Source organism: Acanthopagrus latus, chromosome 12 (genome assembly GCF_904848185.1).
Source record: "Acanthopagrus latus isolate v.2019 chromosome 12, fAcaLat1.1, whole genome shotgun sequence".
In the NCBI taxonomy this organism is placed as follows: Eukaryota; Metazoa; Chordata; class Actinopteri; order Spariformes; family Sparidae; genus Acanthopagrus; species Acanthopagrus latus.
In genome coordinates this window covers 17442100-17503047 of record NC_051050.1, presented here as the reverse complement: position 1 = coordinate 17503047, position 60948 = coordinate 17442100, and the positions used below count along the sequence as shown (strand labels likewise).

The 60948-nt window shown below is 41.2% G+C and overlaps 3 protein-coding genes and 1 long non-coding RNA gene across 14 annotated transcripts in view; 3 read left to right on the top strand and 1 right to left on the bottom strand.

Annotated features, from left to right (window-relative positions):
* Nucleotides 1-410: 410 nt before the first annotated feature.
* add1 (adducin 1 (alpha)) lies at nucleotides 411-29496 on the top strand. 10 transcript variants are annotated; one of them, XR_005078131.1, is made up of 19 exons: nucleotides 411-576; nucleotides 9511-9719; nucleotides 10838-11000; nucleotides 11273-11424; nucleotides 12357-12437; nucleotides 12582-12731; nucleotides 12821-12964; nucleotides 13072-13170; nucleotides 13515-13688; nucleotides 13942-14292; nucleotides 17396-17491; nucleotides 17577-17666; nucleotides 21317-21473; nucleotides 22116-22508; nucleotides 23383-23472; nucleotides 24362-24395; nucleotides 25078-25093; nucleotides 26616-26669; nucleotides 27243-27365. XR_005078131.1 is itself a non-coding variant. In XM_037117150.1 (18 exons), the coding sequence occupies exons 2-18, from the start codon at nucleotides 9525-9527 to the stop codon at nucleotides 27539-27541; spliced, it is 2739 nt and encodes a 912-aa protein (XP_036973045.1). In that variant the 5' UTR covers nucleotides 411-576; nucleotides 9511-9524; the 3' UTR covers nucleotides 27542-29496. The 10 variants fall into 10 exon arrangements, 8 of the variants coding, with proteins under 8 accessions (XP_036973045.1, XP_036973040.1, XP_036973041.1 ...); XR_005078130.1 differs by having other exon boundaries at nucleotides 25078-26669; nucleotides 27243-27377; XM_037117150.1 differs by lacking the exons at nucleotides 24362-24395; nucleotides 25078-25093; nucleotides 26616-26669 and adding exons at nucleotides 18037-18054; nucleotides 19166-19252 and having other exon boundaries at nucleotides 27243-29496.
* Nucleotides 29497-30410: 914 nt separating this feature from the next.
* Nucleotides 30411-39962, top strand: nop14 (NOP14 nucleolar protein homolog (yeast)). Of its 2 annotated transcripts, none has more exons than XM_037118063.1 (19): nucleotides 30411-30596; nucleotides 31154-31336; nucleotides 32626-32760; nucleotides 32858-32999; nucleotides 33166-33317; nucleotides 33492-33629; nucleotides 33709-33831; nucleotides 33923-34054; nucleotides 34144-34498; nucleotides 34630-34760; nucleotides 35411-35496; nucleotides 35606-35741; nucleotides 36020-36121; nucleotides 36298-36451; nucleotides 36788-36947; nucleotides 38863-39010; nucleotides 39092-39210; nucleotides 39307-39462; nucleotides 39558-39962. In XM_037118063.1, exons 2-19 carry the CDS (start codon nucleotides 31154-31156, stop codon nucleotides 39652-39654), a joined length of 2649 nt encoding a protein of 882 aa, XP_036973958.1. In that variant the 5' UTR covers nucleotides 30411-30596; the 3' UTR covers nucleotides 39655-39962. The 2 variants fall into 2 exon arrangements, with proteins under 2 accessions (XP_036973958.1, XP_036973959.1); XM_037118064.1 differs by lacking the exon at nucleotides 30411-30596 and adding an exon at nucleotides 30647-30780.
* Nucleotides 39963-43105: 3143 nt separating this feature from the next.
* Nucleotides 43106-52284, bottom strand: LOC119030566 (alpha-synuclein-like). The gene is made up of 6 exons (XM_037118277.1): nucleotides 51947-52284; nucleotides 51387-51547; nucleotides 51180-51209; nucleotides 49096-49238; nucleotides 44466-44537; nucleotides 43106-43641 (listed from the first exon to the last, which is right to left on the bottom strand). Exons 2-6 carry the CDS (start codon nucleotides 51505-51507, stop codon nucleotides 43624-43626), a joined length of 384 nt encoding a protein of 127 aa, XP_036974172.1. The 5' UTR covers nucleotides 51508-51547; nucleotides 51947-52284; the 3' UTR covers nucleotides 43106-43623.
* Nucleotides 52285-58562: 6278 nt separating this feature from the next.
* The window catches only part of LOC119030567, a 13842-nt gene continuing 11456 nt past the window's right edge, over nucleotides 58563-60948 (top strand). Inside the window, exon 1 of the long non-coding RNA XR_005078329.1 lies at nucleotides 58563-58759. This is a non-coding gene — a long non-coding RNA (uncharacterized LOC119030567). The remainder of the gene's footprint in view (nucleotides 58760-60948) is intronic.

Here is a 60948-nt window from a genome sequence, read left to right as displayed (position 1 = left end):
GAGAACATGCACCAAGGGAATGTGTTGGCGTATGTGATAAATATGACCTAATAAGTATGTTTGTCTCTGTAACTTTTCCTTTTTGCTAAAATGTCGTGAATTTATTTTATGTAGGTGTTTGTGTAATAGAATAAACAATACAAATTATTAATGTAGGACTTTTAACAGAGTATTTTTATAGGGTGTATTAGTACTTTTACTTGAGTAAAGCATCCGAGTACTTCCTCCACCACTACCAGACTCTATTTCTATCAGCTCCACGGCCTTAGCAGAAAAGTAATAGCTGATCGTCTCGACCGAACGCCCCCTTCCTGCGGGGCGGGTAAAGAGCACATCCTCCAATCAGATTCCTACGGTGCTGTCACGTGCCCCTCACCAGCCAATAGCGAGCCACAGATTAACAACTTTGCCGCACCCAAGTGAGATGATGGCGGAGGGGCGGAGCGACGGAGGGACGACAAGCGCAGAGAGATAAACCCACTCTGAAATCACCAGGGTCGGGGATAAAAATAGTGAAAGCCGCCGTCGCGTTTTCACCGAGCACTGTTTATATCTCATCACTTCATCAAAGAGAGGGTAAGCACGGAAATAATCGATATGTTTTGCTTTTCAGCGCGAGCGTTTGTTCGTTGACCCATGTGTGATTTCCGTTTGTAGTCTCGTTGTGTTTCAGTGTGGCGGCGAGCTCTCACTGTTTTGCTAATATGTTGGACGGTGGACTCTGCAGAGAGGTGGCGGTGTACGTTTTACACAGTAAAACTAGCATTTCATTTATTTATTTTTACGGTTTATTGTGAATTAGTCAAGTCTTCTCTTTAACGGTGTCCTGTATTGAACAATAACAGCCCACGGCCACACACACTATCCCCGGGTGGGTTTTACCCCCAGTGTGGTTAGCATACAGTCCGAGCAGGCCTGTGCTTGTGTTATTTTGCATCTCACAGGTTTGCTGTTGCTCTTTTTATATGGACTCTTTATGCTGCTCAGGTCGACGTTTCGTGTTGTGCAGGACTGTTTGTAGTCTGGGGCGTGTTGTGAAGCAGAGGATATTGAGCTACATCCACTGATGGAGCAGTTTCCTGTTGATCAGATGGCACAATGTCCTGCATGATAATAACTGTGCTAATTCACTTCTCTCAGTCAAAAGCACGATACACTGCACAAGTAAAAGGTCTTGTTAATCCCAATGGGATGGGTTTTTTCTTTTCCTCTCTTCTTTTTTTTTCTTTTTTAGTTTTTTTCCTTTCTTTTACAGAATCTAAGAATTTCCCAGAGCAGAAAGGGTTGTCCAGTTCTTTCATTCATGCAACCAATAGTCCAAAATCCAAAATGCCTTTATTTACTTACATATATCACAAAGAAAAGCATCAGATCCTCACATGTAAAAAGCAAGAACCAGCAATATATATATATTTTTTTTTGCCATTTTTGATTGCAAAATGACTGAAATGATTGATCAGTTAGCAAAATAGTTGATGTTGAATTTTCTTTGATCGACTATTTGACTTCTCATTGCAGCTCGTCTTATAAGTGAGATGCAATGAACAAAATGGATAATAGACACCAAAAACTATAACAAAAGATGGATGTAAAACCTGAGCCAACTCAGTATAAAACGCACTGCATGTTAGAACTAGAAAAATACAATAAATGTAAAACAGAGGCTTCATGATTAGAGCGGCAACAATTAATTGATCAACTAGTAAATTAGTCACCAACTATTCTGATAAGCAGTTGATTTGGATGAGTATTTTTTCTTTTTTTTAAGAAAAATGAAAAATAAAATCCTCAGATTTCAGCTTCCTAAATGTGAATATTTTCTGCTTTCTTGACTTCTCTATGACTCTATAAATATATTTGGGTTGTGGACATAATGTGACATTTGAGGATGTCATCTGGGGCTTTTGGAAACACTGATCAACATTTTCCACCATTTTCTGATATTTATAGACCAAACAACTGCTTGCTTGATAAAGAAAATAATTGATAGACTAATTGACAATGAAATCAGCCGTTTAGTTGCAGATCTAATCATTAGCATCTTATTATCACATTCGTAATTCATCATCATTCAGCAAGTAATTTTTCACATATATGTGACTTCAAACTTGTCAGATGTGATAATTTGTTGCTTATCTCTTTTTATATGGTTGTAAATTGATTGTTGTCATGTTCTGGGCTAAACAAGCATTTGTAATGTCAGGTTGGACCCTGAGAAGTATTTTCTTACATTTATAGGCTGAAAGGTTAGTGAAGTCATTTAAGAAAAAAATAGAATGGCACTCAGAGTGCGTACCTCCGCCAAGGCCCAACAGTGCCTTTTAGCCGCATCAAATTGTATTGACTCATAGAGGACTGAGATGTGATAACAATCTGGTAGTTTGTTTTTAGGCCCAAAACATGACTACTAAGTCGTTGCTGTGGCTGGGTTCATTCTGAAGTCCACTGTGAAGTCCCTTCCCCCTCGTACAGCATGAGGATTAGCAGAGCAAAACTGCCAAGATAAATTGTCTGTGAGTGTGTGTGCTAAGGGACGGTAACTCCCTGGATTTGGTAATTCTGTTAGAATGAGTGAGATTCCCAATGGAGGGAGGGAGCTTAGCTCTGTCAATCTGGCTCCATGTTGTCACCCTCCACACACACACACATACTACACTACTACACACCTAAATACACACTCACTCTAGATACAGAGTGTTTGTTTTACTCCCACTCCCCACGCCCACACCCTCGACTGCAGTGCAGCTGAAAATGTGTTCCTCATTTCTGGTTCATTCTCTCTATTTCACTCTTTCCTTCCTTCCTCCCCATATGTGGTCACTTAGGATGGCTTTGTTTAAACTAGAGATGTGAAAACCACCATTTGTGAACTTTCATTGACACCACAGAGGTCACTAAAGAGCTTGTCAATCTACATAGCTGTTTTCGGGTCAGATATTTATCCAGCAGAATGCTGCACAGATGCACACATGATAGTAGAGGCCTCAGTGTGAGGCTATAGGGAAACTTTCCAGGGAGGGGTGTGTTGTTCCAGAGAGCAATCTTCCACCACTTGGTCCCATATGACATGCAACAGCCAGATAAACCCCCAGCCACTGTGCTCATATGCTAGCACAACACAGCGTCTGGTCTGGCCTTGGTAGGTGGCAACAGATAATACCTTTCCCATGCTGGTTGTCTCACAGATGGTGAGGGTTACATACAGACCTATTCAAAAATGCATGTTGTAGGCAGTGTCTGCAAAGCTATTTTTCTTGTCTCATATTTTTTTCCCCTGATATTTAGTAATTCAAACAATGACTCACTTACCCTTTTAATAACAATTGTTAATAACAGCTGGACAATATAATATTCCATATTGTTCTAGGTGATATTTATCCATATATTTTGAAATCTAATATAAATCTAATCTTATCTAAATGTACATCAGTTTTAGATACCTGTTTTCGGTCTCCTTGATCATTAATAATCATCATAGGCCATAAAAAAACATTGGTTAATCCAAAATAATGTAATCCAACATTTAAGATGATATAGTGTCATATATGATTAATTATTGTTAAAATGGATCTGAAGCTATTAAAAAGCCATATTTTTGCATGCTGTGTGAGACGTTAACCAGAGCTGATTGTTTTACCGTTTTTCTTCCTTGATTGTTGTCGTTTGAACAGTGAGGTCAGTAATTGCATATTTGCTGTTGCCTGCTCATTTTCTTCAACACTGTATTTAAGTTTGTGCATTGTTAGCTAATGTTGTGAAGAACGGCACGACTTCTGTGTGTCAATTACTGTCTGGTGTACAAGACCATACACTCGGCAGTGCTAAAATGTCACCTAATGCATTCCTACCAGTCATAGTAGTTAAGGATCTGTCTCACGCACACACACACACACACACACACACTAGAGAGCAGTTGCTAGTGGATTCTTCGTCTCCAGCAATGACAGTAATGACTGGCATCCAGCTCAGAGATATAAAGAGCCACGTCTGAGTGCTTCTCTCAAGTGTCTGAAAACTGCTTGAATCACCAGCTATATACATACACACACAACAGTTACATAAAGAGCGTTTGAGGCGATTTTTTAAAAACGCCATAATGATCTTTTCACTGGCGATTGTTTGATTGGCATATTTTTGGAACAAATTTAATGGATCCTTTTCAGAGTGCTTTCCTTCCTCAGAGAGCTTAGTCATGCTGAAAAGAAGTCTTCAGTGCAAGCTTCCGTCTCTCAAAAGAGCGTTATGCTAAAAATTGAAATATGTACAATGTACGCCCAGTGATTTGATGTTCAGAACAACACAGCCACCATGGGAGAGTGGGCAGCCGGGTGCTCCTCTTCATATAGCATTGGCATGTTTTTCTCTTCCCATCGTTGGGTCAGAGTAGCCTCCGTGGAGAGTGGCAACATCTGCATTGAGTGGTGTCAAGTTCAAGATATCAGTTTGCATCATTCATCCGAAGGAAATTCGATCGCATGTTTAACGCAATGGCATCCTGTTCATTTCCCCTGCGAGTGTGCAGATGTACGTTGTCCAAGCACATAACCAGGAGGGGCTGTTTGCCATCGGAGCAGATTGATGATACAAACTGCAACATACTAATTTATGCCTAACAACCCTCCTGGAGTATAGGCTGTAGACAAGGGACATCTAGAGTTCTTCGTCATTAGCTTTTCCTTTTATCTGATGCCAGATGCATCTCTTGAAATCTGCTTGTTGATGCTGTTGCCAGGTGTTCTTTGGCCTGCCTCCTTTTCCATTTCCCATGTCAAAGCTTGTCTGGTGCCGACACTGGTTTTTTCGTAGTTTGTTCTCGATCCATTTCATTTAGTAATCCTCTTGTAGTTGTTGTCTTCGTGTACATAGATTGTTATGCTGATCTTATCGGGTCAGTGGATATAGAAATTAATTAAGGTTGCTTTGGATTCGTATGATTATTGCATCATTACCTTTTATTTCAGGTGGTCAGTATAGTTTGATGATAGTTTGGTCTGCGGTAAAGAAACCAATATTAAAAGTGCCCACATTAGCTCTTCTCTCCTTCCTCAGGCTGTCTGTGACCACCAAGTTAACAACAATGAGCATGTATAGAAGGGGTCCAATGCTTTCATCTATAGGCTGCTGTTTCCTTTGTTAACTTCTGCGCTATCAGAGTCAAGAAACCTTCATTGTTGCACTGACAAATCACAGCATCTTTCAGTTCTTCTTCAGAAGCAGGTGGCATATACCCAACTGTATGAATGTGATGCTTGATTCATCATCACAACATGTTCCTGTTGCTTAGATACAAGAACCCCCTTGGATGCGTACAGTCAAGAGGTTTTCAACATTTCACAATAAAATGGAGGCAGAAGTAGCAGCTTTTGGTGTGCATAAGATGTTAAACAGAAGATAAGAGATAGACTTGACACTTGCCTCCAGCCTGGGCTAGCCCAAAGCATGTTTGTCTGACTGGTTTTCCTATACGCCTAACTGTCAGTGTTGTGTCTGTTTTTTCCAGACCCGCTGAACTCTTAGAGGTCGTCCTGCTGGGCTACAGTCTATAGAAACAGGACCAGATACTGTCAGTCAGGGCTGCTATAAAGTCCCCAACATCTGCAGGGTGGTGCACGAGTTGCAGCTTTAGACACACCCCTGGTTCCACTCAATAAGGGCAGGGTACTTTCCGATACACATTATTGAATGGGTGCGGTTATGGAAACCAGGGTGATCCTGCCCTTAGGGACACAGGTCATCACAAGATGTTCGATTTCTACCATTACTGCATGTGTTTTAATGTTCAGTCTGATTGTGTCTCGACTAAATAAGGTTCAGATTGAAGAGATGAACATTTCCCAGTTAAACAAATGTGCTTTTTTAAATTCGGTTTATTTTAATTTCTAGGACTGAACTTGTCAAGCTTGGAGTCGAATGTAACACGTGTAACACATTAGTTTGAATGTGTGCGCCTTGTGACACAGACTGGCTTGCAGCGCGATGTTGTCCTACAGCTGTTCTTGCATAACGGTAATCTTTAAAGGCTGTCCTGTGTTTCCATGGTAATGTATTTGGTTTCCATAGCGATTGCACTCTCAACAGGAGCGGAGGCTAGCCGAGCCCCCTGCACCTACACATCTGAGGAGAGAGGAGATGTGGGGGCTCTGGTGAGGTGGGGGCGCCTGTGGTTGTGAGATGACAACATTCAGCACAGATGGAAGACAGTTCCTGCATCTATGGCCAGTGTTGTTGCTACATTATCCACGAGAAATAAACAACTTTGAGATGTTGAGTGTTGTTTAGTTTGAGCATATTTTTAAAAACATGCTCTTCAGGCTTTCATGCTGGATTTTGCACAGCTGGAGTGATGCAGTTAACATTTGTGGCAAGACAAAGTGCAGCAGGAAATGAGTTTACTCAAGCAAATGCTCCTTGAAATGTCGGTGGCCTAATTTGACTCCATTACTAACATTTGTTAATGGACTATACTGCATATTGTATTCCCTTTTAACCTCTCCTTGCTTTGTTTACTCTAATACTGAGGTTATTATACTGGCAGAGAGCAGAAAATGCTGCACCACCACTTTCGCATATCTTCCGATATCATCGTCCTCACTCCTGCCGCTCCTCTTATTTTTCTCCTTCCTGCAGCTTTAACGAATACTCATGGTACATTCGACCTGTATTTGCAGATGTTAGCAGATTTTTTTTGGTAGCGTGCACTGCAGTGTTGGACTCTGTCTGAACTGACGGCAGCCTTGAGAGACACAAAGGATCGTGTTACACAATCCCTGCAGTGCTTCAGTGCATAGAGATGAGGGTCGTTGTGAGACTGTTTAGCATTGATATCAAGTTCTTTATTCTGGTTATTTTGTAACCATTTCTTTGTGCTCTGGTTTGCATATAACACAGGTCATGTACTTTATTTTAAATGATAGTTCCCAAATTTAAACATTTCAGTTGATCGATTATGATATTAATCAAGGCAGAATTTCTGTTGTAGGCTACTGCAACTGCATTGGAATAAATGCCACTTCTGTTTCTTTGTTCATTTAGATTTTATGTGAAATGTCAATAGCTTAAACAAAAGTGGATACATTAAAGTGCTGATTTGTTTTTGTTTTGCCTCTCCAATGGATTTCCAAACAACTATATTCTCCTCTAAACCAAAAAGGTCACCCTGAAGAATATCATGAATGTTTAATCCTCTAGGCTCTGGTCACTTTTTTCAGTCGTCCCGTTGTCAGCAGCAGACGTGTTAGATGTTCCTTGTTGCCACTCGCAGTAAACATCAACATGAACAACAGGCAGCAAACGCAGCAGTCCAGAGGGAATGAGGTCAGACCAGCAGTCTAGAAGCATTAAGACCATCTTCCTGTTAACTGGGCTGACACAGGCCAGTCTTGGAGGGGATGCAGAGACTTCAGCGTTGTCATGTACCTTTCTTTAAAGTGTTAGACATACCAGCCCAGTTTGTCTATCAGAATAAACCCATGTATTTGTTAGTAAGTTATTTTGTAAGTATTTATAAGGCAGGTTTCCATGTGCATCCCACTATTGTTGCTTTGCTAGCCGCAAACCAGTCAGAGCTTTTTTTCTGCAGTGCACTGAGATGCATCTGCATTAATAACAGGCCAGAGACACACTCTTTTTCCCTAATGAGAGTATTTGGCAGCAGGGCTAATTGCTGATGTCCTAATCACACCAGTCAGACAGAACAACAGAGTTTTCCTTGTTGAACGTTTGCAGACACAATTTTTTCCCATATTCTTTATTTTGCAACTGCAAATGAGGGCTGTGTTTATAATTAATATAAAACTGCATAGAGGAGATAAGAAGAAGAAGAGAGAAGAGACAAATGTGTGAGGAATTGGTTTTAGGACATCAGGGGCAGATGCTGGTGCAAAGCCATGGGTCTCAACCCCAGCTACTGCTACCTCATCTATGGACCGAGTTTGGAGTTTCTTCACACGAGGAAGGCGTAAGACTTCAAACAGTATTATTTTGACATTCATCTCAATAAATAATGTTGTTGAGAATTTAGTCCAGGATAACCCTTTAATAGACTTTACAAAATCCAGACAGCATGCTGTAAATATATCTTGTTTTATTGAATTTTATTTTAAGTATTACATTTTGTGAAGCAAAATGAAGGCAGAGTTCAAATGTGGGTGTTGTCCAACCCTTGAGGTTTGAGTACTCATGAAATAATGAAATTGTGACCACTGTGAGTGGTCATGGATGAGAACGTGAACATGTTGATGAGGCTGTGTTACTACATGTCCATCTGTTGATGTTTGCCCAATCAGCCTGAAAACTTTAAACTATTATTTTCTTCTCAACGTTAGAGTCCTTTTTGCCTTGTCATGTTTTGATCATTTATTTTCTCTTCTTTCAATTTAATGGACAAAACACTGTTTGGCTAGATTCACACACACACACAAAAAGCCTTGATTGGAGCAGGTGACCTGTGATTTTTGTGAAAATGTTTGGGTTTGATTTCGTGGAAAAACTCAGAAGAGCGATCAAAGTGGACAGAAACAGAAAGAGCCTCTGTCAGCGCTCAGTGTGATACTGGATGCTTCAGGTTTGGTCTGCAGTTGTCATGGCAGTTTTGGCTGAACATTTGTATTGATGTGGACTAATGGGCTGCATCACTTTCTGCCAGAGCACCCCCTCTATTACCCATACATGCTTGCACACACACATTTCCCTATGCTCAAAAGTGTGGCTGTGTCCTTCAGAGTCAGGGCTCGAGCTGTCTGTGCTGTGACGGACAGGCGGAGCCCATTTATCCTCACATACACCCAGCCAGCTGAATGGACATGGATCTATAGGAAATCTGTCACTCTCTCCTCTTCATGTCTCTAAATCCTCCTTGTCGGTGTCAATTGAAGGAGATACATGATGAAGGTTTGAGCTGAATGTTGACTTTTGATCCCTAATGTTACAATAACCATAACATACATTAGAAATTCCTGCGTGACGATTAAGACTTTTAGTCCTAATGTTATTCAGGTTGAATTTCAGAAACCTTTAACTCTTTTTCCAGTTTTTACTTTCCTTTGCCCAGCCTTGACAGCAGAGTGGTGCTGTGGTTCCAGGAAACACATTGTGGAAATCAATGAAAGCCCATTTGGGCTCATTTGAAAGCCCAAGAGTGGTCACATGATTTTTGACAGGAAGTAGAAGAAAGTTTGGTCTGTGTGGTTGGCTTTCAAGTCTAATGACTTGCAAAGCTCAGTTCCTTATTTCATACACCTCTGTGTCTCTCTGTCAGCATCTTATTGTCTCAGACTTAATCATTTTTACTTTTTCATAATTAATTCAAGAAATGATAGACTTCTTCTGCATTCAAGTTTAAAGCAGACAGTTTCTGACCATGTCATCTATAATACCTTGCACAGATGGTGGAAATGTGTGACTGTGACAAATTCTGTGCAATAGACTTAAACTTTGATACCACATGCAGATCTAGCGACACATTTGGAAACAGGTGTCTGACCAAGCAATGTCTGTTATCCATTTCTACAGGAGGCCAGCCCAGGATGAACGGCGATTCAGGTGCCGGGGTGGTGACGGCTCCACCTCCCACCACAGCCCCCCACAAGGAGCGGTACTTTGACCGGGTGGACGAGAGCAGTCCGGAGTACCAGCGAGAGAGAAACATGGCGCCCGACCTCCGGCAGGACTTTAACATGATGGAGCAGAGGAAGCGGGTCTCTATGATACTACAGAGCCCGGTCAGTGGAACAGATGCATCAAATCATTCACATTCAGATTCAGTTCATACATTTAACTGACAGAATACTGGGGTCACAGCTGATAAATCTAAGCTGCCATAACCAGCATTTTAAATTGTGAATAGGCTCTTATAGTGAAAGGGAATAGCCTTTCCAACATCACATGATGGATCCAGTTTATTCCTGATCAACAGCGTGTCTGTGAGCAGCTGAATACCAGAGAGCAGCACTGTTTTAAAGGCCTATTGTATGTATGAAAAGCACTGATGTATTCAGGTGCTGGAAAAAAAAGGCCAGAGTGGTGTTTATATGATGTTTTTGAGTTCAGATCACTGCTGAGAGACATCAAGCAGGTTACTGTGTCCAAGCCTTTCATGATAATAACATTGTTGGCTTATCGATATATGTACATGACCTAAACTTTTTTGGCTGACCTCAATATTGACTATTGTGTTGAAATTTTCAGCAAATATGCATTTTCAGCAAATGTCCATGTGCTGAAAATGTCACCAACAATTCAGCCAATATGACGCCCGTATAACCACAGTGGTTATGATGGTTAAACTTGGGTGCAGACCCTAACCGTACTTCACATTTTATCTACTGTTTTGGTTTTGTGCCTTAATACAATATACAATTATTTTTTTCACATAACAAGTCCAGCGCTGGAGTATTCTAAACTTTTAAAGGGCCTATAAACAGAACACTGCAATAATTTAAGTTATTGCAGTTAATCTTCAACTGTTTTATCTAGTTTTAGCTAGAAGTACATAGTAAAGTAGCAGCTGAGTGTATGTTTAGCTGCATACTTAATGTTCAAGTAACTTAGGCTTAGTGAGGTGGAGGTACACTTCTGTTCAGATAGAGATCTATAAATCATCTCCCAAATGTTTGAAACTTGATTTCGGATGAACACATTGTCAGCATTTTTATCAGCTTTGCAAACAAAGCATGTAAACATGGTGTCAGTGTATTATATTTCCTCAATAATATACCTGTCAGTCTTCTTTTTGAGTCTTTTACCTGTTTGTGCCTCTTTCTGTCATTCTGTCTCCATATGTTTTTCTTTTTTGGCCCTTGAAATATTCGGTGTTTCTGTCTGCGTTAATGACTGGCAGGCATTCTGCGATGAGCTGGAAACAATGATCCAGGATCAGCTGAAGAAGGGCAAGACGCCCACGAGCCTGTTGGCTCTGCAGCAGATCGCAGACTTCATGACCACCAGCATGCCCTCCATGTATCCCGCGGCACCACAAGGAGGCATGGCGGCGCTCAACATGAGTAAGCAGAGAGGAGAAAGTGTGTTTGTGTGTGACTTTCTGACCTCAACTCTACGATGTCTGCGCTCATAATGAGTAATGCACCGTACGTCAAAGTTAATTTCTGGACAAAAAGGTCTTGTTGGAGTGGATGGGTCTTATTTTATTCCATACAGAGCGCTGGATGTTTCCATTTCTACCCTTGTAGTGTCTCGTTCTTCTCACTATTATTTCTCAGCTTCTTTCATTTAAGCAAACCCAGTCTGCCTGTCTGACCCTCTCTCTTCCTCTCAGGTTTGGGTATGGTGACTCCCGTGAATGATCTGCGTGGCTCAGACTCCATTTCCTATGACAAAGGCGAGAAGCTGCTTCGCTGCAAGTTGGCTGCCTTTTATCGACTCGCTGACCTGTTTGGCTGGTCGGAGCTCATCTACAACCACCTCACAGTAAGATTGACTTCATTGTTGATAATACAGAGGCCGTGTTGACTATATTTTGTCATCTAGCAGTTCAGTGAGGATATGATTCACAATGAGTCTTTTGGTACAACCATTGATAGCGGAGCTGGAGAGACATACTGCATGAGCTGAGAGGGAATGGAGCCTGCAGGTTTCAAAACAAAAGGAAGTTATTTATTTTAGTCTGACCCGCTGATTTGGTCCACTCACCAACATCGTCATTTCTCAGAACAGGAGCATTTGCTGTGACACACAGCTCATTGAAGAGCTGTGCCTGATGGCCACGATTTGTGTCACACATGATGCACATCATTTCAGATTTTTCGTGACTTCCACTCAGAATAATCAACCATGAATCTGGTTACAAATCAGAGAAGAAAGGCACTCTGTATAACTCCAGAACTTGACTGAGAATTATCACCTTCTTAAGTTTTCTTCAGTATCAAACTAATACAGTGATAGTTGTCTTTAAATCTGTGTGTGCAACGCAAGCACAAACTGCAACATTATTCCCCCTTGCATCACTCCAAGCAAGCAAGGTTTTTGCAGAGGGCGCAGTTGTCTAAATTTTGTCTTAATTGATGATCATAGTGCCAAACTTGGGATGTTCAAATTTTCCCTGGTGATTAAAGGGACAATATAATTTAAGACTAGTAGAATAGTTTAAGGACATGTTTTTAAATGTAAAATGAAAATTGAATGCATCATTAAACAAAATAGTTCAAACCGTTTAACCAGTACATATTGAGGCAAATATCCATTTTAGTTCATGAATTTGTGGGTAATTCTTTATGTACTTAAAAGAATTGCTATTGTGTCTGACAACTATTGTCTGAGCTAACTATAATATATGTATAGTGTGTGTGTGTATCTATAGTGCATACACTATAATCTGATGTGACTGTTCTCTTGTCTTCTAGGTCAGGGTGAACTCAGACGATGAACGCTTCCTAATTGTCCCTTTTGGGCTGCTGTACAGTGAAGTCACTGCCTCCAGTCTGGTGCGAATCTTCTTGATCTCTAAAAGAGCTGCATGTCTTTTCTTTTGTTTTCACTGAATAAAATAATAAGTTAACTTCTTGTCCATTAAAATGTGCTGAAACAAGTCATTAAACTTACCTCTTGATATATGTCCTGCTCTCCAGGTGAAGATAAACCTTCAGGGGGAGATGGTCGACCGGGGCAGCACTAATCTCGGGGTCAACCAGGCCGGCTTCACCCTCCACTCTGCCATCTATGCTTCACGGCCGGATGTCAAGTGTATCGTACATATACACACAGCTGCAGGTGCTGCGGTAAGGGACGCTGTATGCATAGTAATCATACTAAACACGGACGATGACCCATTATATTCTTATTTCATATGTTGTTTGTATGGTTGCAGGTGTCAGCCATGAAATGTGGCCTGTTGCCCATCTCACCTGAGGCACTGTCTCTGGGTGAGGTGGCCTATCATGACTACCATGGCATTCTGGTGGACGAGGAAGAATCTACTCTCATACAGAGGAACCTCGGGCCTAACAGCAAGGTAACTGCTGAGTTTCATAATATATCCTGCTAAATTCAGTCAAAAGCACATGGGAGAAATGCGCTTTTTTTTAATGTGGTAATGTTTTTGCTTTTCCCCTGTTGCAGGTTCTCATCCTGAGAAATCATGGCTTAGTGACTGTTGGTGAAACAGTGGAGGAAGCTTTCTATTATATCCACAATCTGGTCACTGCCTGTGAGATCCAGGTAGGACACACATTGAGCCTTGTTCAGAAGACATTAATGTCATGTCAAATAATCTTAAGGATGATCAGTTTGATATCGTTGTGCTATGATGTACAGAGCCTTGTATCTTCATTTGGGTTGTTATATTTGGCACCATGTGTTTTGTCTGCATTTTTCATAACAATTGTCTTTGTCCCTTGTCTCTCCACATTTTTATATCCTCCTTCATGTTGATGTCTTTGTTTTCGTGTATGTCCCCATGTCCACATTTTATTTTCCTTCTCTTTTCTGGATCCTGTCTGTGATTTGTTTGTTTGTCTGTCTGTCTCTATGTTCCCCCCACACCACACCCCGATTTCTTTCAGGTGCGAACACTGGCCAGCGCTGGAGGGCCAGATAATCTGGTGATGCTGGACCCGGGGAAATACAAGGCACGCCCACGGGTCCCAGAGCCAGCTGGCGATGGGTCCTCTATACACCCCAAGTGGCAAGTCGGGGAGCAGGAGTTTGAGGCTCTCATGAGAATGCTCGACAACTTGGTGAGTTGTAAGGGAAGACGGTGAAGTTGATGTTTTGCAGGGGAGGGGGAGTGTATGTATACTGCTGAATTCATTCAATACGTCCAAAGATTATCAGGGCAAATTATGCTGTCTTGGGTCCTTGAATTTGAGGGAATTGGGCCTGAAAAGTCCTTGTATTTGATGTGTCCTCTCTCAAAACACGGTCATATCATACTTATACTCTGACTTTAATTCACTAACCCCTGTTGTTGCTTGTCTTCCTGTGTCCCAGGGCTACAGGACGGGCTACCCTTACCGCTGCCCGTCATTGCGAGACAAAGCTAAAAAGTACAGTGATGTGGAGAGCGCTTCCTCAGCCCATGGTGGTTATTCATACGGCGAGGACAGTGACTCAGGTGCTCGCTCCCCGCTGAAACACAGCTTCCAGCGTGGCCAGCGTGACAAGACCCGCTGGGTCAATGCCGGCGGCCGGCCCGACGAGCCCTATGAGGACGGGCCCGACGGCAGCAGCCCCAAGTCGAAGCCTAAGGTGTGGACGAACATAACACACGATCACGTCAAACCCTTGCTGCAGTCTCTCTCGTCTGGTGTCTGCGTGCCAAGCTGTATAACCAACTGCTTGGTCTGTGCCTACCTTATTGTTCATAGTATAGATTTTACAGCTACCTTGTTGGTGGAAACGGGTAGGTGGTCGGCATCCTGAGGCTCTGGGGACAGTTAGGAGTAAAAGTATAGCACAAAGGTCCAGATCATCTTTTTCATGTAACTTTAAGCCTTAAAACCTGAGTTTTGCTTCTCACTACTTTTTAGGCTTTTGTGTGCTGCACTGTAACACTGTAATACCAGATGTCCTATTAACCCACCTTTCAAATGCAGTTACCTCTGCTCTGTTAATTACCTTGTAGCATAGCTGTGATTATTCCTTGACCCTCCTCTGCTGTTTTTCCCTTCTGGTCTCCTAATGCTTCATGATGCCAGGCCAGCTGCCCCCAGCATGCCCCACTGCATGAGTAGTAGTGAAATGCATTGTTGATGTTTTTCCCAGAGGAGCGAGCAGCAGGGGTGTGGCATGAGTCCTCGAGTGGGCAGGAGAATGTGATGAGACACGGTGACCACACCTATTGCTCACCGCCCAATAGTACAGGCTCTTAGTTTTGTTTTTGCATCTTGAAGTTAGCTTAGTTGCTCAAAAATGATAAGTAATTAGGATAAAGTAAGTTAGCTTTGAGACTATAGCAATGAAAATCTAAGGCTGAGTTTGCTTTAAGGACTGCTCACAAAGCCTATTTATGAGATTGCCTGCATAAATGAGGGAGGTGGCATGTCTCTGAGTCCAGAATAATGCCAGGTATATTATAAAAATAACAATTTTTATACAGCAAAGCACATTTCCTTGGCAAAAAAGTTATGCAGCCTGCTTTTCTAATTCTTACTTTTCTAAAAACGCAACTTCTATGTTTCTGTTTCCTCTATTATTTTTATTCTCTCTAGTTTCTTTCAGTTTATTCTTAAAGTGGTTTTGAACACCTCAGAGCCTGCATGAGTGGATTTGTTTGGAAACAAAAAACAGAAAAAAAGAGGAATGGAATTTGATCTGACTTTTAAAATCAATTATCTCCTGTTGGGAAAGTAGGAAATGTTGTGTTGTGAGACTCTTTCTCAGTGAGTATATCGTGTTTACATGTTCATCTCATACTCAACCAACCCAACCCAGCTACTTCCATCCAGAAAAAAAAACCCTTCCTCATCGAGCTAGCCCTCCTGGTTTGGCAGCTAACCAGCCAAGCTTAAAGTAAACGCAGGAATGAAGTCATGAGCTTACGCTTTCCACTGCGGATTACATGCCTAGTTTAAAACGGTCAAATAGATTATTTTGCATGAAAAGCTGAAGATTTGATTTGTATATTCACCCGCTGCTCATTTAATTTGATGCAAGAAATGGGTATTTTTTACTCCAATCATGCTGAGCATTACCAGGTTTACAAAAACACAATGAAAAGTAAATGGGGTACTTTTTTAAAAGAGGAAAATGGCAGCTAACAACACAATAAAAGGTTTCATCCTCTGCAGGAAAGATACACTCTTGTCGTAGTTTGTTGCGTTGTGACTCTTTTTGTCCCAACGTCGGGCGAGTGTCTTCGGTTGTGTTTCTCTCTTATCTCTGTCGTCCTTGTTGTCGTGTATCAGCCTGGGAAATGACTTTGGTGATGCCAGCTCACCCCTCACTGCCACTCTCGCTTCGTAAGCCAGACTCATCATCTCAGTCACCCACCCAGCCATCCCTTAAACCCCCTCACCTCCTGCCACCACCCCACCCCTCACTTATCCCTCCCTCCTTTACCCTGTCACCTTTTTTCTCATTCTGGGATGTTTTCAGTTGATATTCAGTGTGCTCCTTCTGTCTCTTGTATTCTTCTAGTACATCAATGATGATGACAAATGGATTTCAGTAGTACAGCTACACTGTTAGCATTTAGTTGTCGTCATGGATGAAGTCTTTTCATCCGTTTCTGACTGAGCATCACCAACACCAATCACTTCTGAGGTATTAAGCCAAAAAGGATGTAAACCACATGAAGGATTATAAAACACAGTGTTTCTTCTCTGTGAGCTCCCGAAACAGTCATACAAGCTTTACCTATAAGCAGCTTAAAAAATCATGAACTCCCCTTGCAATATGCTCATGAAACATTTTGCAGCTCCTTCGCACAAAAATTATCCTGAAAATGCCAGATGGCATTAGAAATCACACATTTTAAACATCTGTTTCTGTTTAACTTCCACCAACCTCGTGCAGGTTTGTGTGGGAGCCTCTACGGTTTTAGCCTATGTTTGGTGATATGAAAGTATATACCCTGCAGCGGTAAAAATGTGCCCCTCAGTAGAGCTTTAGAAATGTCTATGATGTCCATGTCTAGAGTGAGAGCTATGCCTTGTAGTCTCTGCAATGTATTCAGGGCATAATGCAGTGTTAAAGCACTACTTTACCAGTTAAAGACATCACTTCTTCCTTTAAACAATATAACAATATCCGAAATCTAAGATGATGTATTGTCTCATATCATGATAATGATATAATATTGATCTAGTGATATTTGGTGGCGCTAATGCACCTCTAAACTGGTTTGCCAGCTGTAGCAGACGGGAGATAAGAAAACATGGAGGAGGAGAGTGAAACTGTAATCAATGGGTAGGAGGCATTAAAAGCTTTCACAGAGCTTCCATTCTGTGTTTTGTTTATTTTAAGTGTTTCATGTGACGCAGTATGCATGGAAGTTATAAAAAAAAGAAGAGAAAAATAATCAAATGAAATGCATCACAGTATGATGTTGAACTTCAAACCATTTCTTAAACGGGAACTCCTCCAAACTAAACACTTCATTAGGTGATAGCATCCAACATTACCGGGAAAATCTAGTATCATGGGTCGATGAGTTAGCATCAGCTAAGTAATGTAGGTAATGATGTAGAACAGCCCTCAACCAAATTTATATAAAGTATGAATGAATCTTGCACATATTTTCTTAGTTGTGCCTCATCATCATTGGTTCACTTTCTACATTCAAACCTTTTTACAGCCATCTGACTTTGTCCTTTTCAGTTCAGCATGACTCTTGTATTGTGAAGCCTGCATTTGTCTAATTCTATTTTTGTGCTTGGGTTATCTTGTCATTCACCATATCTGGCCTTAGTTGTTTTTTTAACACTTCACGTGGTGTTTACAGTGGACGAAGGAAGAGGGACTCCGCCAGGCTGCCGTAGCCAATCAGTTCATCCCAATGAACACCAACCCGAAAGATGTCCTGGAAATGAGGAATAAGGTATCACGTTTTCTCCTTTTGCCGCCTACAAAGACTGATCTGCGGTTCATTGTTCTTTTATGACTTGAAATGTTGTTGTTTGTAGATCCGGGAGCAGAACCTACAGGACATAAAGACAGCAGGGCCACAGTCTCAGGTTCTGTGTGCCAGTACCGTGGAACGTACCTTTAACCAGGTCAGTTTGTGAACACATAAAAACCTCGCTGCCTCAGCTATCCTGACCTGGAGATGAATATGTGCCTCATGCCGATTAATCACCTGAGAGTTTGGTCTTTTGTTCAGTTTAAAAACATTCAAAAATATCTAAAAGCACAATATATTCTGTCCAGGTCTGGAGTCATCCCCTTAAGCCAAAATGCTGCAAAGTGTTAATATTGTTCCCCAAGTTGTCCTGGACAACACCATTAATTATGATCTGATTTGACATCAGTTTCAGAAGTAGTAACCTCACCACTAATATTAACAGCGAGCTAAACATGTCCTCCATGTTGTGTCCCAGAGCAATGGAGTGACTTTGTAACTGTCACATTACTCTTTAACCGCAGAGATTGTCAATCTGGCAGGTGAGTAGTGTTTGGGAGAGGTAACCTCACTCTGCTCTCCAAACCTGCCAGCTCCGGTCGTGTCCATATTCATACATTGTTCTTTTATTAATTTCTTTGTGGTTTTTTATTCATTTGGCCTTCTCTTATTGGTCGTTCAGAGTTGAGGATTTGAAATGTCTCAGCACTTGCAGGCTGGTCATTTTGGTCTCGTGCAATGTTTAACAAAATCCCCAATACAGTCTAGTCTCATATACTTGACATCTTGTGCATGCGCTCAATGCAAAAAAGGAAAATTGGCACTACAGTTTGCATGGTTTTCCCTCCTCTCGCTTGTCTCAGTCTTAGCACTTCCTGGACATGAGTTAACCAAGTTTAGGAATGCCTATAACTTGACCCAGCATGTTGTAATAATCCCAAAGGAGTCCTTGATGTGCTTATATATTGTCATAACTCGGCTCATACTGTAGGCCCCCCCTCTCCAAAGCATGATCCTGGCTGTATGTTGCATCACTGCTAAGCTATTCACAGCATCTCTTTCTGGAACCATCTCTCTTTGCATGCATTTCCAATGTTTGTGTATGTCTGTATGGTGTGGGAGTGAGTGTATGCAGAGGTGGAAAGTAACTAATCAGAGATACAAAATCACATTTGACCTTGCTTTTACCAGATCTCACACAGCTTTTTACAACTTAGAAAGAAAGAAAGGAAAGACTACGGATGAAACCTGGAGTTTACCTGTAGTAAGGGGACTTTCCCATGTCAAACCTCCTTTCTGAAAGGCTACTCTAAAATTTTACTCTGCAAACATTTAGATATTTGAGATTTTTAAGTATATACATTCTTATTGAAATGATTTTGGTTAGGCAACCATAAATATCTGCTCATCCAGAGGCAATACTTTTTTTTATAAAGAAGTTTTCAATAAAAGTAGCCTCATGTCTGCTAGAGGATTACATAGATAATAGCATTTGTACCTGTGCGATATATCGTAGTATTCTTTCCACCTTTGTGTGCATGAGAGGTGGTTTTCTCCTGAATGGTTGAACACATTCATGCTGATTTGAATGTGGTGGTGTTTTAAGAGCTGGGTTGTGCCCTTCCTCCCCCCTCACTGGGTTTACTATTGCAGGACGCCCCTCTTTCTGACTGTACAGACACTATTGATGGCCTCGATGTGTCCGAGGGGTCCTATAGTCCTGCTAAATCAATTAGAAAGGTACTTACAGCTCCAGTCACAAATATATTCACCCTTACTTCACATCATCCTCTGAGCCTGCAGATAGACATTACGTCTGGGCCTGATAAGTAAATAATGCTAGAATGGGGCAGTTTTTTCTGTGTTTTGGTTAAGTTCAGACCTTTTTCCCCCTCTTTAAGGTGTTGTGGTCATACAGTGGTAATGTCTGAGCCTGGTGTTACAGCCGTAGATAGTAAGTAATCTGTGCGTGATGTAGTCTGCTGTGTTTGTTGTAGGAAGAGAGTCTCTCCCAGTATGCAACCAGGATAGTGTCACAGCCATAGAAAACGTCATGCTGTTAGGGATAGATCAGTTTATGTAGTCAGCTATAAAGTGTCCAGATAAGCTGAGGTTGCAGCATAATAATTTGCGCCAGGTTATGTGTTGTGTTCACTTCCACAGTAGAAAATAAAGTTCCTATTGATGCAACGTAGTTGACTGTCAAAAGCTAGATTCCAGCTATGTGCCAGGTTGAAGTAAAGTAAAAGTGCCTAAAACCAGAGGTTTACCAACTAAGGTTCAGACATCCTGTTAATCATGGAATCAGACTTTATGGGGAGTGGAACAAACATGTTGTGCAGTCATATATGGGTCATTCCATGTAAACCTGCAAAATTCCAGAACCAGTAGAAAAACAGGCTCAGTAGGTATCACACTGATAGAAAACCTTGAAGTCAACACAGTACAGTTATCTTCCAATGAAGTCAAACCACTGGATGTAAAATTACGGTTACAGTGAAAAACTTATTTCAGTAATATCTTTGAATTGTTTTAGGCATGTGATAATGGACATCAACTGTTTCACAAATGTTTCAAGGAAATTAAAATGATCCAAAAAATGAGTCTCTTTATTCAGGTAAAGAATAACTTCCCAATATCAATTTGATTACTGCAATCACTCAGCAAGTGACTATTTAAATGACTACATGTTGCAAAGTTTCTGTAGGGTCTCATGAATGTTCAGGACAAATTTCACCCCAATCCAGTGAAAAATAAGTACTTGAGGCTTATAATACACATACGCAGAGTTACAAATGAGCTTAAATCTAGCTCAGAAGGTCAAACAAAAATTCACAAGTAAGTATTAAGAGCACAGCTGTAAGTTTTTACAAGATCAAATGAATGTAATTGAACTTTCAACATGAATCCTGTCAAGAAAATCCATGACACAAACTGGGAGGCCCGCGGTGAGTTGGTATGGCATGACCCATATGTACTGATGAAGTGGATCGGATGATTGATAGCAGAATAGTACTTGGATTTGTACTTGATTGGAACAATACAACATCTCTTCCATGCAGCTGCAGGCTATTGTAGTGATGAATCCTCAAAATAGCCCAAACTCAGCTGGAGCACACAGGGTCTCTTTGTCTCTTTGTGACATTACACAGTTAAATTTATGATTTTAGTTGATCCTAAAGGTGAAAGATTGATATCATGAGTTTGTCTGTAGGATGGATTTTCACCATTGTTTTGAAACTTACTGTTGCAAGTTGAAGTAGGCAATAAAAAAGGGGCTGATGATTAGATCCAGTGATCAGGGTGTTTCTTGCATGTGTCGTCAAAAGTGAAGTTTAGCTAATGAAAGAACTATTGCTGTTTATGTTAGTCTGCTTTTTTTTTTTGGGTTCAGCTTGACTACATCCTGTGCGCCTGGTGATATACTCTTGGCTTTCTCACATCTGTCAGTGCTTGGCTGAATGTAGCAATATTGTATGGAATCTTTTTTTAAAAAATGGAAAAATGTTGCTTTTAGCTCTTGAAACGAGTGCTTCCTGGATTGTGAAATGGCCTGTTAGCTATAACTTATGCTTAAGATATATAATAATTGATCTATGGCTGAACTTCTGCTCATGCTGCGTAATAACTGTGTGTAGAATGCCTTTGAGCTCTCAAGTTTCAGAGTCTTCAAGTTTTAAAACTGTACATTTTCTGACACTGCTGCTATTTTTCAATATATTAAATCCTTCAATGTGTTACCTTTTAGTAACTTTTTACTGAGATGTCTCATCTCTTTCTGCCTTCCTTCTGTGTGTCCTGAAGGGGGAGCTAGTGACCGCATCCAAGGCCATCATCGAGAAGGAGTACCAGCCCAAGGTCATCGTCAGCAAGCAGGGTCCCAACCCCTTCACCAAACTCACCGACCAGGAGCTGGAGGAATACCGCAAGGAGGTGGAGCAGAAACAGAAAGGGCCTGAAGGTAAAGGAGAGGAGAAGAGAAGATGATGTTAACCTCATTATGATGTGAAAAGAAAAAAAAACGCACTTTACACACTTTGTGTACTTCTTTGTAACTGCATTTTATTTCATTTTTGTCTTTTTTTTTTACCACAATCCTGCTTTGATCAAATTGCCAGATAAAGCTTAGTTTCTCTTGGCCACTGGTTGTGATTATTTTCCACTCAGATTTGATAACGATACGTCTACACAACGATGAGCGTAGGCAGCGTTTAAATCCTTGCAAATGACAGTTTAATCACTTGAAATGTTTGAGTCCTTCTCGGGGTAAAATTGCTTTGCATATATGACAGGGAACTATGTTGTGTGATTCACAGCTCTCTCCTTCTGTAATCACCCTTCCTTGACCTCCTGCGAGACAGAAAATGACGCTTGATAATGGCACTTAGATAAGTCTACACAGTTGGCAGAGATGCAGGTTAATATTGAGCCGAGATCACTTCAGCTTGTGTAGTATAACATAAAAATTGTGTTTTAGTTAATTAATGTGTAGCTGTTTTAAACATATACCTTTATAAAATTAGAACAAATAAGACCTTCCTGCAGGATTATGCTTAAACCTAATGGACTCTCTACACACATTCACACACACATGAATCCACAGTGCAGGAACGAGATGATGGTAGGGAGGGATCAGCCTCCAGCGTACCCTGTCCTGAGCCTGAAACGCTACTGAGGGGTCAGGCCTCGGTCTCCACACCTCTACAGTCTACAGCTGACTCTCCCAGCTTAGAGAGAGCCCCGGCTCCAGCTGCCACACCCGCAACACCGGCGTCTGAGCAGGGCTCTCCTTCCATCGGCCCCTCAAGCGGGGGGCCTGAACCTCCTCAGAACCTCGTCAAAGCTGCAGAGGCGATTGTAGATGAGGTTTTTTCCACCGTGCAGGAGATTCTTTCAGCTCCAGATTCCCCTCACAAGGAGTTCCACTGCGCCGTGCTGCGAGCCCTCAGCAAGGAGCCGTTAGTGACGGATGTGGCAAAGGCAGACCAGGCTCCAGGTACACCAGATGAAGCGGAGTCCTGCCTAAAATCCGGCCTTCCGCTTCCCTCCCCACCCCGCTCAGCCTTGGCCCGTCTCACTCCATACCGCTGCCTTGGGAATTGTGGGGAACCCCTGCCTGCTGTGTCCTCTCCTTTCTCTGGGGGTTCGGAGTCCGCTGCCATTGTTTTACCTCCCTACCCACAATCTTCAAAGCCTTTTGCTTGATTATTTACCTCCCCCTCCCATCCCTTCTCTCTGATGCCTCATGCAAAGGCATCAGAGCTGTGGCAGATCAGATTATCTCTCTGCAGTTTTAATGGGCGAGGAGCTGAGCAGAGAGGATGTGAGGAGTGAGAACGAGCTCATCTCTAAAACCACCCTCTTGCTTTTAGGGTTCTCGCTCCTCAAGTCTGAAAGTGCTTTTTGCAGTGGAGTGCTGTGCTAACATTTGAGGGAGCTGTGTATAAGCTCAGTCATCCAATCAGAACATCCCATGTGTGGACATGAATACTAGTGTCCTCCTTCTTTTCCTTTTAACCTGTCCTGGATATATCTCTGTTGGTGTCTACTCTCCCGATTGTACCTCTGACTGGTCTCCAAAAGAACTAATGATAGTTTAGGTTTGTTTGGGATATTCTAAGGTTGATTTTTGTGGGATTTGTTTGAAAGCTTTTGCAGTGTTCTCCTTTTTTAGGCTTCTTCCCTGATTTGTTTCTTTGTGTTTACCTCCTTGTTTGTTTGGCGATGTTGTTGGTGTTGATCTCTTCAGATTCTTTTAAACAAATCAGTCTAAATTCTAGCCCACAATTATTATATCAGTGATTTTTTTGATGTACACTCCTTATGTGAAACCCTTTCTAATCATTTAATTTCTGCTGATTTTCATCCAGACACAGTGGAGCTAGTAGAGCCTGAGGAGGAGCCCAAAGGCCAGAAACCCACCTCCACGCCACCCAGCACCCCGATCAGAGCAGACGAAGGTAGGTTGCACCTGAAGTACTTGACATACCCGGCTCGCCTGGCTCAGCATGGGTTTTTTCAGTCCTCTGGCTGAGTTTTGGGGGCTTTTTTAGGGTCTACAGAGGGAATGCGGAGGCTCCTGCCCGTCCACCTGCCTGTCTGTCTTGGGGTCTGTTCATGTCGTGGTCTTTAATACTACTACTACTACTACGGGTGCTGTGTTGTGTTTTCCGTAATAAGAGGCCAAGAGGTTTTGATCACCTGATTTATACTGTGATAGATGGGGAATAGGCTTCAGTACACAGTCTCCAGATGTAATATCAGGAAATAGTCCATATTTGAATAAAAACTTATTTTTAGCATTGAGTTATGGACCCCAGTACAGACATCTCAGTCTATTTTGTTTCTCTTGTTTTTATTTTTCCTCCCTCTTGGTCTTTATTACTATTGGATTACACCTATATGGACAGTATCATCCATGATGATACCAGACCTGACCCTGGACATACCAGGAAGTTATAAGCCTAGGTACTTTAATTTGGCATTATTCCAATCAGTTCTTATTGTAGTCATTTAGTTATAGTCTGTGTAAGGGAGGAAGGAATGAGTAGCTTTGATCGCAGGTGTAATCGAATAACAATGAAATGTTGTTATATAACATATGTCTCTATGTACAGTATCTCCTTTACCCCTTCACTTCCATTCTCATCTTTTTGGGGGTTACTAAGAATGGTTCCCACCATTCTTTTTAAATTTTTCCTCTGGTGTTTTTTTTTTTTTTTTTTTTTGTTCTTATCTATTTCACTTTTTAATTTCCTTTTTAATTTAACACGGTGCCTGTGGTTTGATCTGCATAGACATTTGTTTCTACTTGTGCTTTTTCTTCTTTGTGGCTGCGATTACAATCAGGAGATGGAAATACAAAAGAGTACCTGTTGCCATAGTAAGTACGTACTGTTCCACCTCCTCGACACCCTCCTAATTACCCTCCACCCCCCATGCCTTGTTTGTTCATATACCCTTTTTCTTTGCATGGCTTCACTAGCAGAGCTGTTCTTGGTTTGAACTAACCCATTATCTGGGGCTTGAGGATGTTCTGCTGGCTTTCACGTGGTTCTCTGAACTCCTCTGAATCTCTTTCTTGGAGTTGATGGGGGTTATTTCAGAGAGCTCCTCCCTCCTTTGTTATTTGACATGATTCACTGTTTATGTTTTTTAAAAAGATTGAATGACTAAGAAATCATTATATAATTTGGTTGGACACATTTTATGAAGTTTCTTATTTAAGTATATATTTTGGGTTTGAATTCAAGGGGTTGAGAAATAATAATCTATTTCAGGTGTGTTCCTTCGATCTGTAATATTCATTAAAATCCTGTTTACCCAGCTGACAGTGAACTGGTTTGAACAAAAGTGGAGGATGTTCCTGAAGTAAACCTCATGACCCACCAAACCTTTCCGTTAGATAATCTCTCTTTTCTTCCTGCCAATGATCCACTATCAGAATAACCAAACGTCTCTTGCACATGTGCACATTCTATCAATGTTGATGACACTGTATATGTTTCATGGAAAAAAAATCAGGTAATGTTTTGAAAATGTGTTCAATGTTGTTTGTCTTACAGACGAGTTCTTTACCAGGTACAAATCATCATTTTATTTGAGTGTGGCTTTTGAACCAAACTTGCTGCTGTTGGGCTTTGCTGAGACTCACTGATGGTTTAACTTGAAACATGGTTGAGGTCCAGCGCTTGGCTGTGTGGTGGTGTTGGTCTCCATTTTATCTGTCTGTGTGTTCGGCCTCATCTCTGTTCTGACAGACTTGAAAGATGTGAAATGAAGACTGGTTTCTCGGGCCTTGGCAAAGGATTTTTTTCCTGCAAGTCTTTGTAGCATGTGGGCAATATTAAAAATGAACAAAGCTGTGGGTTTGCACCTGACTGCACTGTGTGAGCTTCTACCTGAGCTTGAAGGCTAGTTGTTTAGATGCTGTTAAGGACTGATCCACCCTCTGGATCCAGCACCAGCGCTTGTCTTCCCTCTTTGTGCCGGGAGTATTTTCTAAGGATGACACCGTCAGATAGTTAAAAGAAAAAAAAAGCCTAACTAAAGAAGCCAGCAGAATCATTCAAAAGCAGCGTCTTGTTAACAGCTAGCAACTGTTTTGCCACTGAAATAGCAACTGCCACTCAGAGATTTCAGCAGTTTCACTGAGCTAGCTAGGTTTATTAGCTAGCCTTGTTACTTGTTTTAAAATGTCAACGCTGTGTGACTTAAAATGGCAGAAAATCTGCAAGAAGGTCCTCTCAAAAATTGTGCTAAGGCTAACAAGCGCCAGGTGTTACAGTGCGTCTTAGCCTTGGAATTACAAAATAGTGCAATAAGGAAAATCTAATGAGACTTTCATTACAACATAACCTCTCTTCAGATGTTTACTCCAACACACTTGGACAAACACAACGGCTAGATTAATACTTCAGTGTTTAGTCACTTTTAGGACAGACTTTGAGAGCGATTGACTTTGAGAAAATACGTGTTTGACAAACCAAACGGTTTTTAAATGGTACCCCTGATCCAATGAAGAGCAGGGCCACAAAATGCTGTAGCTTTTATTAGCTGATGATATGCTAACTCTTAGCCATGGAACTGGTTACTAATGTTTGTGGTGTGTAAATCAGCCAGGTATGCTAATGTTTGTAGCCTACCTAGCTAGCTAGAGCAGATAAACATGCTGGTTTAAAAAAAAAAAAAAAAAAAAGAGCCAAATTTTTAAAGGCGTATTGAAAGTGGTTCATTTATAGAACAAAATATAAACAACTAATAATAATAATTCTGTGTTTGCATTGATACATAGTCTCTTTATTGTGATTCTGAAACAAACAGACTGTCATTATTAAGACCGGAACATCTCTAGCTCGTGTCTTTACTCCCAGCAACCAGATTCAATTGATATCAGATATAATACTGCACTTACACTTTCTAACTCTCGTGAATAATTCAAGACCCTAATTTTAACATATTATCCTTGAGAGCTTTGCCAGTTTTGATTTGATTTAACGCATTATGTAACCTCACTTATGCGGATATGTTGTTGGAATCTTTGAAAACATTACGATACCTTTTTGTTTTTGCAGACAGTCATTTTTTCTTTGTTTGTATACAGGGTGCAAATGAGCCAGGGAACTGCACTCATTAAGATTTCCCTGTTGAAATGAAGGTAAAATGAAGTGCTGTGAATGAGCGTGGGCATGTCAAAATAGGATCAAATAAAAGCAGTCAGAGAGATTAATGAGAGCAAAGCGTTATTTCAAGTTGCTTGTTGTCATTTTCAAATATAAGTAAACAAATGGAGTCCTGTATAGACGCTCCTCTGTTATGTAAGCAAACCGGTGCATCTTTGTTTGGCTTTTGGGTTTTTTCTCAGGTGAATTATTTTACTACAGTATTAAGTGCTCTTTTGGCTTTCAGTGGGAATGTTGCCTGTGGAAGTGTAAGACTTTTGTCCTTCAAGGCTGTTAAACTGTTCTTGAGCTATTTATCTTAGTTTTGTCATGTGCATATATATACATTGGTCTGATTTAAATACATAGATCTTGTAGATGTCATTAACTACAGAGGCCTAGTCATGTGAACTCAAGCGGTGAGTGGTGCTTTTTTAAGTAGAAAGTCTTGTTGATTTAGCAGCTTATCCAGTGGTCGATTTGGTGTCTCCTGGTGTGGAAACTGAGCCGCGCGGATCCATCAGTCTGTCGTCTGAGATCAGTAACACTGTCCCTTCTCCTCCCATCAGAGTCCTTACCTGAACAAACCTATAAGGATGAGAGCGACGCAGCCACCCTGAGACAGACCCTCCCCGATTTAACGCCCGATGACCCCTCCGACGCCCCAGCACTTCCTGCCGAGGACACCGCCCCTGCCCCTGCTGCTGCCGCCACCACCGCGGACGCAGAGGCAGCTGAGGGGGAGGAAGCCGCTGACGCTGGCGACCAGGAGGGTGACGAGTCTCCCAGCAAATCTCCCTCCAAAAAGAAAAAGAAGTTCCGCACTCCTTCCTTCCTGAAGAAAAACAAAAAAAAGACAGATTCCTAGATTGGAGAATGTTGGATCGGTCCTCCTGGCTGGCCTCTGCCTCTTTTCATTGCCGCTTTTTGTCTGCTGTCATTGCACCCTTCGAGCAAGCCACAGTTACACAGTTATGCTTTTTCGTTGTTTTGATATTATTTGTCGCTGGCTTATTAACCTATTTTTCCTCGTTAGCGTGTGCCAATTTTGTATACAGTGTAAAAATGATTGATTGCATAAAGGTTTTTAATTATTAGAGGCTTTTAGTTGTGAGTGAGTGATACATTCTGTCTTGTCCACTCCATCTGGCCTTTAATGCATGTCTATTACTACAGGCCCACGCGCTCAATGTGAGGTTTTAGGGTTTTATCACCCTCATTTTTTTTTTTAAAGCAAAATGGTATTATTAAACTGTTGTAACCACTAGAATGTATTGGGATTGTATCAAAAAAATATGTCCAAGTGTCTTTTAATAACAGTGAATGCAGAAAGAGAAGCTAACCTCTCATTCGGCTGGTGGTAAATTTTGACAATGAGAATTATAAATTCGCGTAGAGCTAAATTTACCTCTGAAGCTGCACTGAAGTGATTACATGTTAGCAGGCCAGGAAAAATACAGTCATACAAAGTCCATGTTATTGTTTCCATAATCCCATATTTTGAATAAATCATCCAGAAGAAGCTAAATGACATCTGGGTGTTGGTTGACTTTTCCTATTTTTTTTAAAACCTCAAAATCGTCATTTGTCACAGCCTTAACTTACAGGTATGTTGTATAGTTCTTCGGATCTTTAAATGACGTGGACGTTTGGTTTAATATTACTCAAACTGGATTAATCTGCAGATGAACGCTATCGAGTCATCCCAGAAAGTGTCGGCGAGCATCGTCTTGACGGGTTGATGATGAAATGAGTATGAAGGAATGTGTGTGAACAATTTCTCAGTTCATGTTTTTCATTTATTCTAATGATATGAGCTTTGTTTTTGCATTTTGCCCCTGGGTTTCTTTCTGTCTCTGAAAGTCAGAAACAGGCAGAAATGCTCTATATTTTCTGAGTTTACATATTTCATTTTGTTCTCAATTATGTCATTTTGCTTTTTTTTTTTTTTTTTTTTTTAAATTGCGCTTTTTCTTGCAAAGTAGATTGAGCCATGATTGTGCTTGCGGTGAGAGAGCACTGTGAACCCTCCTCTTTTATAAACCACTGTCTGGGATCTCATACCACACACTGCTTTTTAGGTAGTCTTATCATAAACACAGTTGTTACAGTTGTAAATGACAATGTCACTGTTATGAAAGCTGCATGATCAATTATATTTCCGATCTTGGAATTTTCCTGTGTGAAACTCCACTCTGAGCAGACCGACTTTGCCACTGAATACTTTGTGTGTTTCCAGCTGCAGTAAAGACACAATGTACACTGGAGAAGCAACTCTCTTATTTTTCTCTCATGTTGCTGATTGCGAATGAGCTGTGCTTAAGGTTGCAGGGCATTAATACCAAGGCCATCTCATCACGTTGCTTCCTAACTCGTGTTTTGTCATACAGTTTTAGTCTTGTGGTGATTGGAAAGGCAACACTAACAGGAAACTAATCTGAGATGCTGGTGTATCCAAATCTTCACATACAAGCACAGAATGTCTAACTCCTGAAGGACTGCATGTGAAGAGTGCTTAGAGTGCATACTGTCCTTTAAATGACTAACTACCCCTTTTATTTGAATTATATTTTATTTTAGCTTTAGCGTTCCGATAACAGTACTAAAGTCCTTGTAACCATGTTATCATTTAAGTCAACCAGAGATTTTTTTTATTATTTTATTTTAAATCTCACAGCTATGCTGATTTGTATTCTGTCTGATCTACTTCCAAATTGAATTGTCTCATCATTAAACCATCTATGGACTTAAAACTTCCACCTATCTTTTCTCATGGTTCTGCCTCTTTCACAGCCATGAATAAAAACACTACCATGTAAGTCAGAATGGTGTGATTGTACTCATTTCAACATGGCCTCGCTGCAAATAACATTGAACTATGATGTAAACTAGATTGCACTTGAGGTGAATCACATTGCCTCTTTGGGTTTTACAATCTGTTAGATGAAAGACATCCTCTGTCCTTAGCTGGCCGATTTGAGTGAGGAAAAACGGGCCACACTGGATGTTGCAGCAGTGAAATAACATGCAAGTTTATCGGGAATATCTGGGGACATGTTTACAAAAATGTTGCTGATATTTATAGAACTGGATGTGCATATTAAATCAATATACCTTCGAAATAATTTTAAAAATCAGCAGTAATTCAACAAGCAACTTGTCTAAAAGCTAGGCAGAAGTACAGAACCAGAGACTTAAAAACCACAGAAGCTACAGACAGACTCTGGGATGACCACTCATGAACAGCAATCTTACAAATAATGACTGATAATATATAGGTATGACAAATTTAAAACTACCTGGGAGTGATTCTGAGTCAGGCAGATAAATGACTGATTGGAGGTGCAGAAAAACAGACAACTTATGGTTTGGGCTGGATGTTCTACATGTGGACAATGAAGCAGATGGAAAAAAGCAGGACATCAAGTGAGTGAAGAGTAAAAACTGGAAAATAAAAACAGATGTGTTGTAATGGAATTTTTAAAAAATCTGCTTATATAGGAATGTGAGTTTATGTGTGCAATGTGTGCAGTTTGAGAACTATTTAATAGTAATCATTCTGGATTTTAAAAAGTTTGTTGCTGTAACACTTAATGGGATTTTAAAAATGATTATCAAATAAATTAAAAAATGCTCCAGTAATAAAGAAAGTATGGCTGACCCCTTTAGTGAGCAGCCATGTTGTTGTGAGCTTCTCTTCCAGCCGTTAGAGGCGCTGTGTGTGTGGTGGTGGGGGGAACCTCAAACCGGAAATTGTGAACTTTGACCTCCGGCTGTCCCCTCTGTACATGCTGGATATGGAAACAACGTGGAAAGAAAAATATTAAAGTATTAATCGTTAAATGTAGGGTTGGCAGAGAGTTAGTGTCACATGTTTTCTTCCGTCTGGATCTAATAACTCGACTCCCAAACACGACTAAAAGGTAAACTCTTCTTCTGTGGTATTTTTAGTTTGTTTACAAACTGTAGACGGCTCATAGAGAAGTTAGCTAGCTTCTCTTCTTACATCCATAGCTATAAACTAGCTCAATTTTTACTCTCACAATCGTCGCTTTTATAACATTTGATATATTAGCTTTGCTATTTACACTGGAGTCACGCATATATGTGAGTGTCGAATTAAAACGGTCCTAAATGCTACCTGTTAGCTTATATTAGCCACCTGAGAGGAGGAGCAGTATTCAAGATCAGTTTTCTTTTAATGCATGTCAAACCCAAACCAATCACAAGAGCAGAGGTGGTTTTCAGTGCACATTGATCTGCTAAATCCAGCCTCATTTGCAAGTCTTTCTGTAATCTCAGTGTTGGTTTATCAGTCCACTTCTTAGCTTCAGATTTTTTATATTTTTTTTGTGCATAGTACTTTATTATTTCCATATTTACCCTTACATTTTGAATGTATTTGTACTTGTACCGCTGCTATGATGACCTAATTTCCCTCCGGGGATTAATGAAGTGATCTATCTATCTATCTATCTAGATGGGGAAGGTGCCTAAGAAGAGGAGCATTGCTGACAAGGTCCGCAAAGCCAAGACCTCTACTGAGATCAAAAACAACCCCTTTGAGGTGAAAATCAACAGGAAGAAATTTGATATTCTGGGGAGGAAAAGTAAGCACGATGTGGGTCTGCCTGGCGTGTCTCGATCCAAAGCCATAAACAAGGTAAGAGAGCATCTCACCTTCACCATACCAACTGCACTGGACTTGTATGTTACCTTATGCTCTGCTCTCAGGTAGTGTTAAAAGGACCATGATTAATAATTCAAACATTAGCTGTTGTTCAGTGCTATAAAGCAATTTTACAACTCTGGGTTTGTGTTTGACCTCACTCTAGACAGTAAAGTGAAGCTGGCCCGTTACATATTGTCCCTGTTTCTATGGACGAAATCATGTTTTATGAATAAATATAGACGCTTTGTGTACAGTGATTTGTTGATATATTGGTAAATGTGAAAAAGATGCATTGCATAATAAATTAGAGTAATAGGTTTCACTTACACATATTTTATAGTGTACATTATTGATTTGTTTATAGATTTTAGCTGTTTTCAGCATCAGACTACATCTGCATATTGCCACAGTGCCAATTAACAGTTGACCTAATGAATCTTCATCTTTTGAAGATATGATTATCTACAAATTTATTTTTGAAAGATCATCATCATTATAATTTGACAAAAGACTAAAGTGGTGCAGTGCATTTCAGGCAGCTGACTGGCGGAATTTTGCTAAAATGCTCTGAATTACTTTAAATTACTTAAATTGTCCTAAACTCAAAACTGACATGCCCATTTTTTTCAAGAGAAATCCAAAACCTGCCCAGTAAGAAAATACTAACAGCCTTAGGATTTTTTAAAATATGGCCTTTGGTTCTTTGACCAGACTGACCGAACACCCAGGAAGCTACAGCTGCCACAAGAAGTGTAAAATGTCAGTGTGAGAAAAATCTGGTTGAAATAAAGAAAAGGAAGGCACGTATTTAATAAAAGACAAAAGATTTTCTGTCGGATAAAATGAAAGTAAAGATCAACAGTTTTACAGTAGCACTGTATCTGGCAGCCATTGGTCACAGCTCATCATCCATTTAACACTGTCTGTGCTGTGAAGCCTCACAGTAACAGAGGGGATTTCTGCAGGATAGTGCCTGAAGAGAACTGAGCTAAAGTTGAAGTGAGGATAAAAGTTGAATCCACAGACTAAAATATACTTCCAGTTTGTGGTTTTGTATGTTCTGTGTGTGTATGATGTGTTTTTTTTTCTGCTTATCAGATCAGATTGATTGGTGACATAGCGTTTTCTTAAGTCTTGTTTAATTAAGAGGGAATATATTGGTGACTCTAATAAAGAATCACTGTTTTTGTATTGTGTTGGAGCTTTGTGTGTGTGTGTTTGTGTGGAAGTGGACAGAAATCAAATGTGTTTCTCATTTTATTGTATCTTTTAATCTGTAGAGGAAAGAAACCCTCCTGAAGGAATACAAACAGAAGAACAAGTCCAACAAATTAATAGACAGACGTATTGGCGAGTATGACGCCAAGATGGCACCAGAAGACAAAATCCTGCAGAGGTATGCGATGGAGAGACAGGTCAGTGATGTAATCATTTGTTTTATCTGTAAGGAAATAAGAGCTTATAAAAGTATTTGAAACAATATTCTCAGCCAGACTTTGCTTTATCTCTCAGCGTGTCCACGATAAGAAGGATCTGTACAACCTGAACGAGGATGAGGAGCTGACTCATTATGGCCAGTCGCTGGCTGAGATGGAGAAATTCAATGACCTCATGAACAGCGATGATGAATCAGAAGAGAAAGGTCTTTTGTCAGGTGAGTGTTTCAGTATTGGCTTTCTGCGTACGTATGTTCCAGTAATTCATAATTACAAGAAAAAAACAAAGGAGAAACAGGAAAAAAATTATAATTAGATTTCTCAGAACGCAATAAGCCCTGAACTTTGAGCGGATATATTATAGTGTTATCTTTCTGCATCCAGCCGAGCTGACCGCCTCCCACTTTGGAGGAGGAGGGGGCCTCCTGAAGAAGAAGACGGCATCTGGGGATCAGCAGGAGGAAGAAGGAGGCCACAGAGCCAAGTCCAGACAGGAGCTTATCGAAGAGCTGATCCAGAAGTCCAAGCAGGAGAAGGTGAGCAAGTTGAGCAAATCAACACAATCCTGTTGATTGATGAGGTTCAATGCAGACCTTATTACCTTCTTAGTGTGTTTTTGTTTTACGTGCTGACTGTAGTTATGCTCTAGGGATGATGAGACTCGTGGTCAAGATGATTAACCAGCTCAGTTTTTTCCTACTATTTTTTAGCGGGAGAGACAGGTGCAGAAAGAAGAGGCGCAGGAACTGACGGAGCAGCTGGATAAAGAGTGGAAGAGCATCCAGGCTCTGATGGTGAAGAAGACGCCCAAAGCTGCAAGTGATGACAAACCGGAGGAGAAACCCAAGGTAGGGCCGTACTGATCTGTCAACACAGTCTGCTTTCATCGATCTGTGGCAGAGCCTGATGTTCCTCTGTGTGTTCCAGCTGGAAGAGTATGACATGATGGTCAGAGAGCTCGGCTTTGAGATGAAGGCTCAGCCGTCGGAGAAGATGAAAACCCCGGAGGAGCTCGCACGGGAGCTGAAGGAGAAGCTGCAGAAACTGGAGGTGTGCTCATAACGCAGGGTAGTGTTAGTCTCATTACCATTATCATGTAAAGTTTTTGTCTTCACACATTGAAATGCTCTGTTTTCTTCAGGCTGACCGTCTGAGGAGGATGATGGGAGATGAAGTCGGGGAGAGCACACTGAGTCAGGTCCACATGTCTGCCGATGATCTCAACGATGGCTTCATCCTGGATAAGGAGGACAAGAAGACCCTGTCTTATCAGGTACGAGAGAGCTCGTTTATTTCTGTAATAGTCTCACTTTAATAAGTGGAACCGAATGTGTTTAACTCAGGTTTCTTTTATCTTTCCAGGATGGAAAATGGAACATTGGAGAGGCGTCTGAGGAAGATGAGGGTGAGGACGAAGAAGAGGGAGAGAGTGGTGAGGAGGAGGAATCCGAGGCAGAGGATGGAGATGAAGAAGAAGAAGAAGAAGAAGAAGAAGAAGAAGAAGAAGAAAAGGCGGGGGAGGATGAGGAAGAAGAAGAAGAAGAAGAAGAAGAGGAGGACGGGCATTCAGATCTTGAATCGGAGCAAGAAAGTGAGGATGAGGAGAATAAACGGGAGGATGAAGCTGCCAGTGCCAAACCGACCAAGACTCTCAGCATCGAGGAGTTGAAGGCTCAGCAGGAGGCGGCTAAAGCTGAGCTCCCATACACATTCGCTGGTAAGGACAAACTCGTGACACGTCATTAAAATCAGACCTTAATCTGTATCTGAGCCTGGTTTTAAAAAAAAAGAAAACTGCTGTAACTTTGAATCAGATTCACTTTTCCCCCTTGTTCCCTGCTCTCGTAGCTCCAGAGAGCTACGGCGACCTGAAGGATTTGCTCCATGGCCACACTCCGGACAACCAGCGCCTCATCGTCGCCAGGACTCAGAAATGCAACCATCCCAGTTTGGCTGCGGGCAATAAGCTCAAACTGCAGGTACAACTAAGTTTATTTGTGTAAATAAGTGCGATACTTCTGTTGCTGTAGATGGTTGTAAGTTGTGTCCAATGCTGTATGAACTAAATGACCACGTTTACAGTCAATTTTATTTTTCACTGCTTTTCCAAATGTGACATTTTTTTGATGCCAAGATAATTGATGTAGTTAAAGTTCCCTGTGCGGACAGATGCCTTAGGCCTTATTCCACACCGAGCATTTTCTGATTAAAACACTGGGGATATACAGATAATAATCAAGCTTTGGGAGCTTTCTCTGGACATGTTTGCAGCATATTCAGTTTGTGTTGATGCTGTAGGTTGCGATGCACGGTCTCGCCAACAGTTTGGAAGGCTGGGTGCCCAAAGGAAAATCACACTGTCCTGGTCCAAAGGAGAAACACAACTACTTTTAAACATTTGCGAAAGACTTGGATATCAACAGGTTTTTAAAATATGCACAAATATTGTAACGCTGACCTTTTCAAGAGAGTGGTTGGCAAATGAAAGCGGGATGCTGTGCTTGTTGATAAGAGTTTACAGAAATATCAGTGGAAAATGTTTTTTCATCAGCCACATAAACAGTTTTGTAGGAATATTGTCTTTTTGTAGAATACGGGCAAAACCCAGAATATTTTCTCTCTGTCTCAGAAAATATTTGGTTTTCTGTTGGAGTACATCGGAGAAGTGGCCACCAGGAGTCCACCTGAACTCGCCACCATAGATAAGCTCATACCGTGAGTTAAAAAAAAGTGGCTTCAATTCTCAATTTCACCTCCTGATTCAAATATCTAACCCTCAAAACTAAACGTCCTGCTCTGATTTGTCTTTTTTCCTCTCCTGCAGAGAGGTGTACACCATGTGCCAGATGTTTCCAGAAGCAGGCTGTAAGGCCCTGCAGAACATCCTCGGAGACGCTGGTCATAGCATGGAGGAGGTGCTTGAGGTCAAAGGGCACGTTGCTTTCCCATCACTAGACATGGTATGGGATTATTTTCTGTGATAAACATAAAAATATTGAACATTCACAGGGTTGCTAAGAGGGCTCAGAGGTTTTAGGTTTGACAGGTAGGGCAACCTGTATGTAGCCTGAGAGGCAAAACCCAGGGCAAAAAGGCACAACAGGTAGGATTTTGAATTATCAGGGAGATTTTCCTCCCAGTGGAAAATATACCTTTGCTTTTGATATTAAATAATAATGTTCTTCCTATTTTCTGTTTATGACATGAAGCCACAGTATGTTTGTTTTTGTGTTTCCAGCTCATCTATCTGAAAGTGACGGCCCTGCTGTTCCCCACCTCCGACTTCAGACACCCTGTTACCACTCCAGCGCTGCTTTACATCAGCCAGGCTCTCACCAAGGTACACACAGTCGTCTGTGTGTCTGTGCTGTCGGAGCTGTATTGACTGTTCTTGCCCTCTATCGGGATTCCGCCATCTCTCATTCTGTTTGAATCCGGCACTCGTTCTCTCATGTTTTCTTCCTATTCAACATTTCATCATACCTGTGTGTCTCTCTCTGATTTGTGTGTCCTCAGTGTCCAGTGAGATCGTTACAGGACGTGACATCAGGTTTGGTGCTGTGCTGTCTGGCAGTGGAGTACGTCTCTTTTTCAAAGCGCTTTCTGCCTGAACTCGTCAACTTCCTGGCTGGAACGCTGCATCTGGCCGTGCAGGACAAGACATCGCTAGGTACGTAGACATTTCACATGTCTGTCACGCATGTTATCGGTGGCAGCATTTGGAAGGTGAAACACAGTAGATAGCCTTGCAGGGTTCCTACAAAGTTTGGCAAAGGCTTAATTTTAACTGTTAAAAGGTTAGGAATATACCTACATTTGTATATACTTTTCACGTGATCAAATATCTTTTGATACTTGAATGAAACAGTCTTGTTGTCAATTATTTTTTGTAACTTCTGCTTTGAGAGTCAAGACATTTTATGGTTTCATCATTTTAAAAAGTGCTTAAATTCTGCTTCTAATTCTACTAAGCTTTACAAACCCCAGCTTTGACTTTTCGTTGCAGATTACACTCCGGTGCCGCCCTTCAGGCCGTCAGGGAAGTGCAGCGATCTGCTGGTGTTGTCGAACTCGGAGTCCTGCAAGAACTGGAGCAAGAAAAGCCTTCCGTTGTCTTCTACCCAACACCTGGACCTTGAAAATGACCTCGAGAGAGATCACCACAGGTAGGAGGGGAGAGGAGGAGCAGGATGTACGCTCAGGATATCTGCACAGTGTTGCGAGTCTGTCTTGAAACACATTTAGCAGGTGAACTCGACCTTCACCTTCATTTTGCTGTACTGTCTTTTACTTGGTTATTTTCTGTTCCAGTATTACTTCAAAATTTAAGCCAAAACCCTCCACATCAGACTGTGTTTACCCCTCTGTATATTCAGCTGCCCTCCAGAGACTTTCAGAAACAACAGATAACAGATAAAAAAAAAAAATAGCCTTAATTGGATGTTCAGAATGGAGTCTGTAACAATAACATGTATTAACAGCAGTGAACACTTGCCTGGTGAAAATTATAGGCCCTTAGTAGGAAGAGAGGAAGTGTGAGGGAACCATTTGCCTCCTCACAGCTTCTCATGTTCGGTTTGGACCAGAACAGGACCACCAAAAAAGAAAATGAAACAGCAGCACGGGATGAGATGAAGTGAGGCTGGTTAATGACCTTTTATTTATAGAAAAAAAACGATGAGCTCATTTGTTCCTCAGCCAAAAACAAAAAAAACGCAGACAAACTGGAAACACACAAACACGCACTCATAGAGATCTTGACCAGCTGCTTCACAGCATTTTCATTAAATGAACAAAGCTGAATATGTGAATTAATAATGAATTAATAATCAATATGAAAGGTAAGACATCGAACCGTGTTTACCTGTGCGGACTGTGTGGCTTGGAGCTGATACATCCACTCTTGTGATTCTGATGAGTCGCCAGCTTGGTTTCACACAGCAGCTGGTGTGTGGGCACGCAGCAAAGCTTGCAAACAGGCTGCGACGGACCATGATTGTGCACAGTTTGTGAGAGTATACATTTCTATTTGCGCTCAACTAAAATTGATACTCGCAACACACCATAAAAGACTCTGACTCAGACTCTGTGATTTTGGAGAGAATTTGATTGAATTTTCTTGGCGATATATTTGTTAAAGAAAATGAAGTTAACTTCACTTGATCGCTTACGTGTCTAATATTGAGCCAAAGAGACCAAAATGAATTTATGCAATTTATTCATTTAAAGCAGCAGCTGTTATACAGTATTTTAATTCATCGTGACTTCGACTGGCGCTCCCTGTAACCCCGATCAGTAAATCATCTGTATAATACGTTGCCTGGAGGTCGGATCCAGCTCCGTCTCCTCCACCGCTAAGAACAACAGCGCTGACTTCTTCTCATCACACCCCGGTGCCTGGTCATATTCTAATTTCTGCATCCCTCCAGGCCTCACAGTGACACATGGACACCAGCAGCTGTGTGTGAAGAGTGCAGTTGCTCTGGTAATTACTGTCAGGATGATGCGGCTTATTGGTCGAGGATAGAGCGAGTGTACGCAACGCAGGTCTAAATGTGTAAATGTGGAGAGAGAACGTGCATTTGCATACATAAAGATGACCTCCATTTTTCCTGCAAAGTGATCGAGTCCCACGAGGTCTGAACAAGGACAAGAACAACAAAATGACGCAAAATCACATGATGTCAACAAAATGGTATCAGACAACAAATGAGCCTACTCTGCAGTACACACCGAACAGACCTCATGGTGTTATTGTGACGAACAGCAGAACAAGACGCACTCCAAATGAGAGATGAGGACAGGAGGGAAGACTTCAGCCACTGTCCGCGTCTTTATAGTGTCAAGTCAACCTGAGACTTGAAGGTGCTCGCAGGTTCTGAGACGATTTAAACACCAGTGAGGAGCTCCATTCCTCACTCTCTTCACCAGTCTGTTGCTTCTTTCTGCGTGCCGTCGACACAACATCTCCTTGCTCTGCATGCTGATCAGGATGTTGATTACCATGGTAACGGTTCAAAGCATTTTGGGTTAGCCCTAAATTGTAGATTTTCATCCGCATGTGTATGTGTTTCTCTGCAGGTTGTCGTGTCTGTCTACCTGCCTGGACCTGGTGAATAGATGCTGCGCGCTCTACAAAGACCTTGTGTCCTTCGCCTGCATCTTCCAGCCAATCAGAACGCTGCTTTCCAAACATCTCCCAGCTCAAACATTACCAGAGCCATTACAGGTTGGCGCCAATGAGGATCAGAATACAGCGAGGTCTTACTCGTATTTTGGTTTCTCCTTCATGGTGTTTGTTTTGTCGCAGGAGCTCCACGGTGAGATCCTGGAGGCCGTCAGCAGCGCTCCTGTGGCTCACAGCCGGCTGGTGCTGGACAAGAAGAAACCCATTCCTCTGAAGCTGCTCACGCCCAAGATCGTTGAAGTGTAAGCAAGCGATTGAAAACATGACATGAAGTGTGCCAGTGTGCAGGTACGGCATCTGTTAAAAATTCACTAATCTCCTTGTGTGGTATTGGTCAGGTTGGACTATGGAAAGAAGCGTGGCAGCACCAGAGAGGAGAGAGAGAAGGAGCGACTGCAGCACAAGTACAAGAAGGAGTTCAAGGGCGCTCTGAGGGAGATCAGGAAGGACTCACGCTTCCTGGCCAGAGAGAAGCTCAACGAGGTCATGAACAGGTGGGGGATGATAACATACAGTATCAAACCAAAACAAGAAGAGAAGAAAGGTTTCTGGGAAAAGCCTCTAATGTTGTACTCGTCGTGTGTTTCAGAGATGCCGAGAGAAAGAGGAAAGTGCGGGAGCTCTTTGGCAGTTTGGCCACTCAGGAGGGAGAGTGGAAAGCCCTGAAGAAGAGGAAGAGGAAGTGAGATACACAATCTCTGTCTTCGTCAAATGGACACATCAGATAACAACCGGCGCGAGGTTGAAATCTGTGTAACTGTGAACGCTGTGGACTTTTTTTTTTTAATCACAAGGATGAATTCAAATTTCTTGATTCAACTCACGTTTTTTAGAGAACAAACATGCAAGTTGTCAAATATCCTGGCGTAGGCGTCTGATGTGACGTTCAGATCTGTTGTTGGAGGTGTCAGTCAACACATCGGTGAATTCTCTTTTTTTTCCACCATGAACCATCACTATAACCTACTTCAATATAAAAAAGACAAAAAAAATATCCGTCTGTTCTCTTATTTTCCATCATGAATACATGTTTTTTCAAGTCAGGAACATGAAGTCAGAGTTCTTCTTACTGTGACTTGTGTAAACAATGACAGTCTGTACATCCATAAGGTTTAATTAAACAGTCATTTTACATGTATGTATGACCATCGTCTCTATTACATAAAACATATGTACTGTTGAGTGGGAGTGAAGCCAGTAAATGAGAGTGAAACCACAGACGCACATCTTGTTGAAAGATGGCAGAGAAGATAGTGAGGGACGGTTTCAACATTTTGTGGGAGAGGAAGTTCAAACCTGCCTGAAAACAAAGACTGATGGTTGTAGATTCACATATTTTCAAGGGAGTGCAGCCGAGTGGGTGTAGTGAGGCAGGCGACAGTGAACTGAGACGAGGCTTTAGAGTTGGAGCGGTGTAGTGTGTCGTGATCGCACCGGCAGAGATGAATCGGTATCATATTTTAACGGACAAAAGATTTCGGGTCAGAGGCTCCACCACACGACAGAGTAACATTCAAAGCTTCCAGGGTGTTACGGCCATGTTCGACTAGTCTGTCAGGAAGAGCTGGTTAATGGTTGGTTGATCTGTGGTTCACTGCCACTGCTGAAACATAAACATGCCAATACATTCTGTTGATAACTTATTGTATGACACTGATCCCAAAGGCTACACTCAGCACTGAAACAGTGTTTGGATTTAAAGGTCTCTGCAGCCTGAAGTGATGTAAAGACAGCTGCTTGAACACGAGATGACGTGACGGCTAACTCGCTGTCATCGACTCAGCATTTTTCTTTTTAAAACCATCTTATCTGTTTTTCTCCCAAACTGAATAAAACAAGCTGTTCTCAGAGGACAAGAAGTTCCCCCAGAACACTGTATGGAGCTGGAAAGGTGGCAGGGTCCGCCAGATGTAAACATATAACAGACATATAAAACAGTACGAAACTGTGCTGTTCTTTAAGGTCAGTTCGTTTATTCAGTGTATTCAGTCATGAAAACAAGGAGCATTTATTCATTTCATCATTCATCTAATTTAATATGATAATTATCTTCTATTTATCGCCTCTATGCTCTACAATAGGGAGAAATCTATGAATCAGGATACAAGCAAAAATACAAAACATGAACATCTTGTTGTATCAGTACCTGTCTCTGCACGGAGCGGTGATGAAGAGCAACAACAACAACGAGGAGTCATCGCCTCCCTCGAGTCTGCAGAGATCGTTAAGGAAGCAGCCGCTGACAGGTGTACGGACGATAACAAGCAAGGAAGTCCAAGGCTTCTCTGCTGGATTCATTACTGAGAAAAGGGAATGGGAAAGTGGCGGATGACTCACTCCGTTGTAGAGTAGTAATCTTCATGTAAACTGTGATTCAAGCTTCACCAAGGCCATGTTTACACCCTGAACAGACTTTTCAAATAGGCTTCTTTTTTTTTAAACCCTTGAAAACCATTTTATTTCTTAATGCCCTTTCTTTTTTGTGCAAACATCTCGAGTAGCGTCGTACGATAAGTAAAAAATGTGGATGGATTTGTAAAACTGTTGGTGCGTTCGCTGGTCTTGGTATTAATGAAGTGTCTCTCAGAGTTAAGATGCTGGGTGATCCTGGCTACAAGGACGTCTTGTGTAAGTGTGTGTCTGTCTTCTCTCTCTTCCTCAGCACACATAACAGAGTCTGCAGCTGGACAGATGTTTACAGCGTGTTGTCAAGGCCGACATGCTTCATTGCGCTAACACGCTGCGGTTACAGGTGGGATTATTGTTCCCTTTGAATCACATGCCTCAAGACATATTTTCTGATGAAAAATAAAATCTCATCATCACTAAATCCTTTCGAACAGCAACATGTTAGTGGTGCATGGACACATTTTGTCCTCTGCTGTCCCAAAAATTGGGATTGTTTTGCACATGGGGAGGTAAAACCTGGTGTTGAAATGGCTAAATCCCAGCTAAAGGAAAGATAGCAGCTGCTTGCTTGTTAACGTTCAAAGCATTGGTGAACAGCATAGACCAGCACCAAAACACAACCAGCATGTAACCAACATGTATATATTTTGCAAATATGTCACTGTCGATGTTGTTTCATGTAATGTTAGCGATGGGGTTTTTGATAAACTGTACACGGAGATAGCGGAAGAGGTTGAGGTTGAGAAGTTGAGGGACCAGGCTTCCTTATGTCAGGCTTTGTACCAACAGTCCACATGTGGTAAGTCAGACTGCAGCAGGGCTAATGTTAGGCTAACGTTAGCATCTCTGTCAGATTCTCTGATGGTTTTGAGGTGGAGGGTTTGACAGAGACACAAAACAATCCACTGTAATAAATTGTAAGGTGTAAAATGATAGTTTTGTTTATCTCAGAGTAAGAGAAATTTTTTTTTTCAACTTCTAACCAGGTTTGTGGGCTAATAGTACAACATTGTTGGTTTCATCAGTGATCTTCTTGGTTGCCAGTTTGTGAAAAAAGTAAAAATAGCAGATTTTTACACTATGTGGCCAGTATTGCCCCACATTAGCTAGTTAGCTTTGGCAACATTACCATTAGCTAGCGTGAGCACCCCCTAATTAGCTAGAGTCACAACATTAAGGTTTGATAACTAGCGTTAGCAACATGTTTAGTGCTTGTATATTTTCCAGCTCCTGGTGTTAGATAGTCACATACAAGAGTGTGTATTTGCCTATTCCTGTGTAGTAGATGCATTTTTCTTCTATTCTTACATGGCCCCAAAAAAAAAAAAAGTTCAGGAAAAATTCCTCTATGAAATCTTGGCTGCTTTTCTCTGATAAATAACCAAACGTTTCTACTATTTATAATTCTGCACAGGCACTAATGTCACATGGATGCTAACACAGATAAATGAACAAAAACACTTGCACACTTTTTGCATATTTTATTCAACACTTAACTCCAAATAAATTCCTATCACAGCGTTCGAGCTGAGTGGATTTTACATGCTCTTGGTTTTTCAAAAGTCCATTCAGTATGATATATATATATATATATATATATATATATATATATATATATCCGTTATAAATTAAAAAATACAATATGAATGCACAAATAGCTCAGCACTTCATAGTCCACCGCGAAAAAACAGTGACAGTATACACACAAAAATAGAGAATATCATTATGCTTCCATTTCAAACAGGTCACTGTCAGTTGTCCATTTATATAGAGACACTTAGGTGCTTGAAGTGGTAAATGGTGGTATATTTCCAGGTTTGAGTCATTGACATAGCCACACTGTTAGACAGAAAATGTACACATAAACACACACACACACACACACACACACACACACACACACACACACACACACACACACACACAGTGACTAGGTGGCATCCTCAGTGGTAGGGAATCACTGTAAATGACAGCTGGTCACAGACGACACACACCTGAGGCCCCTTTAAGGACTGAGACACACATAATAAACAACATCTCTGTTTCTCCACAACATATACACATATGCCGCTGCGCATACATACGTAACAACACAAACACAAACACACACACACACATACACACACACACAGACATCGGGCACAGACTCCGTAGAAGGACCATAAACGAGGCACAACGGGACTTGGCAGAGCGACATGGAATGTTTTCGGTCGTTGATCTTTGATTGCGAGGCTCTCGATCGGTTTTTAGTCGTCGGTGTCCTCCTGAGAGAGAAGAGGGACAAGCAGAGGAGAGGTGGTGAGTTTACAGCCTGTGTCTCAATGAAACACTCCGGCCAAGATCAGTCATCTTAACCCAATGCGTGATCTTTCCCGAACCAGCACCAAGTGTTTCTGAGCCGAAACCTCACCAGATCTTAACCAACATGTTAGCAGTTTGTTTCTGCAAACCACAGATTTGTGCCATATCACGTCCGCATTACATGTTTATCACCTAACTTTCACACCAGAGTGCTGCCGAAGGGGTGACCGCAGTTCAAGTCTGTGTTTCAACATTTGTAAGTTAGAAACTACTGGAAATTTTTGACGAGGGCTGATGGCGAACTCGGGACAATTTCCAGCTGTTTGTGACGACCAAAACTGGTATTTTAAGCCACATGTTCAAGCCATGATGTTTTTCAAACCTTAATCAAGTGGTTTTCATGTCTGAATGTAAACAGAACATAATCCCAGTGTTGTGACAAGAAAGAAATAAAAACTAAACCTGAACAAATGTAAAGTTGCAATATTTTGAAACCTAAAGCTTTAATTCATCTGTGGTTTTGCAGAAACGTTGCACTCAGTCAGCTTTTTAGAGATTATCCGACAGGTTTGGGAGACAATCCACGTGAAAATGCATGCAATGTTTTTTAGCTTTAAAGCTGAAAGCCTCCACCCAATACTGCATTAAAGACACATAAACCTATAAACTGAAAATATTTGCATACTGCACCTTTAAATTCCAGATGACATGACAAAAATTTAGAATTTTTAAATTCAGCTTTTTGTCTCATTGACTGTAGATGTGTTGTATCTGAGTGGAGTCTCACCTCTGTAGCGTCAGCAGGGTCGGTGTCGATCGGTGACTCTGGCATGTTCTGTACTGGTGAGGCGTCATCACCCTGGAAAATGGGAAGAAGAGAAACATATATTTTGTTGGTATAGATCCACCTGTGATTTTCCTGCTTTGACGAGTCAGAACATCTGTCCCTCCGTTATCTTCCGACGGCGAGCGTTCGTCCTCTGACCGCGTGTTTTCTATACTTTAGCTTTAAACCGCGTAAACAGCTTTCTCGTCTCGGAAAACGGTTTCACTTTTTGTAGATGTGACGTGTGGCTCTTTCGACAGGCACTGACAGGTGACACTGTACCGAAACACCCGTCTGTCAGCCCGAAAGGCTCTTACAAACGATGTGTTTTGTCTTTCCAAACGAGGCGTGAAGCACTAATGAAGAAGGGAGGGCTGACGTCTCCTCTGTCCAGCTGAATTGTGCCTTGATTGCGCCGTGCCATTGAAGTGACCTTCCCTTAATAGGAGGCGGTCACAGCGCACAGACGTGTGTATGTGTGTGTGTGTGTGTGCGCCTGACATAACCTTAAACCAGTTACCGCACCTTCTCCTCCTGCTGTTGCGTTTAACACCACCCATCAAGCCTCCATCTGTTCGCCCAGCAGAGCCAGAGAGGCGTACTGTACACACACATGCACAAAAACACACACTTCGACTTTGGTTTGCCGACAAACACCTGACCGGACAGACTAAACTTTGGCTAATAAGTTGAAGCTTTGCTCACTTTTTTGAGGACAAATCAAACCTGAGAATGTCTCTGCGAACGATCATCTTCTGAAGCGAAGTCAAAGCCATACCTCACCGACAGTCGGCGCTGAGATCCCTCCCCAGTGACGTGAAATACCGCAGCTTCTTTTATTGCAAATATCTGAGCAATAAGACGTGTTTGTTGAGGCCATTTTTCTATTTCCTTCCTCCTCTACCTACCACGTTGCCTCTGTCCTCTGTCTCGTTGTCATTTTCCCTGCCTTTTGTGCATCTCCTGATATGAGTCACCATAGAGCTGATGAATTGGTTCAACAGCCAGATGAGGAGATTAATCAGACTCAGCATCCCACCAGCATCCTGGCGAGTGTCTGCGTGTGTGTGTCAGACACAGGAGACGATCTTTGATGGGCTCTCTCTCAACCTGGCATCAATTTTTAAAAAAAGCCAAATCAATATTAATGATGTTTAATGGCCGCGCCGTCCGGGAATGACGGTTTTAAATGAGAACAATCTGCTGCTGTCAGTTATTTTATTTATCGTGTTCATGTGTGCATTCCCTCCGTCAGTCCGTCCACCCTGCGTCTGTCCGTCCATCTGTTTTGTCTGCTCTGCCTGCCAGTTTGGCTCGTCGGGGCTCCTCATAAAGACGCTGATCACATTCCAGGTGGAGCTCCATCAGTGTTTTTATCCCCTCGGAGGCCGAATACGGCGATTAGCTCTCTAGCTGCCTTGATAACACGACCGCTAACGAAGATGAAAGGAGTCGATTGGATGTTTGCGGGGAGGCGTCTATCCAATAGCGAGATCAAACGCACTGAGTGAGATGAAAGCTGAGCAGTTCTGAATTTTCCTTCTGCTCAGGTATCAGTCTGAAAGAAAATAACTTACATCTTATTTTTTTTTTCCATCTTCTCTTGTTTTACAGGGTACTTTTCAGCGATTGCAGCCAATTAAAGTAGAGCTACAGGTGTGTGTGTGTGTGTGTGTGTGTGTGTGTGTGTGTGTGTGTGTGTGTGCTCTTGTCTCCCAGTGTCTCTGCCCTTGTTATGGATTCCCCCGTGTCTGAGCGCTAATTAAGGGGACGGGAGATGGAGCATCACAACAAACAATCAAGAAAGTGTTGCCCAGGGAAATATTTGATTGGCTTATCATTTCCTGGTACTCGCAGTGATGCTCTGAGTGAGGAGGGTAATTACAGGCGAATTCAGACTTCCCTTCAGATTTGTATTCAATTCTTGCACTTTATTAATCCAGATATAACTCACGGGGAAGCATAACTGCTTTGTTGGCAATGGAAGAAGAACAGTAATAGGATTGTTTTTTCGAGTATGAACATGAAGGCCATCTGTTCTTGTTGAATTTGTCTTGTTTGAGGAATGAGTTTCTGTGCTGATAGTAGATGGTGTTAGGAAAAACTGTAGAGATTAATGTTGGGGATTAAACCTGCCACGTGGAGCTTTCATGTAAACAAACAAGATCAAAATTATTGTTTTTTTCCTCATAAGATATTTTAGAGGATATTTTAGACTGAACCTGTGATCAATGTCATTCTTTTTGGTGAATTAAAGCAAAATTATGGAACTTGTTTTTAACCCTAAAATAACAGCTTCAAAGTAAATTGTAAATTTCGATGATACAGTGTAATACTTGTAATAGGGCGAATGGTGTCTCTGTCTCGGCTATGACTTAATGAGTTTTAATTATAGTTCTGACAAATTGGGATTTGTATTCACAAAAGTGGCGTTGCACTCAGAAAACTGTGGGGGGGGAGGGGGGCGCCAAATCACACAGAATGCCAGTTTCTACATAATGTTGCTTTAAGATGGTGTTTTGTTAATAGCTTGGCAACAAGTTTTTATCGTCGGTGAGTTATTGTGAAATGAATGTCAGGAGTGTGTACGCTAATAAAACAGGGACCCACTTTGCTCATTAGCACTACTAGTGGTGAAACAAATGCCACAGGGTAGCTTTAAAATTCATTCTGATTATATCAGATAACACTGTACAGTTGAAAACAGTCACGTAGGATGTTAAATATAAATGTAATTAGATTTTTTGTATTTATTTGAATTATTGATATTCTGTTTTTTCATTTAAATCCTTTATTTATTGTTTATTTGCATCTGTTGGTCAAAAAATTACATGAACAAAATTCATGAATTAAAGTCACAAACCACATATAGCCATGAATTAGATGCTATTTACAATACTAAGTCTAAAAATACATCTTAATCTGTAACCATTACGTTTTTTGAATGTAGAATGTTATTCTCTCTTCATTGTTAAAACCCTAAAAATACACATAAGACATTACCTCAGAGTCCAAATACGGCCCTGACTGTTTTTGTAATTTAACGTGGACAGCTGTTAATTTCATTGCTTGAGAAAAGGACAACATGGTGAAACATAAAGAGAGAAAAAAAACATATAACAGAAAAAAAAAAGGAAAACAACCTCCTCCGCCTTGTTTGCAGGACCGACGGCCAGACTGACTGATGGATGATGCGGGAAAAGCCGACAATATGTAATGGCTTTTCATTTCAGAGAGAAAAGACACACGGCAGACATGAGAAGTGATGACAAATGACTCAAGGTCAGGAGGCCATTTTGACACAGTGAAGAGTTATAGCTGGCAGCCAGTCATGAAATGGAGGGATGTGCAGCGCTGCCATCGCTCCTACAGGTGTGTTTAAAAGGAGATCTGTTTATGTCTGCGCCGAAGCGTTCAGCAGAGCAGCCTCAGACAAATTAAAGCACGAAAGGCAAATGAAAATTTGAATTTTTCGAAATATAAGATCCTGGTTTTCAAGTTATTGTGCATATTTTTATTTATTTAGAAACTGTCTAAACTCGCAGCCTCATGTTTTCCATTGGATGGTTAACTGTAGGCAAATTGGATGACAGGCCTTGCTGGGATGTCAACTAGCTTACTGAATAGATCATGTTATAGAGGCTCTGTGTAACTTCTGTGTTGTGCTCGAAGCAACTGGTTTATGATAGTGGACTTCATTTCTTAACATAAGCTACTGTTGCTCTCTGTTAGCAGAGCTGAGAGAGGCACTTGCTTGCTAATGTTAGCACCGATTAGCACCTGATGTAAATATTCATTCATGTAAAATCAGCAGCTGCTAAGTCTTTGTCTGTGTGTTGATATTTAACAAACGAGTGGGGTTTAGCCAGCTGTCTCGATAACACAACCTCAGCCAGTGTTACCAATGTTTTCTCAATTAAGCTAGCTAGCACTAGCTCCAGTAGTCGCTAAACGTCGCCATTGCAGATTGTTTTGAGGTACATATGGTGAATTCGTTAGCCAAATAATCAAAAGGTGGCTAAGAAGACTATACATATATTTTAAGTATAGACAAAGATCTACAAAGTGACAGAGAGGAAGCTATTAACGTGTAATTTTCGCAAAGTTCCCAAAAAAGTTATAGCCTAGCGACAGGCAGCAGAATAGAATGCACCATTTAAATGACAGATTTCTCTTTAATAACCCAACAAAACATATGAGGTTGAGGCATTTTCAGACATTTTAATGTGGAAATATCACCCATTATATCTTTAAGTATCCTGTGAAGTACTCACATCTCACAAGGAATGGCTAACAAGTTTAGCCTGCTAGCTGGTTAGCTGACTGAAGTGATAATATGAATCTTTTTTTTTTTTCAATGCTTGCCCACAAAGATATTGTACCAAATTAATCGAGCATGATCAAATTAGACGACTGACATTTACAGTCAGATGAAAATATTCACCCCGACTAGAGAAGGCTACTGTGGAGGGTGCTAAAAGAAAACTTAACCTGGATTTAGAGCTTGACTTAAACACCTTAAAAGACAAACACCTGTGATGGACCAAAAAGGTTTGGGTTTCAGTTCAACTTTACATAAGAAGTATCTTACCTGTTTGGTTTGATCCTTTTTGACCAATCCGGTGGCAGCGACAATATTGCCCGCCCCCTCCACAGTTTTATGGGCCACAGCAGTGACTCCGGTGACCATAGCCCCGCCCACTTGAGACACCCCAGACACAGTTTTTCCTGCAACTGCAGAGACAAAAGAAGAAGACAGAAAGCTGACATTTGAGGCGGGTGTAGGTCTTTACAGAGCCACATAACCTGTTGGGATTAGCCTGTGGTAAAATGCATTAACATGACACAGATCTCACTATACTGGATTTCAAAGCTTCACCAGCGATTGGGTGGGAAGTGTAATTTGAGTGACTCTGCCCTTTAGTTACTTTTCCTTGCAGCTCCTGCCTCCATTGTTGGGTAAAGGAGTTTCCTCTCCCATTTTTACCCTCCCTTATAACTTGAATGGCAACATCACCTGTAGTGTAACTTGTTTTACTGGAAAACCTTGGAACCAGCCTGCAGGTATTTTCTGTTGAATCCATCCCATAGCCTCCACTGAGTTTCATCCTGCCTTCTATTGTCTGAGCAATTCATTGTTGTGTAATTTGTGATTTAGCATATTGTTGCATCTGAATTTAGTTTTCTTTTATGTACACTTGTTTCACTGTTCTGGTGAGCCATGCTCTGAGAGAGTTTTAAATTCCATGTCAATCAATACAGACTTTGGTATGTAGGTGTATTATCCTATTTTTTTTTTACATTAATAGAACAAACTAGACATTATGAATCATTAAAATAATCAATATATTAATGAACAAACACAATAATTGTTTGTTTAAGTCTGCCTGGGGATCGCGGCCCCACATTATATCCGAGGAAATGTGAGACTGTTAGCAGGATAGTTGATAAAATAAAATAAAATAATGATTAATTAATCAATTACTAATATGGAAATTTTAAGAGCCAACAAGCCAAAAACATTGGCAACCAATGCTCTACACCTTAAAGGAGTGATGGAGTTCATGAGTGTTTCATGTAGGTATTAACTGAAACTAATATAGATGAGATTTAAGAATTATTATATGTTTGTTGCAAACCATACTGAGTGACATTGTTAGTTCAGTTTCAGTTGTGATTATGGAAAAAATAAATATTTCTGAGTTTGTATTATTGCCTCATTAATATTATAAACATAAATAAAATTCTGAGTTAAAATGTATTCTCAGTTTCTTCTGTAACTTCAGTTTCAAATGCACCTATGTTATTTGAGTACTTGACTTCCTCCTTTGCAGCCGTAATAATGGCTACAGTCACTAGAGGTCACTGCCTAGCAATACACTCAAAATGGGTTGTGAGAAACTGCTTTCTTAGTTGACCTTTCTGGTTGTTTTTCTGATTAGGATGGGCTGACTGAATCTTGGCTGCAGCATAAGTCAAGAATAAAACAAAATTAGTGTGCAACCGTCATTAATCTGTTCCACTATCGCTGTAAACAATATGGCTTTTCATGCTCATCACATTGTTTGATGATCTTCTGAAATTTGATGGTGTCAGAGTTGCATCTCAAACTATCTGTGTCACTAAGACGGTGACTGCAGCCATCTTTGAAACTCTCTCACATTACTATTGACTGCTGCTTTGGAGCCAAGGCTGATGATATCCCCATGTTTCTTTCACATTAGTCTCCTCGAGTGTGTACCGGCCTGAAGTCGCTTTGTCGTTGGACATCAACTCAGAGAGAAAAAGAGATCCTCCCCTGCTCGCTCATCTAGTTTCTTTAATGAGGCGTTCTGTCATCATATGTCTCTCTTACAATTCCGGCTTCCAACACGCCGATTTCCCTGTACAACAATAAAGCCAAGTCCCTGCAGGCCTGTGGCTTATTATGTATGAGAAATAGCACGGCCTGGCCCATGGGGATTTAGACAGGTTGTGTTGAGTAAGGCAGTGAAATATGACACTTGCTCTCTCTTCTAAACCACTTGAGGATCCAGTGATCCTATTTTTTTTTTTTATACATACTCACATGTCAGATTGTATAAAAAAATGAGGCTATGGTGTTATTAGGAGGTCTGTAAGTATACACACTACTGATTTTTTGGAGCTGAAAAGGTGCCTTGAAGCTTCAATTACCTGTTGTGACTCCATCCTTTGTTTTGGTACCTGAAAGGAAAAAAAAAACAGGTGATGCTCAATTAGTGACACACACTGAGCTCTGTTTCATTCAGGCTCAGGAGCCCGTCGGTGCGTAAAATAACAACAATAAGAAGAATTATTACATTAATCACATTTTTTTTTCTACCAACATTGTGACCGGTGAAATTAATTCCCAGCACCCACCGACAAACATAACCCCGTCTTTCGTCATCTCAGCCGCTCCAGTCACTCCCTGCTTGGTTTTCTCCGCCGCGGCCACGACCCCCTCCTTGGCTTTAGAGAAACCCTTCATTATCGATTCCATGGCTGGCTTGATTGGCTCCCAAATTACGCGCACAACACAGCTGTGCGGATGTCAAAAACAGGCGCAATGAGAAAAGGCACGATATTGAAACACACGTACACACACACACACACACACAACCCCGATGCCACCGCCCTGCTTCTCTCCCAGATATCAGCGTCTGGAATACGTGCTGGGGGAAAAAAAAAATCCCACCTGTAGGAATCGGTTACAGCCTGACCGAGAAAGCATGAATGGGTTTACTATGAATCCGAATTAATCCGACAAAAAAAGAAAGAGAGGAAACAGACCTGTGATGTGGATATGTGATCGGGGAAATATAACAATGAAGCAGGTGATAGTGTAAAAAAAAAATAAAATAAAATAAAAAATGTGTGTGTGTGTATATATAAGATTGATTATGTTTTAAAGAGGAGCGGAGAGAGAAAGATTTACGCACCTGTTCAACTTCCTTCGAGCCGAGAATGTGGCGAGTCTTCCGGGATGACAGCGGAGTACAACCGGTTCTATCTGTTCTCGCAAACTACAACTTCTCCAAAAAAGACGACCTCAACAGGACAGACAGAGGGAGAGAGACAAAGAGAAAGAGAGAGAGAGAGAGAGAGAGAGAGAGAGAGAGAGAGAGAGAGACAGACAAACGCTCCACAGGTTGGACACGCGCCTCCTCGGTGATGGATAAGAAGAAGAAGAAGAAGAAGAAGCAGGAGGAGGAGGAGGAGAAGAAGAGGAGAGACCGGAGCGCGTGATGCTGATGCGAGAGAGGAGATGCTCCGCTGGCTGTCTGTCTGTCTCCAACACACACACACACGCGCGCGCGCATGCACGCGCACACGCGCACAGATTACGTAGCTCCTTCTCTGTACGTGGGCTGTCCACAGCGTGTAGGTGCAGCACGCTCTTTAAAACCCGTCGGCTTGAATGCATCTGCGCCCGAACTGCCAATTAGTGTAATTATTCAAGGAAACACCACGGGACTGGTCATTGTGCCCACATGTGACTCAGATGTTTGACTACAGCTCAGCAGGTCTGTGAGGTTCGTAGTAAATCCAAAGGCCACGTTGGAACTTTTACATCAGGGTCTGATAAACTCAACTTTTTAATTACATCTTTTCTACTAAGGCACGTTTTCTGAGGACAGTTGTAAAAAAATAGAAATAAAAATAAATCTTTTATTCATTGCAGATGAATCACCCAGGCGTGCTTTAAAGATCAGTTATAAAACAATGTTGGATTGCCAGGTTGGGTTCATTTATGCAAAAAATAGATATCTCAAGTGATGTAAACATGACTGCCCGCATGCTTCCATGCGTCCTTTAGGTTGGCGTGAATGGAAAGCAGGACATCCACCAGAGGGCAGCTCGGAGCCAGGAGGCAAGGTTTACAAGCTTTAACGCTCAAAAGACACATCAGTTTTTCCTCACACCATCCGTCTCCTGTCTCTTTAAGGCCTTAGAAAGGAATTATTGAGCAGGATGAGCAGCTGGCGGTAGAGGAGGGCTGACGAGGGGACTGGTGGCTCCGCTGGGGAGGTGAAGTGACTCATGCTGGAGCGGGCTGAAGCGTAACACCGAAGATCCCCAGGTGACGCGGGCTGGAGGCTGGGTTGCGACAAAGGCCAGAGAGTGTCTGAGAGGACTTGAGCAATTACCTGGAGGAGAGGAAGAAAAGCAGAATTGGATCACTGCAGCGAAAAAACAATAGAAGCGAGTTTGCACGAGGAGACCATGTACCGCGTCTGGTTGACGAAATAATCTGGCAATGAGCGGCAAGGAGACCAGCTGTGTGACAACTCCACAGCACCTCTGAAACACACGCAAGAACAAAAACACCACCGACAGGCCACTAATACAGCCCAAATGTAACACAATACCCGGTGTGCTCTGATTGGTCGGCTCACACGCGCCTGAGCCAGCACGGCTCAACATGTCTCATGTCGCCTTCGTCCTGTTCTCAGCTTCCAGTTAGCTTCAATTCTGCCATAAATATAGGCCTAAATAATACAAATGTGTGACATGGCGACGCAGTGTGACTTCATCAAGTCATGTCAATAAAGGCAGGACTACTGACGAGGCGTTCAGGGTCGCTGTTTTACATGCACAAGAACCTTTAAAACACACAGAAGAAAAGGAAACAGCTGAAAACTCACAACAGGTCTCTTTAAAGAAGGAGGAAACAGTGGAGGCGGCGTTGTTAGTTGCGATGGACTGTGAGGCCATTACATACATCGCAACATGTGGACAGAGAATTCTCTTCATCGATCAAACTTCTTCATGGTGTCCTTTTGTCTTCTGGCTAATACTACTGTCTGCTCTGCCCCCAATGGTTTGCGATGGTACTGCTCAGTTTCATTCACATCTGCAAAAACATGCAGAAATACTGACAAAATGAACAGAGAGATCCGTCCATATCGGTATCTAACGTTGAGCATTACTGAGCTTTTAAAGGTTGTTATGGAACAGTCTCAGTTTAGCACTGAAGCCTCCATATGGCAAACAAAAACCACATCACAACTTTAAGTAACCTTCCTCACAGCCTGGAAACACACAGATCCGTTTTATCTTTGGGCTCTAATACTGCTGTATACGTTGTCTGATGGGACGAAACATGAGTCCGTACATATGGGCCAATTCGGTTGTCAGCGATGTGTAACATGGCTTTAACCATCCACTGTGTATGTAAAGGGAAGAAAAGAAACAAAGTAGAGGGTTATTGAAATACATCAACAGTGGTGGACGGAAAATGGGTGACACAAGTTTGTTTGTATAGCAAATGTGTACCGCAAAACATACACATCCTCACACACTCACTTAGTGCTTTGCATAATGCATCAGGAACATGCAAACTATAATGCAGTACAGCGTTTTTCAATTTGTTCTACAAAACAAATCAGTCTCATGTTCAACATTTGTTTAATATACGCACAACAACCAATATACAAATTCGTAGCATTCATCCTCTTCTTGTAACTCCACCATGAAGCATTACACTTCCCTTTTTAAATGGCTCTATAATAGCCTCTGTTAATGCACTAACATGCATCAGTTTTATAGAATAAATATCAAGATCTGGTATGTGTGCGATTTATACATAACATCATATTTGTGATTCAACAGTGCCTCTGAATCTTGCATTTCTTCCTTTTTTGTCATTGAAAGATGAACAGAAAGTGGAGCATGAGATGTGTGCGGCACGCGACAAAGGAAACTGGTCAAACAGGACATGTTGCAGGAATGTGTCGAGCCACTCTCCTGGTTAACGCTAAACGGTTACAGATTGCTATAGTGTCATTATGTCCAGGCGCTGCACTGTCGTAACAAACATAGTCCCTGTGAAGCCTCGAACTCAAAGTGATATATCACACGGCAGAAAATGAATGAAATCAAGTATGAAATCAAAAAGAAATGCTACCTGCTGAGTACTGAAAGAAAAGAAAAAACGCTGCCTTTATCTGTGAGGACAAGAATTATATTAGAATTTAGAGGCGAGTCTTTAAGTTACAGAACTAAAATGGTTTCCTGAATGCTATCCACTGAGCAAGTGCTGGAGCTGGCATCTCCTTCCTGAGAAACCAGATGGCCTTGACACCTTCTCTCCACTACCGTCCTGTAAGTTTCTAGTAATGTCGTCTCCCCGCTCAGAGCCCCTCTCCCTGCCAAAGTCTGTTGCTATGTTTTCTGACTGCGAATCATCATCTGCCATCAATATCCGTAGAACAATAATTCATGGCAACCTGGGGAGGACACACAGGTGAGCTGTGACTGACGGAGTGACATCATTATCTATTGTTTCCAAAGCAGGGTAAATAAATCTATGCATGAAGAAATTTCTGTTGTGGTTTGCTACAAAAATATGGTCAAATATAATAGATTTTCAGGAAGACAGTTGTCTTTGTTGTAACATTACACTTATCAAATGCTCAAAAACACAAGAGCCTAGGTGGAAAAAACAACGTATTCAAAGAGGCAAATGCATAAAACTACATAAACTTGCATAATTTCCAAGGTAAGGGCTTTAAAAACTATACTAAACTACTGTATATGTTTCTGGATTTGAAGTCTCATTGGCTACACGATGCATCAATTACCTGGCGGCTGGTGTGTAAGTGGCTCGGGAGAGATGAGAAAGAAAACAGTGTGTGTCACTGGTGTACATGATCACACATTGGCTATTGTAGGCTGTAGGGCGGGCATAGACAGGCCTATATGCTCAAACAAGCTGTCAATCAATGGCTGCCTTCTCACACTCTCTCTGGTGTCTGCTGTGAAACAAGTCTTTTACAGATAAAAGCATTGAAAACGCATCAACACAGGTTGCTAATGTCAGCAGGGAATGAAGCAGTGCTCTTTCTTATTTGGTGACCTGATGATAACGTAAAGAACTAAGAACTAATCGTGAGCATGTTTTTTTTGCTCCCTCAGATAAATGGAAAATGACGTGATAATACCAGGATTGCCACAATCGAAGACAGCATTTTGGAATTGTCTGGTTGTTTCCGTACCATCTACGACAGTTAATGACGTATGAGAGTCTGAAGGGTTGTCCCATCTCATCGGGGGAGAGTTCAACATCTACTCCTTCAAACATTTGAGGAGCACTTGAAATTGGAGGTAGGGGGTCAAAACTGTAAACGGAGGGATGGCGCCTGAGAAGGAAAACCAGTGTTGTTTAAACAGTAATTGTGATTTGCATGAAGACACATGTTTTGTATTTAATGGCTCACAGTATCACCGTCCTGCTTCTTCACCGTGCTGTCAATCACTTGCTAGAAAGCGAAGCCATTACGGCCCCGTGTCATTTATCAGGAGCTACAGGGGACAAGCCAGGCTCATTACTGTCTGTGCTGGTGAGCTGCAGGCTCACCAGCCGCACAGCAGCCCACAAGCTCAATTAAAGAGCCTGATGGATTCCACACTAACAGCAACGCAACATCCAATTGTCTTCACATTAACGTCTGTAGAAACAGTGTGTTCCTCCCTCGGACTGGATGAGGATTCAAATCACACACACAATATATTTTACGCTGGCTTTTTGTGTTTACACCGTCGTTACTGGTGGCACTGGGTAGATGGTTTACTCTTGTTTATGTTGCTATTGATCACATGTCTTTGAGGTGGGATTAAAAATAAACTCTCTTTGTCTCCATCCTTTAATTTGACCACAAGAGAAAAGAGAGGAGACAGAAAAAGACAAATATACAGACAAATAGCATTTGGAAAACGGCTTCAATAAGGTCAAACGTCTTTAAGATCAATATAGAGTTCTGCTGTGGCATCGAAGTGAATGTTGTAGGATATAGATTTTAAATGGCCATAAATCACACACACACACACACACACACACACACACACACACACACACACACACACACATACACACACATACAAACACACACACACGCATTGGTGATGCTGACGCTTCAACCATTAAAGCATCAATCCATTGCTGGCTAAGGATTTGAACTCTGCCTATTTTACAATGAGCATGTTGATTAATTTTAACTTTGTAAAATATCCTTTAACTTTAGTAAATATTGATAACCATTTATCAATGAGACTAACCAGAGACCAGAGCAAATGAAACTGCAGCATTTTATACAGTACGAACAAAGGAGGCAAATGGCAGGTTCAAACAATCAGACAACAAATCTATGTTGTTGCTATTTTTTGACATATACAAAATTCAAATCACCAGCAAGGCCCCCATACCAAGAAGAGTTCTTGAAAAAATTCATGCCACAAGCTGTAACGCAGCCAAAATGATCACCAAATTAAAAAAAGGTCATTTTTTTTCTAACACATTTTTAACCAGTAATCTGTTAGCCTATACTTTTAGCAAACTAGCAGGACTAACCGTGCAGCCATTAGCTTACTCAGCTTACAATTTTGAAGTTATTCATTAGCCTACATTTACTCAAGGATTTTAATTATATATTTTACCTTTAGCTAGTGGTTACAACAATATATCCATTACATTTAGCCTAGCTAGCTAGCTTACCATTTTAACCAGTTAGCTAACTGTTTCTCTTCGCTTCTTTGTCTACCTGCAAACTATTTTTCACATACGCTTTGTACAAGGTATTCTGCTGTTACTCAATATGTGGGCAACATTTCTAAAATAAAATTGTATATTTTGTTTATTTTGAATTTAATCAAGCAACCGCACAGTCTCTCCTTGGACTTCCTGGCTAACGACCAGGTGCCCCCTGGTGTTATTGATCTAAACCTTCAACCAGACAGTCACATCTTAGCTTTGGTCTCTCTTCATGCATATTTGCTGTCATGGGACTACACACACACATAGAGAATAAAAGCTGGTTCTCACTCAGAGTAATGACTCAGTATCAGTGACTTTTTCTCTTTCACTGATCGATACTTTATGTAGAAAATAAGGAATGCAAATGTATTTCTGATAGCAGTTGGGAGTTCGTACATATTGTTTTTTCCATTTTCCATTAATCATCGGAATTTCTTCACAGATATCGTTATGTTTTTCCACTTCTAGGTCAGAAAGGGCAGCGGTGCCAGTGTAGCAATACCTCACTGTCAGCTGAACTCGACTGCAGATCATTAGGGTCGGCTAATTCTCCCCAACGTGATCTTACACCATACATCATTCTGATGATGAAAAATGATTGTTTTGTTTCACTGGAATCATTAAACAGGGGTGGAAGACGGATGAAAATGGTAAATGATGAGAGAGAGAGATGTGTGCACATGTAAATGCGGTTTCTTTCATCAGCAGTGTCAATCAATAATGAGCAATTCAAAATAACACGCTGTTTGTTCCCGTCACAACCAGTACACTTGAAAAAAATCAATTTAAAGTGTATTTGTTGTTCTTCAGCTTCAATCAAAAGACATTAATGATTAGAAACAGCAGAAAATGACTCATTTATTCATCTTGTTCCTCTCTGTGTTCCTCATTTTCTTCTTTCTTACCATCACCACCCTCATGAATCATCACTGAGGCAGATTTTTTTTTTGGTGGGGGAATTCAGAATGATTTGACAGAAGTTGCTTTAAAGAAATGCCTCAGCGTACTTTATAAATCTTTAACACAGACTCAGGTTTTTAAAAAATCTTCTCCTTCATCTGTGATAGCTGAAGACAGTGCCATCGGGTCATAGGAGGAGGAAGACGCAGTCTGGAGCTGCACGGCGACCAGCGACGTATGAAGAGGCTCACACAGATAAAGACACATGGACGCTTCGGTGTGACTGCAGCTCTGCCCTGCTGTCACCAGTGGTCACTCGGTAATTGGTGCGACTCTATCTATCTTCTTTCCTTTCCCCTTTTTCCATGCATGTGTGTGCATGTGTGTGAGTGTTTTAAAACAGATGTAAAGATCAGTGCTGGTGAATTGATGGCACAGGACTTCACAAGGAAACTATGATTATTCATTTTTCAGTCTGGCCTCATTAAACATGGACTTACGGAGATCTAAATTTAGAAAAAGGCACTGACTGAATATGAGATACCGATACAATCATGACACAATTTCAGACTACCATAATCATTTAATGCATCTTGCTGAAAAGAGAATATGAGTTCATTTCATGTGGTGCAGTGCCACCCAGTGTGGGATGTATGCTATAGCTAGTATAAACCCGTTGACCTGGACAGGAGAAAAAAAACATATAGAGAGCTAAGAAAAGCCATCGATCACTCAGACACAGAAGGATGTCGCTGCATTTGAATCTGCCTGGGAAGTGACATTCACGACGCTTTCAGAGACGTGAACGGAGGCTTGAGAGTAATCATAAAACAGGTCTAGTTTCCTCAGGACGTCTAGAAAATCGATTCCTGTATCACTCTGGTTTTTTCTCTGGGTCCACAAGCTCTGTGGAAGGATAAACACTCAGATCATCAGGGTGGTGAATTCTTCAGATGTTTAGAGGTTTTGTTTTTTTTAAATGATGAAATCTGGTGGATTTGTGACTGCCAAGAGAGAAAAACATCAACAGCTGCTCGGGAAATATTCTCTGCAGCCTCACATTTGGAGCTTTGGGGTAAAAAAATCAAACATGACATCACAATTTCAGACGTATCATCAGTTTTAACTTTGAAAACATAAACTACACACACAACTAAATGTGCATTTTCCTGTATGATTTAGATTCTGTTTGTAGGTTTAATATTAAACCTTTAAGGCTTTTCAACTCAACAACATGTAGTGTCTTCTTCTTGCTCACAGAGGCTCACTCTCACTGCACTTGCCTGGACATTGTCCATGATTTGACTCATAAGACACTTGGCAGACCGCGGAGGAGAGATGACTGGTTAGTTAGTCACTCCTTGGGCGTTGGTAGATGTTCCGATTTGAAGGTGGGTGCAGCAGCAAGAGGTGAAAAGGTGATCGTCTGGATTTCCTCTGTGCTTTTTGTCTGTTTGTTTAGATCAAAGGTGAGTAAATACGCCACAGTGTGTAATTGCGATTATCAAGGAATGAGCGATGATTTCAAGTTTTGACAAATTCTGCCACGTATTTGAAGGCCTCTTTTGCATTTATGTACGGTTTTGTGCTTTCTACAGCAAATATTTTTACACTCTGAATTTAATTTTAACCATAACACCCTTTCACTGTGGAAGCCCTGAGGGGCATGGGAAACTATTTTTTCTGATGATCATTTTTCTAAGTTTTAAAATGTTCTTTTTCATGTGTTGAGCCAAGTTAAAATTATTTATTTTATGTATCCAGCTGAAAAATTTTGTTTTACATTTGTTGAGCCGGGTGAAAAAAATGTTTTCATGGGTGAAACTCTTTTAGTCATGCATCAAGACCAATTAAAGAGTATATTTTTTCATATATTGAGTTTCACTGGTGAACCTTGTTCACTGGTGAACTTGTTGAGCCAAGTGAAAACAATTTATCAAGGTTGCAACTTTTTTCTTTTTCATGTACTGAACTGAGTCAAAAAATGTTTTCATGGGTGAAACTTTTTTTTTCATGTGTTGAATCAAGTCAAAAATTTTTCACATGGGTGAAACCATTTTTTCATGTATCAAGCCAAGTTAAAAATGTCTTTTTCATTTGTTGAGTGAAAACATTTTTTCATTGGCAAAACATTTTTTAGTACTTTTTAGTACTGTAGTAAACAATAAAATAAAATAAATAAATAAAATAAAAACAATAAAATCTCCCCTGCCCCCTCAGTGCTTCCATAGTTCCCCCTTACTCACATACATCTGTTTTCCAGCACTGCAGCCTCCATCCAGTATTTACAAAAAAAGTGTAATTCATTTCTCCTTTCCTTCAAATTAGCAATACACCAATAGGAACTAGGAAATATTGTATTGGTAGCTGACTCATACAACCAAATTAAACAGTAAATCGCAGGCTGCACTCTAAAAACAGCATTTGGTGAAGTCACACACCTTCTGCTAGACTAACATGGGACCTTATTTCAGACAAAATGTGTATCATAGTGAGTGTAAAGAGATA

Coding starts and splice junctions, on each gene's coding strand:
- add1 (XM_037117150.1), top strand. CDS start 9,525: ATGAACGGCGATTCAGGTGCCGGGGTGGTGACGGCTCCACCTCCCACC. Junction 13,689..13,941: donor TGAGAATGCTCGACAACTTG/GTGAGTTGTAAG, acceptor CCTGTGTCCCAG/GGCTACAGGACGGGCTACCC. Junction 23,473..27,242: donor CCCGATCAGAGCAGACGAAG/GTAGGTTGCACC, acceptor TCCTCCCATCAG/AGTCCTTACCTGAACAAACC.
- nop14 (XM_037118063.1), top strand. CDS start 31,154: ATGGGGAAGGTGCCTAAGAAGAGGAGCATTGCTGACAAGGTCCGCAAA. Junction 34,499..34,629: donor GCTCCCATACACATTCGCTG/GTAAGGACAAAC, acceptor CTGCTCTCGTAG/CTCCAGAGAGCTACGGCGAC. Junction 35,742..36,019: donor CTTTCCCATCACTAGACATG/GTATGGGATTAT, acceptor TTGTGTTTCCAG/CTCATCTATCTGAAAGTGAC.
- LOC119030566 (XM_037118277.1), bottom strand. CDS start 51,507: ATGGAATCGATAATGAAGGGTTTCTCTAAAGCCAAGGAGGGGGTCGTG. Junction 51,210..51,386: donor AGACGGGGTTATGTTTGTCG/GTGGGTGCTGGG, acceptor TTTTCCTTTCAG/GTACCAAAACAAAGGATGGA. Junction 49,239..51,179: donor AAAGGATGGAGTCACAACAG/GTAATTGAAGCT, acceptor TTGTCTCTGCAG/TTGCAGGAAAAACTGTGTCT.